This window comes from Monodelphis domestica, chromosome 3 (genome assembly GCF_027887165.1).
Source record: "Monodelphis domestica isolate mMonDom1 chromosome 3, mMonDom1.pri, whole genome shotgun sequence".
NCBI classification, from domain to species: domain Eukaryota; kingdom Metazoa; phylum Chordata; class Mammalia; order Didelphimorphia; family Didelphidae; genus Monodelphis; species Monodelphis domestica.
This window is the reverse complement of record NC_077229.1, coordinates 15648397-15709710: the sequence shown is the minus strand read 5'-3', so window position 1 is coordinate 15709710 and position 61314 is coordinate 15648397. Positions and strand designations below refer to the sequence as shown.

Sequence of the window (61314 nt, the reverse complement as noted above, 5' to 3'; positions counted from 1 at the left end):
ATTCATTTTGGGGTTTAGAAATTAAATCCCTGGTGACCACAAATTAAACCATAAATTTAACAGCAATGAAGACCTCAAAAACATGCAGAAAGGCAGATGTATTCACATTTTTTCCCTCTACCCCTTTTAAGCCCTTGCCTTGTCTTAGAATCAATGTTTTCTATTGGTTTCTAGGCAGAAGAATGGTAAAGACTGTGTGGTTGGTGCCTAGTGACTTGCCAGGGTCACCCAGCTAGGAAGTGACTTAGACAAGATTTGAACCCAGGACCTCGTGTCTTTCAGTCTGCTGAGCCACCTCGTTGCCCATTCATCTTTCATTTTCAAAGAGGGCCAGTGACCCCATGGGGGTGATGTCTTGACTTGTAAGAACAGGATTTCAGTGAGGTAGAGATACCCAAAGTCCTCAGTCTCCTTCTCTTTTCCTGAGAGTTCAGTGTCGAGATAAAAGCCAGGATGCCTGGAGATGGCCTGGGATGCAGTGGTTGACCTTGGCATCCTCCATGTCTGACCAAGCTCCAAGTACTCTATGGCTCCTGGAAATTATTCCCATTTACCCATTTTACCAGGGGAAGTCTTCATGTGCTTAGGGGTGGTCACCCCAAATCTGGGTCTGAGGTCTCTAGGTGACCCCTCAACCTGGTTTAGCCCATCTGCTGAGGATGGGGAAATTTGACCAGCCTGTGCCCACAGGTATGTGCTACAACTTCCTGGGGTCCCAGGTAACAGCTGGGTTACCAGAGGTGTGCGTTCAAATACGGGAGTTGGGGAAAGGCTAGGGCACCTTGTGAGAGGGCTCATCAAGCCCTTTTCAGGGTTCTTAAAATGACTAAGAAGCAAAGGAAGAAGTTGAGCATTATACGATCTACACACACACACACGTACAAATCTATCTCTACTAAGTATTATCTCTATGTAAAATAATGAACATTATTTCAAAATTAAGAGCTAGAATTCTTCCTGATGGGGAACATGAGCTTTTCACTTAGATGGTGAAATAACTAGTATTGGAGATTTCTAACAATGTTATTTTAAGGGGGGAGTGGGCTTAGGGAATTGATCAACAGCCCCATGCCAATGCCAAACAAAGTAACTAATATGCTGTTTGGGCCTCTCTAATGAGTCATTTGGACCCACAGAACTGATCTGCAGAAGGTACTAAACCAGGTATAAAATATCCTCATCAATTTGGAAGGAAGTCCCTGAATTCAAGAATGTGATGCCACCTAGGATATACACTGGGGTTGGTTGGAGACTCTGTCATACATGGCGAGGTGTGGATCAAACAAAATGGTTCAGAGTTGGGGCCCCTGGGGCAGGCGGAATGCTTGGAGGGAGAAGACAGAGCCTCTGTTTCCTCCCGACCTCCCATCCTTTAGACAGAGGAGATCTTGGGAATGTCAAAAGGCAGGAAGCACTTGCATTGGGAACTGAGGAGAAACTGGACATGTAGAGGGAAGCCCACTTCTGGATCTGACACTGGGAACTTCATGGGGAACCCATGAAGAGGAAAGAGGGACTCCCAATGCCCGGAAGCAACGCATTGACCCTTAGCCACAGGAGCCCTCTTTCCCTGGGACTCTGGGGAAGATCATGCCCTCACTTTTCAGGGAATGCTTCTCTATCATCTGTTCTTAACTGAACCACCTTTACGCACTTTTAAAGGATGATTACGTCAAACTGGCAAGTGTTTATTAAACACCTTTAATGTGCCAGGCACTGGGCTAATTGCTGGGGATATAGAGACAAGAAAACCTCATGCCCATTCTCACAGAGGTCCCGGTCTAATGGGGGAAATGACAAGAAAACAATTTGTCCCAATAAGATACAGGCAAAGTCTCATGAAAACCCAGGCAGGAGAGACTATGAAAGGGAAGAAAATGATTGACAGAGGCAACAAATGATGACAACAAAGGCCCCCTGATATGCATAGATGATCACTGGGGAGCACGCTGATGGGGGCTCATAACCATCAGAAAGATGCCTGCATCCTCTCGGAGTTGGCACCAGAGCCCTGAGGAGAGGAGCCACCCCTCCTTTGAGGACCCAGACTACCCAGGCAGGAATAGAGGTTTGGAAGAGGAGCCCCCAAGCCTGAGCTAAACAAGGTACAGAGAATGATAAAGAAACAAAAAAATTCAAATAATCAGTCAGAGGAGGCAAAACGACCTTAATTTGGGGATAGCATATTTTATGTACTGAACCTAAGAGATTCAATAAAGAATTGCAAGCAAATGATAGTTTTATACACAAACAAAAGACAGGAGGAAATTGAAAGAGATTCCATTTGAAATAATGAAAAATGCTTGTCAGCTACGGGAGGGGGAGAGGGAGGGAAGAGGTGGGTGGGAGACGATATGGGTCATGTGATTTTGGAACTTATGTGGAAATGTATTAAAATGAAAATTAAATAATGGTTAAAAAAAGAAAAATGAAATAATGAAAAAATGGATAAAGTGTGTTGGGGTTAACTTATAGGACACATTCTGTACCTCCAGAAATAGGACTAAAAATAGTCTTCACAGAAATAAAGAAAAATCTAAAACAACTGAAGATATATATTCATTGCTTATGCTTGTGTTATGCCTATATGATAAAAAATACTCAAGTTCATTGATAGAGAATGCCATACCAATCAAATTGTAAACAAAAATCATATCAAAATTTATCTGGAGGAGCAACATGCCATATAAACATATGGGAGCTGGAATTTTTAAAAGTAGACATCCTAGGGGGCAGCCAGGTGGCTCAGTGGACGGAGAGCCAGGCCTGGAGAAAAGAAGTCCTGGGTTCCAATCTGGCCTCAGTCACTTCCCAGCTGTGTGACCCTGGACAAGTCACTGAACCCCCATTGCCTAGCCCTCACTGCTCTTCTGCCTTGGAACCGATTCATAGTATTGATTCTAAGATGGAAAATAAAAATGAAAAGAGCAAAACCTTTGAGTGTTTTCTGTTGCGACATGGTTAATATGGAAATGTTTTGCATGACTTCACATGTTATCTGGAACTCAAGAAAATTTTAAATTGTTAACTAATTTTTTACATTTGAGAAATGTTTAAGAAAAATAAAAACCTATTAAGCCTAGTAGTCTAGTGCTTAATGAACCCACCATCCATGCTGGATAAAAACTGCCAGGAACTGAGAAGTAATTTGGCAGAAAATGGGGTTTAGACCAGCACTTATACCATGTAACTGTTGGATTCAAATTCATATCTTCCCAAGCTCTTATTTTCCATAAAGTTTATTTAATCACTTGAAATAGAGAAAGCAGATAAGCATAGATTTAAGTCTCTTTCCTACTCTACATGTGACCATGTCTGCCTCACGGTGGGGTCCACCCCACACCTTTTTTACAGAGATGCTCACAAAAGATAAAATGGAAACTTTCAATGAAAAAATATAAAATGTCTTTTCATGCACAAAATTGGGTCATAAGTAGCACAACAGATGGAGTCCTGGGTCTGCAGTCAGGAAAGACCAACATTCAAGTCCAGCCTTGGACCCTTCAATTGTAACCTTGGATGAGTCATTTAACTGCCCTCCCCCAACCTCAGTTTCCTCAACTGTAAATTGAAGATAATAAAAGCTCTACCTTCTCTATTATGGGGGTCCAATGAGATATTTGTAAAGAACTTGGCATAGTGTTGGCACACAATAGGAGCTTAATAAATGCTTGTTCCCTTCCTCCTTGACACGTCTCTCCCCCTTCCAGGTAGCTAGAATAAGAAAGGAAACTACCGATTAGGAAAAATGTTCTTCAGGAAACCTCTTTAAGGAGGGACTGGGCACACATGGGTAGGAGCCGCTTCCTATAACAGTCACAGGAGATGAAGTGGGGCTTTCAAACTCCCTCAGAATGGATGTGCCGCTGAGCAATTCGGAGGTCTGACTTCAGTGTCGGGGCAGAAGCCGGGTTAGGTGGAGCTCGGAATTCCTGTAACTGTTCAGGAATCTGGAGCTGGAAATATCCAAATTACGCTGTGCTGAGACCTAGGAGGTGCCTAAGGGAAGGGACTTGGGGGACACTTGAGCACAGGAGATGAGAGGAGGCCTCCCACACCAGTGGTCTAAGGAGGGCCAGAAGGGAAGGGGCCCTGCAAGGAGCTGGGGCGAAGGATTAAACTGTCAGCTGGGACCAAGATTCCGCCACCAAGGCAGCCCCGGGCCCAAATCCTGCCCATTCAGCGGTCGATGGCTCTAGGCCTATTTCCTCACCTGTGAGGTGGGGATCGGAGCACCCGGTCACTGTGGGGGTCAGACGTTTGCCCATCACCCCTGGAGTCAGGTTGGCAGCAGGGAGGCCGGGGAGCGGCTGGAGTTTCTGACAAGGAGCGGTCACGACGCTAATACATTAACTCCAAAGCCATTTATTTCAGCCACTCCATGGGGCGACGCCAGCTCCCCCTGCCCAGCTCCCCATTCTGAGGGCTGCTGCCTTGTGGGGTCTCATCCGGCTCTAGGCTCGCCTGGAGGTGACTAGGCCCCCCCAAGTCCTGCTACTCTTTTTTCCCCTCTGGCCCTGCGGGATGGGCCCTTCCTGGTCCGGCGGGGTGCTATGTGTAGGAGGGGATCCAGTGGAAGCTATGAAATTGAGGCTGCAGGAGGGAGGAGGCTGGGGTTCCTGTCAGGGCCCCCAGGAGGAGCCCCGGGAGCCTGCGGCCCTCCAGGGTCTGCACTGTGGGGCAGCTCGGCCCCCTCGGCTCTGGGGGCAGCAGGGGCCAGGCTCTGGGGGGGAGGACCCTCCACGACGGCCGAAGAGTCATTGGGATGCTCCACCCGCTCAAACAGAATCAGCATCTCACAGTGCAGGGTCTGCGGGAACAGGTCCACGGCCACGGCCCTGACCGGGCGGAAGGGAGAGCCCTTCACCCTGTTGGAAGGGGCCCGGCACAGGCTTGGGGGAGAAGAGGGGGGGGTCAGTCTCCTGCAGGGATTTCCGCCCTCCCCACACAGACCCCAGAACACCGGACCACCGAGTTCTGTCCTGGCAACCCCACACTGAGGAGAGCCGGGAGGCCAAGTCCCAGCCGCCCAGAAGTAGTCTTCAGTCCCCTCCCCCTGGACCCAGGTCCCTGGCTGATAAGAGCCTGGGCCAGGCTGCCCATCCTGGGCCTCAGTCACTGCAGCCCTGACATGGGGGAGATTTCGCAAACCCGCATCCAGCCACAAGTCCTGGAGGGCGCCCCGGAGGGGATCCTACTAATCTGGGGTCCTTCTAGGTAGGGGACAGAAAAGCCAGTGGGGGTGGCCCGGCCCCTCGCCTCTGCCCCTGCCTCCCGGGTGCCCACAGGCTAGTCCAGTCCCCTCCCAGCCCTGGCAGGCGTCCCAAGCAGAACTCACTCCACAAAGTTGCTCATGGCCGCCCGGGGGTTGCAGGAGACGTAGATGAGCTTCTTCAGGTGCTCCGCCCTCCGGAGGGCCAGGATGACTTTGGAGTCTGGGCGGAGGGGACAGAGATGGCTGAGGGGAAGGGTGGCCGCAGGCCCGGGCCACGTGGCGTTCACAACCCGCTCCCCCGCCGACCCTCAGTCCTTCCTGGCCAGACGCTGCCCAGCCCAAGCCCTCGCCTAGTTGGCACTCACGCAGCCCAGCTCGGGGAGGGTCCACGATGGCGGTCAGCCTCTGGGAGGCCAAGGAGCTCATCAGGGAGGGCACCAGGTCCTCAGCCTTGCCACAGTGGAACTCGATGTTGTCCAGGGCTGGAGGAGGCAGAAGCACCAAGAGCTGAGCCTAGGTCAGGGCCAGCTCACCCTGGTCAGCCCTAGAACGGAGGGACCTCAAGGGCCCTGTGGCGCCAATCTCCAGGCCGCGTGTGGGGCTATGGTGTGGGCTCCCTCTGGCCCAGGCCCTTTGGGTCACTCTCAGGGCCTCATTTTCTTTTCCTGGAGCTTCACTGAGCACCAGAACCCAGGGCCCCAGTCCTGCTCTCTAAGGCATGCCACGTGTCCTCGAGGGTGCACACGCGCGCGCGCACACACACACACGCACGCACGCACACACACGCACGCACGCACGCACACACACACGCACACACACACACACACACGCACGCACGCATGCACGCACACACACACACACGCACACACACACACGCACGCACACACATTCTTCTTGGGTCCTCTGACCTCATTCCATCATGGCTTGACCCAGATCCTATGGCTGAACGCCGAGATGCTCCCCTCTGGCCTGGGGGTGGCCCCGGGGGAATCCCTGCTCCTCCAGCCCAGACCCAAAGTGCTACAAGACTGACTGACCATTCATCTTGGCATTCACTCGGGCATCTTCCACCGCTTCCTGGCAAAGCTCAATGCCAATCACTCTCTTCACTGTCTACAAAGGAGACAAAAGGACCGGGCAGGGGAGGCCTAGACCTGAGCCTGCACCGGTGCCCGAACCCCCTCTGCGCCACTCACTTGCTCTCAGTCCCAGAGAAGGGCCCCGAGACAAGCAGTGACTGGTCCAGGGACCTACAGCCGGCCCAGCTCAGCGAGGGGACTCGAACCCTGATCCCGCTATGTGTGTTGGGTCTGGCACGCGGGCTCGAGACTGCTCAAGGCCGCCAGGCTCAGAAGCCTCCCTGCAGGCTCCTCCCTAACCTCCTCCTTCCCAGGTCTCCAGAGTCACGGGAGTCGGACAGGGCTCGGACGAGGTGTCCTCTGGGGAGCGGCCAGCTGCCTCGAGCTCACCTGGGCCAGGGAGAGGCCGATGGTCCCCGTACCACAGCAGACGTCCAGCACCGTGATCTCCCCATCCAGCTGGGCCCAGTCTCGAATGGTCGTATAGAGGACTTCGGCGGCCGGCGTGTTCACCTGAGGAATCGCTGCCTGGGTGAGCCCCCAAGAGGGTGGCAGCCAGAGCCTGCGCCCCACGGCTACTCCCGTGTCTCTACAATATCCAGAGCGAGGGGTCCCCCAAACCAGGGAGACGTTCTCCAGGGATTCGCCATGGGGCCCCCCGTTTCCCTCTCTTGTTCCTGCTGCTCCCATGGAGCCCCCAGGCTGGCTGGCCAGGCTTCATATGACCTAATGACCACACTGGTATCCACAAAGGAGCCAAAGGACCCCCAGGGCTCCCCAAGGCAACTATGGAACAAGATAGCCCAAATGGCCCAGAATCAATACTGCATGGGGGAGGGGGAGGGGGAGGGGGAGTCCCAGAGAACCAGAATTTGGACCTACTCAGAAATTACTCCATGCTCCCTGCTGTCAGAAAAGGGGAGTGAGGCCCTCAGAAGCAGAGTCAGTGCACATTTATTAAGCGCCTACTGTGCGCCAGCCATTGAGCTAAACGCTGAAGATGCCAAGAAAAGCAAAAGGCAGCCCCTGCCTCCAAGGGTGCCTGGTCAGATGGAGTGCAAGTTTCTACAGATGATGACCAGTGGGCATCTCAAACCCAACATGTCCAAAATGGAATAAGCCCCCCTCCCCCCATTACTGTGGCAGCCACCACCCAGGCCCCACATCCAAGATGGCGCCACAGCCTGTCCATTTCACCACCATCAATCTCTCATCAATTCCCTTCCCCTCTGCCTCTCCGTCTCTTCCTAAAGCTCAGGTCTGACCATGCCAAAATGCTGGTCATTATTCAAAGCCCCTCATGGCGTGCTCCCTCCCCACCTTCCTCCCTGATCCTCAACGTTGGCCTCCCGGCTGCTCCGTCTCTGCCCCTGTACATGCTCATGGAGCCTCGGGCCCAACACCTTCCTTCCTACTGACTTTCCCCAAGACTCGGTTGGAGCAAATTCTGCAGGACGCCCATCCCAGGGCCCGCTGCCCGAGCGTCCCCCTCGCTCCTGTAAGACGACCGCCCCCGCCCCCCCATCTCCCCCACAACTAGTGCAGTGTAGCGAGGCCCGGTCAGGGGCGGGCAGAGGTCCTTCTCATCTGTAGTCTCGAGGCTTTGCCACCTTTTCTTCCCCTTCCACCTCCCTTTAGGACCATCAGACTCACAAAGACCGCCACAGGCCTGAACCCCCGTGACCCAAGAGCTCTTTGGGGTATCTGCCTCGTCCCCCCTCTTCTCCCATGGAGCTGCTTTCCCTCTGGAGTCTCTTGACTTCCACAGTGTGGCTTCCCTTTGCTCTTGGGTCCACTTCGGTTTGTACATGGCACCACCCAAAAGGTCAGACCACGTTTTGGGGCGTAGGTCGGCCTTCACCCTCTGTGCTCTTCAATGAAGACACTCACAGACCGCAGACCAGAAGGGGAGCCTCTCCCCACTTCCCTTTCAAAGGAAAGGCGTCCTGCTCCTCTGGCACCGCTTCTGGGCGTCTCCACGAAGGACGTGCCCATTCTTCAAGGGCAGCTCCAGCCTGGCCAGCCAGAGGGGGAAGCCAAACTCTCCCTGAACCTGATCTAGAGAACGCTCAGCTCGGCCCTCTCCATGCAGGGCACACCTTCTCCGTCACGGCCTAGGCAGGGGCCCCGAGTCTGCCTAGTCTCCCCCCTGAAGGCAGAGCCTGGATCTGGGCTTGCTCACTGGAAAGGACTTCCCAAATCCCCTGAGAGCCTGTGCCTCGGGAGGCTGGCCTTCTTCTCACTCACGAAGGGCTCCCTCAGCCCAGGGCCCAGCACACAGCAGGGGCCTAATAAATGCTTGTGACGTACCTGGAAAAACGCATGAGGGGAAATCCGGAACTTGAGCCCCAAAAGCTCCTCATGGATGTACTTCTCTCCTGCAACGTGCTCCAAGGGCAGGTCCTCTCGGTTGGGAGACTTCCTGAGGGAAGAAAACAGAGCGAGGTGAGGTGGAGCGGGCCCAGGGTGACACACTCAGCACCCCCCCCCCCCACTTCATGCTCTCTGGGCATGTTACAGCACAGCTGCTGGGGCCGGGGCCTCCCTACATCCCTGAGAACTGTCCCACCCCGGCGAGCCTTGGGGCCACCCTCCTCCCGCCCATCGGGGACGCTCTCATCCAGCCGTAGGAGCCCACCTCTGACCCTCTTCCACGAAGTAAAGAGAGGTGACTCCGCTGGGCTGGCCGGGCCCCGCTGTGAAGTGCTGGCCGAGGGAGGCTTTCAGGCCTGCCAGTTCTTCTTGACTGAGTTTCTGGAAGGGCAGAGAAAAAAAGGCCACCCTCAGGGGCTTGGAAGTTCTGGGCCAACTCACGGGGCAGCCAGGGACAGGGAGACAGCTGTGGCCCCCACCCCAGCCAGGTCCCCAGCGGGTCCTGTCTCCTCACCTCCAAGTTCTGGAGAGTGGGGCCATGGCACTGCCCGTTCCTCATTCTCTCCGCAGGCTCCCCTCAGGCTCGTGCCATTCACCCCCCCCTCCCCCAGAGCACTGCCTGCCCTCATTCTGTCTAGAACCTGGACCCCAAGCCCCCAGGGGTGCCTCTGCCCCAGCTCAGCCCCCCAACCTCCCAGGGGGGCCCCTAAGGCCCCTGGTCTGATGGTGACATCTTGCAGACCCCCTCTGACTCCTTGGCCTGCGTATGGCTTCCTGCCCTGCCCGGTGCTGAATGAGAGTGAATGAGTCCCGGAGGCTCGAGTCCTCCCAGAGCCTCGACTTCTGCTCCACAAAAAGGGGCTAAGGGTTGGGTAGTGCCAGGCAGGTACCTGGGGGTGGAAGTAGACAATGGCCATGGTCTCTCCGCTGCAGCTGGTCCGCACGGTCAGCTGGCGCCAGTGTCCCTCATATGTCTCCGGGCTGTACACAGAGTACGGGGTGGACCTGCAGAGCCACAGGCTGTCAGCCTGCCCCCCCCCCCCCATGGCTACCCGGTGGTCCACACTGGGACCCCCTCAGGGCTGCCCCTCCCCCTCACCGGATGTACTCCTGGAAGGCCCGGACCACACGCTTGGTGCCCGCTGGGATGTGGACGGTGTCAAAGGGCTCGGCCACAGCGCAGGAGCCGCCCTTGTACTTGCCCAGGCGGCAGCCCACCGTCTTGTCTTGGCAGCCCACGCCCACGCCGATCAGGAACTCACACTTGTTGCGGTACTCTGTCTGCAGAGGGAGAGCAGGCGCTAGGTGAGCCGTGGGGGGCGGGGAGCCCAGTGACACAAGTGTGACAGGCTTTGGGGGGCCTCACCTGCAGGGGGGACGCCTTGACGCCCTCCAGGGGGCAGCAGAGTTTGTTGAACTTCTGCTTCTGCACGAAGAGCCAGGGTAGCAGCGTGCGGTTGTTGTTCCCGATCTCCCTGCAAGACAGCCCCGCCACAGGCCACAGGGCTGAGACCCGGGTTCAGATCTAGCCTGCACAAGGGCTCTAGGGTGGGGCCCTGGGCCTCTCTGGGCCATGGAAGGAGGGTAAGGCTCGCCCTTACTTTAACTGTCCTTCACCTGAAGCAGCCTGGCAGGCCCCCTCCCAGAGTGGCACCCCTTCAAGGCACTGCCCGGGGTGCCCCCAATATCCCACTTTACAGAGGGGGAAACTTGCTGGGGCTGAGGCCTGACTCTTCTTGCCCCCGGCCATGTCTCCGGATCTCCAGGGAGCACACCGGGCCTTGCAGACCCCTGGTGGGGACCCAATGCCATGCGGGCAGTGGTCAGGCCTGGAGGGGCCTGAGCGGGAGCCCCAGGAGGGCAGAGCACAAGAAACTGCACCCTGGAACTGCCTCTGGGGCCCCCGTCCTTTAATGCAGAAATGCAAAGGACAGAATGGCCTGGAGGCTGAGAGCCCAGGACAAGGCTGAGTCTGGGGTTCAATTGCTGGCTCCAATAAGCCTAGTCTTGCACTCCCAGCCCACCACCAGAGTCCTCCCTCCCCTCCCTTCCCCTCTGTGCCCACCCCCTCACTTGGTCAGTTTCTGCAGCACTTGCTCACACTCCTGCTGCTTCCTCTCCAGCTGCTCCTCGTAGGGGAGGGTCCACAGGGGGGTGACCACATCTGCGATCTGTTTGGCTATGGGCTCCTCAACGGAAGAGGGCTCCGCCGCTCCAGGGGCAGGGCGCTTGGCCTCGGCAGGGCCCCCCTCCTCGCCCTCCCGCTTCCTCTTCTTGGCCATGGGGTCGGCCTTGGGCTTGGCCAGGCGGATGCTGAGGCAGCGGCCCTTCCACAGCGCCCCGTGCAGCACCTTCATGGCCCGGTCCCGCTCCTCCTGGCTCTTGAAGGTCACGAAGGCGAAGGGCCGGTGGCCGAACAGCTTGGTCTTGTGAGGCTGCAGCCCGAACTTGGCCAGGAACTTCTTCACATCGCTGAAACCCACATAGCGGGGCACATTCTGAATCTCCACCTTGTAGATCTCCGAGGTGAACAGATCATCCTTGATGTAGCTGTACATGGCTGGGGTGCCCTCTTCGGCCCCTCCACACTCCTCTTGGAGCTCCTCTAGGGGTTCTCCACCTGCCGGTTGGGCAGGGAGATCTACATCAACTGGCCGGCCAAGGGGGTCTACACCAGCCGCTGCTGCGTCCTCTTCCTTTTCCATCCTCCTGGGCTAGGCTAGGATAAAAGAATAAGCGTTGTCAGCTCCACTCTGCTGCCTGGCAGGGAACTGCTATTCTGCTCAACCCGTCCCCATGGACTCTGTTTCCCCATCTGCAGACCTAGAGAGGAGCTTGGGGGTCCCTAAGGCGCCTTTAGTCCCTCCAAGGCAGGGACCAGCCAAGAGGCCCTGGTGGGGAAGGGGGGATCAGTTAGGGCGCATGGGCAGACCCAACCTCGGGGTCTTCACCTTTATGGGGTGAGGTCTCTGCCTCCTTTGTGTACTGGAGTTAGGGTAGTACCAATGGGCCCTGGATCCCAGAGTCTGCCCAGTTTCCTCCAGTGCCAGATCTAAGACCCCGCCTCAAAGGAGCAGATGGAAGAGGGGCACTGGAAGCTCCGCCCCAACCCAGCTTGGGGAGGGTCAACTCTGGGGCTGGTGGCAAAGTCCTCCTTCCAGGGGAAGCTGGGAAGAACGGACCCCTCCCCCGGGACAGGAATGGCAGGCTTGGACCACGCACCTTCTCTGGCTGCCACTGGAGTGGGGCTCGAATCCGTAATCCCAGGAAGGCCGTTCTCAAGTCCCGCACCTTTAGGCCCAGGACACGCGGTCCCGAGTGCAGCTGGACCACGCCCCCACGATGCACGCGCGCCACTGGCCGGCAGGCCCCCTACGCAGGCGTACCGTAGTCCTGTTCCCGTCCTCCCTCCTCTGATGCAACTCTCCCTCAGAGGCGGAGCCCGGTTGCGCTGTAGATGTCATCACGACCCGTCCCTGACGCACCAACCGCTTCCCTCCATCCCAAGCCTCTTCCCCGTTTCGTAGCGATTCTCTTGGAACCCCGCCCCCTGCATTGGCCGCCCCCGCCGCTCTCAACCTATTAAGGCCTTCGGGTGTGAAAACGGAAGTGAGCGGTCGCTTTCGGCGCGGCCGGAAGTGTGAGTGACGGCTGTCGCTGTGGTGGCTGCCGGGAAGGCGGGAGCTGCGGCCTAGTTGGGGCACAAAGCACCCAACGGGGCGGGGCGTCCCTTGGAGCCGGGGACGCGCCCGCGTGTCCGAGGCGCGGCGCGCGGCGCTTTGGGCGGGAAGCCGTAGGGGGCGGGGAGAGCAGGCGGAAGGAGGGGCGGGGCAGGACAATGGCTTGTCCGCTACTCACGGCGCCAGCGCCTCAATAAAGTTGCGGCGGTTTTGAATGCGCGCGGGGGGGGCGGGGGCGTGTTTCCCGCCGCCGCCAGGGTCAAGGGGCTGGGGTCGCGCGCGCGCGCGGGCGGCAGGACTGAGCTAAGGTAAGCGCGGGGCGAGGAGGTACCAGCGCCAGACGAGGACGAATCGAGCGTCACCGCCACCACCACCACCACCACCGCCGCTGCCTTCGCCTTCACATCATCGGGACCAGCCATCTCTGCCGCCTCCGTCGCATCGCCCCCCCCCACCCCGCTCTGATGGCGACTCCCGAGGTGCGTGCTGCGCGTGGGGCCCGCGGGATCGGGGGAGGCGGCTGGGCTTGGCCCGAGTAAAGGCCAGGGGCCGCGTGGGGCCGAGAGCGGGGGCGGAAGCGGGGAGGCCCGGAACTCAGGCCCGTAGCGGTACCGGGGAGACGGTCAGTTCGCGGGGCCGGGACTGGTCCTTGGCGGTCTGGCTCCCCGGGGCCCAGCGGCGGCCACGTGGGCCGAGGAAGGGGACGCACGTGGGCGGGCCGGGCCCGGACACGTGAGCCTCCGGGCCGCAGCGGCCATGGGGGGAGGTGTCGGCCCCCGTGCGACTCCTTTGTGCTGGCCCCAATCTCGGACCCTTGATCTCGGCACGAGGAGTGGCCACAGAAACTCCTCCCCCGTGCCCCCTACCCCTGCGGGCACTGCAGCTCTAGGGGCCCAGGCCCAGACTTGGGAACTCCCTGGACGGGAGGGGGAGCGTGCCTGGCGTCTTGAATAGCGGTTAGAGCGTCAGGAACCGTGCTTGGGGCAGCGGAGAGAACCAGGCCCGGAGGGGGGGGGGGCGGGCGGTCTCCGATTCCAATGGGGCCATCACCGTGTGACCTTGGGCAAGTACCTTTTCTCTTCTCACCCATCCTGCCCTCTCTGCACACTACACTGGATCCGAGAGGAAAGGGAAGAGAGAGGGCTGAAAGAAAACCTCCAGAGGAGGCTGCCCCAGAGCTGACATGGGAAGGCCTGTGAGCGCAGCTCCCCACAGGCTTCTCCCTCTGGGCTCCATGGCCCGTCTGATGGGTGGATTACAGGGTGAATTTCTCCTGCCCAGGGAGCTCGGAGTCGCCCCAGTCACTGGGGCTGCACCTGCGGAGGCCTCCCCTAAAACAACCTGGAGAAACTGCAGCAACATCCCCAGAGGAGAGGGCAAGGGCCTGCCTCCCCTCAGGCCCACCCTGGCCACTGTGTTGTTCCTGGCACTGGCAGAGAGCTTGGCAAATGCTTGTTAGTCCTGACAGCCAGGAGGTGCCCCAGAGCCCGAGTTCAAAGCTGCCTGACCCCTGGCAACAAAGTCACCTTTGTCTGCCTGTTTTTCAGCTGTAAAATGGGCATAACCATAAGCGCACCTTCCTCTTGCAGCAGTTGGTGGAGCAGACAAGAACAGCACTTTGCCAACCTGTTGGGCTTCTGTAGATGGTGGACAGAGTTGTTCCTGTTATTTTGATCCAGCCTAGGTCATCACACTCACTCGGGCATTCTTGCTGTGGTTTTTGGTTTTTGGTTTTCCTGCAGGATTCTCAGGAGCATGATTCGACCAGCGAGGGCATGGATGATAGCAACCATGATCCCCAGTTTGAGCCCATTGTCTCTCTGCCTGAGCAGGAGATTAAGACCCTGGAGGAAGATGAAGAAGAGCTCTTTAAGATGTGAGTGCTCCTGGGTTGCTATGTATGCCCCAAGCCTTGCTTTACAGATGGGGAAACTGAGTTTCAGGAAGAGCCAGTCTTATCCTGACCGAGCAGACTTGTGTTTCTAGGGGTGCCAGGCAGCATTGCAGGTGATGGGAATTCTGCCGGCAGTTTTTGGGTTACCGAGTGGATGTTTCTTGACTAGTTAAGGAGGGGTGGCAGGACCTGTCTAGTCACAGGGCTAGTACTTGGGGAACCAGAATCGGAAAACAGGCCTCCTGACCCGGTTAGGGGTTCTTCCAGCTCCCTTCTCTCTTTCCCGGCTGTAGCACAGAGAGCTGTGCACAGTCTGCAGCAGAGTTGGTGCCAGGCGGCATTTCTTTGCATGATCTAGGAATCCCCTGAGAGATGTCCTTGAGCTGCCTTGGCAAACTTTAGTGCTAGGGCCCCTCTGGGCCTGGTGGCTGGATAGAATCTTGAGTGTGAATCCAAAAACCACAGAAGGGGAGTTCACAGAGAGCAGTTGCTGACGATAGGCTGGCCTGGGAAAGCATCTGTATGTCCTGCTTCACTGGCCCTGAGGGACACTCATAGACTTTCTAGCAGTCATGTAGGATGTGTGAAAGAAAGGGTGTGACTGGTGAGAAAAGAAAATGGAGATTACAATGGGATTGGGAAATGGGGAGGGGGGAACAAAAGGGGTATAAGTGTTGGGGGATAAAGAAGGTCTAGGAACATATGGGAAGAGCCAGAGTCTCCAGGGATGGTAGAATTCATCCCCCTCCTTTTACACAAAAAGAAGCCCCTTACAAAGCCTTCCATCTCTGCCTCAGTTTCCCCTCTTATGAATGTTCCACTTTTTTTGTGCAGGGCACACACACAGGTGCCCCCACCCCCCTTGTTGTAGGCCTTTGTGGGGGGTTGGCATCAGCTCATTTCCTCTAGCAGGTGCCATATCACATCATTTCTATCTGCAGCATCTCCCCTCATGTGGGCCTGTGTCACCTCATCCAGTAGCTTCTTTAATTGGGCTTTTTGCCTCTCAAGTCTTGCCCCTCAGGGCCCCCGAGAGGATTTTCCTGAAGCAGCGAGGGTTTGGCCACAGTACCCAGTGATTCCTTCTGGCTATGTCCCATCAGCCTTTTCAGAGCTGACAATATCCAACTTAGCTCATGCCCTTGGGTGGGGTTCCCTGCCACCCTGCTGGTTCTTCCTTCCCTACTATTCTCCCCAGACCTGAATTGTCCATGATCTTCCCCCAAGTCTTCCTCAGCAGTCCTCAGGCATTCATTAGGGGACTGCTGTGGCCCACCTTCCATCCCTACCACTGTTACCCCCGAAGTTGGGTGTTGTTCACAGCAGTGCATATTGGCTCCCAGAGGAACTTGGGCTCCTTGGAGAGATTGCCTTTGGCTTTGTGTCTGTGCCCCTGTGCCTGGCACACAGTAGGCATCTGCTTGGTTGTTTCCTAGTATATCCTTATTGTCCTCTCATTAGCCCTCAGGCGTGCTCAAGATTTTTCCCTTGAGCTCACCCAGAGAACAGCATTAACCCAAGAAGATAGGCCTGTGTTTCAGAGCTAGGCCATTTGAAATGTAATACAGCCTCCTCTCCTCTTGCTCAGTTCTGTGCCTATTGCTTAGTGGTGTGTTATCCACCCTGGGGCTTCCCTCCAGATGTGGATTCTCTGGACAAGAGGCCCTCTGCATGCCTGCTTCTTCCTGTGCATCCTTTGCTGAAAGAAAACATGTGACTGCGTCTCAGGTCTTCTTTTTGGGTAGCTTGCAGCATTTGGAATTCTCAGGTGTTGAATTCCATCAGGCTTTCTCCCTGTTTTTTGGGTTGCAGTGAAGAATGCTGGCCCTGGGGGGCTTGGGCTTCTCAGAGAACTTCAGTTGTCTCATCTGTAAAACAAGGAAATGCCATATTCCCAGGCTTGGAAAGAGCCTAGTGCCATGGGACGGTTATTTTCCGGGTGTACTTTTGTCTTCTGTGTTAGCAGGAACATCATTGATTGGGACAAGTAACTAAATTGGCTTTTAACGTGTTTATTGTACATAAGGGCTCGGGTGTTATTGATGCAGAGTTCTTGACCAATAAGACAGGAATAATATTGGGGGCAAGAGCTTGTACCTGATTTTGTTCCATTTGTGAATAAGTTGTTTCCTTCTCTTGCCTAAGGGAACCAGGCAGGACCAATTTTCTTCTGGCTGAGAATATTTGGGGGAAGAGAGCCTGGCTCAGTTCTAAGTTGTGTTGTTAGATTTGATCATGTGGTAACGTGGTGAATCTCTTCAAAGGCGAGCAAAGCTGTTCCGATTTGCATCTGAGAATGACCTTCCAGAGTGGAAAGAGCGAGGGACAGGTGATGTGAAGCTACTGAAACACAAGGAGAAAGGGACGATTCGCCTCCTCATGAGGCGGGACAAGACTCTGAAGATCTGTGCGAATCACTATAGTACGTAGACCTTTTTTGGTTTGTTTGAGGTGACACCGGGACCCCCCAGGGGCTCCATTTTATAAGCTTGCTGAACAATGCAGGGAGTTTAAAGTCTAGAATTAAAACAGGTTTTTAAAACTCTTCTCTGAAATGGGAATGTATCCAGATATGTATGCATTCTAAATGGCAGAATTCACTTTGAGAAAGATGCCAGCTGAATGCCAGGCCAAACCAAGGGGAAATGCAACAGGGGTGAAGAGAAATGGGGACAGGGCCGGACAGAGACCTGGGGATGGAGGATGACATTGGCAGCCCTGGGCATATGAAGCTCTTAGGACCTCACAGGGTGATGTTATGGCCCTCTTGACTTATCTTTAAAAGGAAAGAAAGAAATCTTAAGAAACAGAAACAAGACTTGAATAATAGAAGATCTGTGCTGACAGGCCAACCATATATTGCTTGTGTCCCGAGTGCTGTGGGCAGATGTCCGGGGTTATTAGGGTCGGTAGGGCTATTGAGGAAGTGCAGCCATCTGAGGGGTCTGGCAATATTTGGCCTAGAGGAGAGAAACCAAGCATGGGCACAATTTCTGTTGTGGCCTTTGGGTTTCTGTCAGGGACCAGACCTGCAGAATCAGGCCTAGCTAGCATTGGATATGAGAACCTACAGCAACTTTGAATGGGAATCCTCGTATCGACCCTAGAAGAGATTAAGAGGGATCATGTGGTTAGCTCTCCCCACCTTGCCCCTGGCCCTTTTTTAAGGAGGAAGAAATGGGTCCAGCAGAGAATGTAGGTATCAGAGGTCATGCAGTGACTTGGACTAACTAAAACCCAGTTTGGTGGTTTCTAGTTCACTACACTTTTTGCTTCTGTCTGTTCTACCTAAGGATCAATCCTGGCCAAGGCACTGAACCTCCCTGAGCCTTAGTTTCTCTCTGAAAAGGACTTTGGAATTTTTCCATTGGGAGAACATTAACAAAAAAGCCCCACGATTTAAAACCATAGCATAACCAGTCCTTCCCCCGCACCGCGGCCACAAAAGAACCAGCCTTAGAACCTTGACCCAGTGGGCAGTGACTGCCAGGTTTGCCCTCCAGGATGGTGGTGGTGCTCCCTTTTCCATGGGAGGCTTTGGAGGAAGGGTCATAAGAGAAGGAATGGGGTTTAGTTTGAATTAATTGATGGGTCTTCTTGACACCAAAGATCATTTCTTCAAGCAGTTTATAGTATGTGAGACCAGCTTTGACCTCCTGGAAGAGACACTGCCTGGGGAATCTGCTCAGAGTTTGGGCCTGGAGAAGCCACTCCTGTAATACGTTCTCCAAATGGTGGATTCAGTGGGAGACAGTGAACTGTAGTGCCCATAGCCCTCTGATTTTCCCCCCTTTTGCATCGCAAGTCTGTGATGTATTGGGGGTGTACTGTAGGGATTTGTGCAGAGTCCTTTTCCTGATGCCGTCTGTTTTAGTTTCTCTCTTATAAACAAGTGTCTACTATGTATAAAACCAAGTGGAGATCCAGAGACAGACTTGGGATAGTCCCCCTGCCTTTGAGACTGTCCGGCTTTGGCCTCAGAGCTCAACAGGGAAGGAATCAGAGCAGTATCCACTGCTGACTGCCCCACTTCAGACCCTTCTAGCCCCATGACACCTGAGTTTTTACCAAGTATAGCTGTATTTCCATTGAGTCTTTGAACGTGGCCATTGAACATTGGCGTTTCCCCTCTTGTCCCTACTCTATAAGGGAGTAAGGCAAAAGTAAAGAATGGGAACCTCAAGTCACAAACACTGGGCCCCTCGGGAGCATTCCCAGTGGCCTGGCCCTAGCTAGGCGATGACCGTGGGTAATAGAGGATTTAAGGAAAGGAGTGAGGGATCGTGGGGCAGTGTCCATGCCTGCTTGCCCTAACCTGTCTTCTTTTCCCTTCCTTTCTTCTTTCTGCCAGTAACCCCCCTGATGGAGCTGAAGCCCAATGCAGGCAGTGACAGGGCTTGGGTTTGGAACACACATGCTGACTTTGCCGATGAAAGTCCAAAGCCAGAGCTGCTGGCCATCCGATTCCTGAATGCAGAAAGTGAGTGAGGTGGTTGGGAGAATGTGCTGCTTTTGGCTGGCGTTTGACTCCAATGAGACTGCCCTGGCACAGATGACCCCAACACTTCCATTTTACAAAGGGGAAAACTGTCTGAGAGAGAGAGGAAGTGACTCATGCAGAGTGTCAAGGAGAAAATTTGAACTCAGATCCTCAGGCTTACCCTACCTCTGACCCTAAGGAACACCGCCTTGTGCTTGATTGTAATTCTGGCCAGGGCTTTGTGTCTACTCAGTTGGTGGTTAGCAAATGGGGAGGGCTGGTTGGGCTCAGGGGGAGGAAGAGGAAGGTCCAGAGAGGTCATATTCCTAACTCAGGGCAGGGCCAGGATTTTGCCCAGCTCTTCTGCCTCTTCCTGCTACTTCTGTTGATGGGTGGCAGGCATGTCCAGGAAGGGCTGCTGAGCTGCTCAGTGTATTAGGGGGGAGCCTATGTGGAAGCAACATTTGCTCTTATGTTTGCTTCCTGCATCAGCTCAATTGTCTGAAAGTGTTGAGTATGGATGACCAGGGAATCATTGGCGAGTGTCCCACAGTCAGTCCTATAAGCTGGGCCAGAGGATCACTCCTGAAGGCCCCTCGATAAATAGACGGCGATCCTCCACAACTTCACCTTTGGTGTGAAACAACGCTGTTGTCTCCTGTGTCTCTTGAGCTACAGGTCTGAGTAGACAAGTTTTATTGGTGAAATTTGAGCACTCTGGGCAGAGCCTGTGTGGGGAGCACATTTCCTTTTCTAAGTCTGGATGGGCCCTTGAAAGCCCCCAGTGTTTTGTGGCCGAGGACGAGCCGAAGGAGCTCTGGAGGGGCAATATGCTGTGGCATGTCCTGAGTATGCTCAATTGCCCATTGGGTGGTTGGTGGTGAGGTCAGGAGTCAGTAAGACTTGACTTCAAATCTGATCTCAGACATTTAGAAAAGCCGTATAGCCTTGGGTTAGTTCCTTGTTTATTGGGCTCCTGCTCTGTGCTCACACTGAAGCTAAGATGGGGATAATCAGAGTGAGGCCTGCAGGATCACAGGGTGTGCACACATTGGCCTCCCTGCTCTCCTCCTCCTGCCTGCCATCTCTGTCCTTGGGTAACTTCAGGCAGGTCCCGTCCTCTGGGCCTCAGTCTGCTCTGAAAGGAGGAAGGTCTCTAAGGCCTCTTCCTGCTCGGAGTCTAGGAGGACTTTGGGATTTCGTTCTCGGATTCTAATGGACATATTGCCTCATGGCATTAAAATAGGGACAAGAATGGCCCCTCTTGGGATCCATGTAAGAAGCTTCCCTGAAGAGCTTGAAGTGCTTCGCTATCATGGAGCCTCTTGCAAAGAAAAGGGAGGGAGGCAGGGATGGAGGGCTAACATCTCTTTTCTTTATCTAGATGCCCAGAAGTTTAAGGCAAAATTCGAAGAATGCAAGAAGGAGCTAAAAAACCAAGAAAATAAAGTAAAAAATGAAGAACCAAAAATAGAACCAAAAGAAGAATCTGTAGAACCGAAAGAAGAACCAAAAGAAGAATCGAAAGAAGAGAAAGGTAAAGCTCCCTCAGCCGTTTCTTGTCGTTCCCTGCAGACTCACTCTGTACTTGACTGCCTTCCTCAGTCTTGCTGCTTTTCCAGTCTGCTAGAGAAGCGCCCCACGGTGTTGCAAACCCCTTTCTCTAGTGAAAGGCCTCTGCAACTGCCTGGGAAACACCCACCCCAGAGCTGGGCAAGTCTCTCCCTGGCAGATTCCAGAGGCTTGGGCCATTGCTGTCTAGTTAAGAGGTTGGCCACCTCTCTCTTCCTGTGCAGTTCAATCAAAAAACCCAATTATGGACCCGCATGGAATGGCAATGGTTTTAGAGTTGACTGGGTTGGCTTCTTTGGAACTGGGGATTTTTGTGGGACTGACCAAAGTATTAGTTGGCTGAAATCTCGGATGGCTTAGTAATAACTCCACTTACTTCCTGTTGGCATGAAGGAGTTGAAAAGAAAAATGGTGGCAAGCTATAGAAATTGACAAAACTTGAATGATTTCCCTCCAAATTGAGCATTTCAAATGGCAACGGTTACCATTTGGAGAAAGTTTAAAATATTAACATGGGGAATCGAATGGGCCTTGGGGCTAGCTGGTGTGAGGAAGGAAGCTGAAACTCCTGGCCCATTTGGTTCCTGGTGATCCTGGGCAATCATTTGGTCTTACATAGCCCAGAGTAGTTTGGCTTCCTACGGAGGCTCTTGGGGGTGAGGGAAATCCTTTAGACCCTTCCCAGTTTTCAGTCATGTCAAGTCCTAGAGTGGGGGTGGGGTTGAGTCCAGCTTGTTGAGGCAAGGGTTCTGCACTGTCACTTGTGTCCAGCTGCTCATCCTTGTGGACCCAGCTGCTGCTGACTCCTCTGGTTGGTGTGTTTTAGCAGGAATAGTCAAAGAGAGAAGTTCTGACCAAATGGCTGAGAAGTTAGAGGCACTCTCAGTGAAGGATGGTGACCCAGAGTCTAACCAAGAGATCCAGGTGCAGGAGGCGGCGCTTGAGACCCAGGAGGCCCAAGAGAGCCAGGAGGACCAAGAGGAACAGGAGCCCGAGGCCCAGGATAAGGACACTGAGCTGCAATAAGTCATCTCACCATGGGCCTCACATTCTTTCCTAATTTTTTCCTTTTATTTTCTTTATTTTTGTTCATTTTTGGTTTTGTTTTGTTTTTTTTTTTACAAGGGACTTTATATAAAGAACTGAATTCTAGCCTCCAGGTTGTTTTCTAAGCTTTTACCCTTTTGAAGATGTCTTCTTCTTCAGCAGACCCATTCCCCAGTCCAATGTACTGCGCTCATGCCATTCTTTTCCATAGTGGAAACACTTATTTATAGTCCATCCAAAAGAGTGAATAAAACATTTCAAAGCTGCATCTGAGGACAGGACTGAGTTGTATATGTTTACTTCCACACACTGATGGCTAAAGTAACTCCTGGCACTGGTTGTTGTCAGGTGCCTTGGCTGTGTTGGTGACTCGGGCGGGCTGGGGGAGGTGTTTCTGCTGGACTGCCTCATTGAGGTGGATGGAGTCTTTGGCAAGCTTTGGATGGGAATGCCTTCGCTTCTGTGTGTGTTCACGCTTCCCCCAAAGGTAGCTGCTTCGTTTGTGATGGAACCAGCTGGCTGAGCATGGCGGCGGCATTACTTCCTGGTGGCACGGTTGGCATCGCTTAAGTTGTTGAGTGTCTTCCTGTGGGCTTTCCTCCCTGGGAAGGTTGGCATCGCTTAAGTTGTTGAGTGTCTTCCTGCGGGCTTTCCTCCCTGGGAAGCCCGCGTCGGAGTAGGATGCTGTGTCCTACGTGGAGCACAGAGACCTTAGTATGGTGGCCCTCCTTTGGGGCTTTGGCCAACCTGAGATTTAAAGTGAAGTTGGTAGAGGAAGCTCTTGTGTGGGCTCCCCTGGGTGCATGGGCAGAACCGTGGTGGTCCAGCTTGGTCTTGGCTCTCCTGGCAGAAGGCGCATTCTCGTCCTGGGATGTTGGGGGCAGGGGGAGCCCCCATTGAGCATTAGGTATGGCAGTGTGTCGTTGGCGAGTCAGAACCGGTTGAGGTGCTGTGAGCTTGGCTGGCACAGGTTTGTTGACCCTTCCCTACCCCCTCCTAGAGGTGAGATAAGGTGAGGCCTGAATTCCAGCAGCATAGCTGAGCTAAAGGCCTTGGTGACGGACAGGTGCCACCGGGGAGCCCCCACTGGCCTCTGGGGGAAGGAGTGGTTTGTTTCTGAGCAGAGCTCCAGGGCCAAGAGCGCTGAGGCTTGGCTTCGCGGCTTGCCCGTCAGTGCTGCCCAGGTTGTTTGCAGGTCTGAGTGGACAAAGGCACCATTTCCTTCTGCTGCCAGTGTGTTGGGTCCTGAGCTTTGCCTAGGGGGTGGGCGGCCTCAGGCCATCCCCAGCACCCCCAGAAGTGAAGAATACCTCAGCCGCCTGTGTGCCTGCCCTCAGGGAAGTCATCAGTTGGGTGTGGCTGTGTGGTGTGTCTGTCCCTTGTGCCCCTTCCTCCTCCCTCTCCATGCTCACCTGGCAGGCTTGTCTCTCTCTTAAGTTTTGCTTCGGGCTCTGAGTTTTAGGCTGAGAACTTTCAGCTTAGTAAGACGGAAAGGCCGGCCCTCCTGGGCAGGACGGTTTGCAGTTTGAATGCTGATGGTGGTGTTGTTTTCTTCAAGTGTTTTCTTCTGCCATAAGCTTGAGAAATGTTGACTAGCCGTGTAGCCAGTGAGGACAGAAAGCCGCCCAGGCCAGAGTTCTAGTTCCACTATTCACTGTGAGCTTTGGAAAGCATAGTAGCCTGTAGCGTTTCTTAGTAGTACTAGCTAAAGGACTCACTTCCGTCAGACTTCCCTTGGCTTGTTTTCCTCATCCCCCACCAAAGGTGCTTTATTTAAAACAAAACAAAGAAAGCATGTCTGTCTTGCTTCCTGAAGGCCCCTTTCTTAGCCCCCCACCAGTTGACTGACTGTTTTACGTCCCAGCTGTAGATGTTCATGTTATGACTCGGTGTTTTCCCTGTTCGGGTCTGTGTTCTGTCCATTGAAAAGAGCAGCCCTTGGATCCCCTCAGTGGAGTGCCCTTCCGAAGGAAGTGATTGTTTTAAAGAAAGCGTAAATGCAGACCAACCACCAGAAGATTTCCTTCTCCAACTGCTAAGCTTTGCTTATTCTAGGCCGTGTGCTCTCGTGGCCCAGCGTGACTGAGACCTTGCTGGGCCAGTGGCAGGAAGGAAGAGGGCCAACGAGACCCTTTGAAAATGAGATGTTCACGCGACCAAGAGACTTTGCACGGGAACTCGAATGTTCGGTTCCACTCTCTGCTTTGGAGACACTGGCAACAAGAAGTTGGAATCCATGACTGGTCGGTTGGCTTTGATTTCTTCCTGTGCCACCTCCACGGGCGTGCTAGTTCTCGGGGAACAGGAGGGTGTGCTTTTAAATGCTTTCGTTGAAGCTGCCGTTTGTAAAACGGGGGGGACGTCCCCTGGAAATGGGAAGCCAGGGAGGGGTGTGGGCTAGAAACATACCAGGCACTCACTCTCCCCTTCCAAAAAGAGATTCTGTCTCACTGTAATTGTTTTGTGTTCCAATAAAGTGCCACTTAATGTATTTCTCCAGGGAGTGTCTGCTTCGTCTTATCGGAATGAAATGAGCTGCCTCGATCGGCGTCCGGCCTGTGGGAGTTGGTTGCCTTTGGGAAGGCTTCTAAGTGTAGGCTGCTCCCGCCCCTGCTGTCAGGCCACAGGGCCATTACAGAGTCCTGGGTTTAGAGCTGGAGGCAGGGCTGAAACCTGAGCTAAAAATCCCAATTGGAAGGCTTTTGTTTTTTTTTTAAATTTAGTTTAATTAATATAAACTATTTTTCCATGGTTACATGGTTCAGGTTCTTTCCCTCCCCTCCTTCCATAGCCAATGAGCAGTTCCACTGGGTTTTACATGCATCCTTGATCCAGATCTATTTCCCATATTATTCATCCAAATTAGAAGGTTTTAAAGATGAAAAAAGGCAACCAGTCGATTGAGAGCCGGGTCTAGAGACGGGGAGGTCCTAGGTTCAAATCTGACTTCAGACACACTTGCTAGTTGGGGGACCCTGGACGAGTCCCTTAAATCCCACTGCTGCCTAGCCCTTACTGCTCTTTTGCCTAGGAACCAACACAGTATAGACTCTTAAGACAGATGGTAAGGGCTAAAGAAAAAGGCTCTATAAGGAAAGAAGAAACCCAGGGGTATTGTGACTTGACCAGATCACACGAAATAGTTTACATTTCGAACTTGGGCCCATTGACTCCATGAGCTTGTGGAGAAGGGTCGGTCTGGGAGAACTGGGCATTGAACTCTGCCCTGAATGTCCCTGGGCCAGACCCTGGACCTTCAGGCCTCTTGGTCAATTCAGTAGAGCTGGGGACTTGTTCCCTTGAGGTCTTGGATGAGGAATTCACCCAGCCGCTGAGTTCTCACACATCCAAATGGAGATACCCACCAAAGCCTGTCCCAGTGGCTACTTTTTGGGCCTCTTAACCATAGTGAATCTGAGTAAAGGAACAGGGATCATGGAATTGGGAGGCCTGGGTTTGAGAAATGGTTGCCATTTAATCAACACAAAATGTCTACCTACCTCAAGGCCAAAAAGGCCTTGTAGGAATAGGAGCTGGTGTTCCTGGTGGGGGGCAGGATTTGCTGTGTGGCCAAATGGACCACAGCATTCCTGCCCCCTTGTTTGATAGATGGGGAAACCGGCCTTGGAAAAGGGAAGAATCTTGGGCAGGTCCTGGCAACAGAGGGAGGAGGGATGAACATTTGAGGTTTGGTGGCTAAGTGGGCTAAGTCCCCACGATTCAGAGTTCTTTGAGGGGATTGATTGAAGAAATGTTTTGAAAAGTTGCTCTGAAGCCAACATCTTTCCAGGAAGATGCTGAATATTCATTAGGAAGCAATTATTTTCTACTTGACTCAATAGGCCTGTCTGTCTGCTGTCTCTGATCTTCAGTTCCAAACTCGTGGGTTGGGACCCAAATTAATGAGCCTTTCCTGTAATGTTCTGCTGAGCAAATGGAAGATGATGCTCGCCATTTGTGGTTCTCCTTATCAAATTCTTCATCACACTGATTAACAAGCATGATGTGCAGACTGCTGGGGAAGGAGGAAATGGCAGCAGCCACTGTCCCAAAGGGCCAGGCCTGCTAGCAGGGGTTAGGGATTAACTAGTGGTTTCTTGAGTTAGTCCTTCGTTGGCTGAACTAGGGTCATGGCCATGCCCACTGAGTAGAAGATGGAGCCAGCATCGTCTCCAAAGGATTTCTAGCCTTGCCTTTGCAAACCTCGGGGTTGACAGACCCTTGTGCATTCCAGAAAGCTGGGATTGCATAATGTCTTCCTTAAAGCCTGTGCCCTCCTCAGGTCAGCAGGCAGGCACCATGTTCCCTGCAGTGAAGAGAGATGGGAAACGTCCCCATTTTCTAGCTGAGGAATTAGTAACTTCCAGTGTCAGGAATTGGAGATGGAGTTTGGACCTAGGTTGTCTTTCTGCAGGCATCTGTGGGGTATGCTCAGCATTGAGAAGAAAAAGGCTGCTTTCCTGTACTTAGTAGCATTTTGTTGGGCCCTTCAAAACTGAATTTTGCTGGTCACAAGGTCTTCACTCCACTGTCCCACTCCCAGTGCCTTAGAGAATCTGCGAGAATTATGGGAAAACCTGATATTTGGTGGCCAGCCGGTGGACTGAACCAGTGTGGCTGACAAACCAACACAGACTGGCTTGCCCAGTTTGGCAAGACCTATCAGTACAGAGGTCCGTCTAGTGGCCTCTCTGAGGACCCAGGGTTGCCTGCCCAAGTATGATGTCACGGTCGGATAAATGAGATGAGACACACTGTGCATTCAGCCCACATATGCAGGCATCACACACAGTGCTCTGCCATAGTACTGTGGTTCATTTATTATATAGGTTTTCAAGTACATATTTCTTTGGCACACAATCAATTTTCTACATGTGATATTCTGCATTCTGATTGGATATTATCAAATCACCTAAACAACACTCTTGTGATGTGACTACAACAAAGAATTCTGTGATCATTTACTAGGTTTCTACAACACTCTGTGATAGACATGATTAATGTGAACAAAGCCATTTGTAGGTTAGCATCCCTTGAACTGTTGAGAGGCTCATTGTGCTTTTGGTCAGCTTTCACTGTCCATCATAATTGCTTGGGAGATGAACAACAAAACATCTTCATATCTAGGTGTGAGGGCTTAAAACAGGCCAGTTTGGGGGTTTTCCTCAGTTTACAGTTTCTGTTTTTCTTGCGTTACTTTGAAGTGCCCAGCGATGTTGCTTGGCTTCTGTTCCAACAAATTCATTGGAGTGTGGTAACTGTAGGAGAAAATTCATTATGGTACTCAAGGTTTCAGCTGGTGTTTATTGTAGGGCCTTGGAGCGTGTCTTGTGCTTGAGAAAGAAGGGGTCATGGGCAGTAATCTTTGGGCTTTTATTCTGTAATTGCAGTCTTTTGGGGATAATAACCTAGGGGGCTTAAAGTAGGGTATATATTGATCCTATAAGTATTTGCTTTCATGTTATTTCTCCTGTCTTGGGGAGAGAATAATCATCATAACAAGCCCATTAGTGGGGAAAATTTGGGGAAAGAAGTCACAAAGGGGGATCATCAGGGGGCCCTCATTCTGGGGTCTGCTTTGCTGATCTTCCTTCCTCAGATCGTGACCTTGTCAATCAGTCAGGGTATGATGGCCTCTGGCCTATCAGAGCTGAGCTTTCCATGGCAGAGCCTTGGGGAACCAACCCAAGTCATCATCCCTCCATGATGAAGCCATGGACAGGAAGGTTGGTGGAGACTGAGGCCAGCCTCTAATAGGAAAGTTCCTTGTTAGTGACCAGAGATGGGCGATTTGGTGCAGTTAAAATTAGGGATTTGAGTCAGTTGACTGTGGTTCAAATTCCAGCCCCATCATTTATGAGTCCCATGATCTTTGGCAAGGTCATTTCCTGGGACTGGTCCTCAGTTTCTTCATCTCTAAAATTCTGGATGGATTCGATTCCCTAAGGTTCTCTGGAATCCCTCTAGATCTGCAATAATCACACAGCGTGCGGCACAGAGGGAATGGCTTATAAATGCTCCACTATACTCTCTTCATCCGTCTATCTTCCATGAATTGGCCTGTGCCCGAGAAGCATCTGAAACTTGTTTGATTAACAGCCGAAGGAGAGTGTTGATGGAAAATCCAGGGATTAAAAAAAGTATCGCTTCATTCTAACATGTATGTAAATTCAAATGTTCTTTCCTTTTCGCTTTTCAATTTCTGTTACCGTTAATAGCCCAGAGCATTCGATCAGCCTCCTGTTCTTCCAGGGGAGGGGGTGGGGGGGGCCTTTCTTTGGGCGCACACGGGTTGTAAAGTTCAGGAGAAAGCCTGAGTGCTGTTGCCATTGCTAAACCATTTTAGGGTCCGCCATACTGATACCGTCTCCCACAAAGGTTCTTGTCAGCCCTTTTGTAAAAAACGCAGTTGCTCTTTCAACTCCACGTTGGGGTGTCAAATGGCAATGTCTCTCACCCCGGAATCAGCCATTCCTCAGCCTAAGCTAAACGCAAGGGCTCCAGCTCAATAGGACTGTGCCAGGCATTGGCAGCACCACTCTCTGCCCACAACTTTCCGGTGCATCACTCTGGGAATGGCGGATTCTCTTCCACGTGGCCAAGGTGGGCTCCAAAGCCTACTTGATGCACTAAACCAGGACACTTGATGAGTGGGGACTGGGGAGGGCCAAGGATGTTTGAGCTCAGGCCGACTTGAGGACACCGTAAGGTTGGAACTGAACACACTGGCCAAATAAAGGTGACGTTTTAATGAAAAAGGTGTTTTCTAGTCCTAGAGGAAAAGGTGTGAAAAGGCAGAGAGATGAGAGACAGAAGAGAGCTGGCTGGGAGGGAGGGCAAGTCGGTGCGGATGCATGAGGGACAGGATAAATCTACATATATATAGTCATGGGGAGCAGCGCCATCTATTCCACTGAGATAGAGAATATAGACAATGTATATGAGAGGTACATTATATATGCACAGAGACAGACAGAGGGAGAGGGAGAGAGGAGAGAAACAGAGGGAGAGGGTGGCAGAACACCCAGATGGGAAGGAGTTTTAAAAGAGTTTTCTACAGGCCTTCCACCATCCTCCCAAGTAATGAGCTTGATGCCCACCATCATTCTGGTGGTCTCCATTTGAACCTTTCTAAACAGGTCAAGCTACTAAACTGCTTCTTCAATGTGGCACACTCCTCCCCTGAGAGCCCACTCAGTGCCTCTCCAATGGATGAATAGGGGCTACAGAGTCACCGTAAGTCATGGGGCAACAGCTACTTTCTGAAAACTCCCCTCTGTGGTCAGGAGAGAATTCATCACCCCATTTTATAGCGGTGGAAGTTGAGGCTCCCATTGGAAAGTAAGATCGATGGGAGATTGGCTATAAGCAAATCGCACCTCACAAAATGGGCCGCTAGGTGGTACCGTGGTGCATAGAGTGCCAGGCCTGAATGGAGGAAGACTTTCCTGAGTTCAAATCCAGCCTTAAGAGCTCTGTGACCCTGGATAAGTCTCTTCACCCAGTTTGCCTCCATTTCCTCATCTGTAAAATGAGTTAGAGAAGGAAATGGCAAACTAGCTGTGTGACCCTGAGTGAGTCACTTAACCCCATTAACTTCCATTTCCTCATCTGTAAAATGGCCAACCACTCTAGGGCCTCTGCCAAGAAAACCCCTCATGGGTTCACAGAGTCAGGCATGACTGAACCACAGCCATTGAAGGAATCACAGGTTCGGTGCCTCTCCCCATCCCTGTTTCCTCCATCTCTCTAATAAGTTGTCCAGGGGAGGGGGTGGGGGGAAAGGTGGGGTGAGTCCTCCCCGGGGAACATCATAGAGGAAATTCTTGTTCAGGTGAAGGTTGGCCCGGAGGCCTCTGAGGACCTTCCAACTTTGAGCTGCTGGGATCCTGTAATTCGCCCAGGAGCCTGTCGGTGCCAGGTTTTGAACCCAGAACCTGCGTCCCTCCCTTCACCCCATTTTTATCACCTCAGAAAACCATGATCAGGCCAATAAATGTGCCTTCTGGAGGCCAACGACCTTCATCCAATTCAGCAAGCATTTATTGAGCCCCTACTGTGTTCCAGGGACAACTGCCTCTCTTAAATCCAGTTTGTGCTCAAGTGACGCCATTTTGGTCCTCTTAAGGACGAAGGACAATGACCAGTTGGGTTCCAGGCCTACTGACAACCAAAAGAACACACCATGTATCCAGAAGAGACCAGGAAAGGCCTGGGGTTTGAGCCCTCCCACCAAGGAAACCAGAGATTCCCTGAGGGGGAATTTGCTGGCCGTCCATGTTAGCGCAGTCATGGAGACTGGCAGCACGACTGTCTGCTTTTCAGGGGTCATCAAACAGCTCAGCCTGGCTTCCGGAAGAAACCCTGGAAGCGGACTTCCCTGCTGAAGGAGAGTTCCTCTCTAGGACCACAGGCAAAGCACTTCCTTCTGGACCTCAGCTTCCGCATCTGTAAAAGGGGGGAATTGTCATTTTCTCATCAGAGCTCTAAGGATGGGAGGGATCTGGGCAGCCATCCTCCTGCCAACCCCTCCTTTTACAGATGAGGAAACTGAGGCCCAGGGATGATGTGACTTGTCTAAAGTCACCCGTTATAAGCCCCAGAGGCAAGATTTGAGCCCAGGTCCTCTGACTGCCATAATCTTACTAATCATTGAGAAGGAGATTCCCAACATCTCGAAACAGTTAAGAGGAAACAAAAAGACATGGAACCTGGGGAGAGAGGGGGGCCCCTCAGATTCTCCTAAAGTGAGGATTTCTGAGAAATTCCCCTCCGAGGCAGGCCCTGGAAGAGAGCTTCCAGTTGCTCAAAGGGTCTCGACTGGGTTCCTGACACTCATGCCTGAAAGCATCGGAGAAAAGGTGGGTCACGTCAAAAATAAAATGCTGAGGGCTCCACCTCTAACGAGGCTGGATTCCGAGCCACAAAAGGGGCCCGGCTTCAGGTTGGTGGCATCCTAGAGGGCTGGTGCCGGGGAGAGCCCCCCCCCCCATCAGCAGGGTCATGGTGGTGCACCCCCACAGTGGGGCAGGAATGTCAGCCAAGCTCTGTGGGGCAGGGAGCTGGGAAAGCCCCATTTTATAGAGGAAGAAACTGAGGCAGGGAAGGGAAGTCCTTGGCTCACATTCACCCAACTAATAAATGGCCAGGCTGGGATCTGAACCCGAGTTCTTCCTGGCTTCAAGGCCAGCTGGCACTCTGGCCATACTGTGTGGCTGCCCTCTCCAGGCTGCCAGGGGCCTCAGGGGGCATCAGGTCCTATTGACATCGCCCTAAGATTCCCCTCAGGATCAGATTAAGGGATTGGGGGCAGAGCCTGGAGCCAGCACCCTGGGAGGAGGACAGGATTAGGAGGCGGCCAGCAGCAATCACACCCAGCGTGGAGGGGCACAGGAGGAGCCCAAGCCTGGGCAGGGTGCCCTCTGCTTCCTCACTCGGAGCCTCTGTTAAATGGGGACAATCATCCCTGAAGCCTTGTTTGCCTCACCAGATGCAGGCAGGGACCCAGGCGAGGGGATCCCGAATGTCCAGGAGGGTCTAGGGAGCTCATTCAGTGCCCAAGGCTGGAGAGCCCATCTGCTGGATGATTTTAAGCCCCCCCCCCCAGGCTAACGTTCCTCAGTCATGGCCTCTCTCTGTTCTAGGCCCCCTCTGAGCCCCTGACACCCCCTGTTCTAGGCCCCTCCCAGCCCCTGACACCCCCTGTTCTAGGCCCCCTCCCAGCCCCTGACACCCCCTGTTCTAGGCCCCCTCCCAGCCCCTGACACCCCCTGTTCTAGGCCCCCTCCCAGCCCCTGACGCCCCCTGTTCTAGGCCCCCTCCCAGCCCCTGACACCCCCCATTCTAGGTCCCTCCCAGCCCCTGACGCCCCCTGTTCTAGGCCCCCTCTGAGCCCTGACACCCCCTGTTCTAGGCCCCCTCTGAGCCCTGACACCCCCTGTTCTAGGCCCCCTCTGAGCCCTGACACCCCCTGTTCTAGGCCCCCTCTGAGCCCTGACGCCCCCTGTTCTAGGTTCCCTCCAGCCCTGACAGCTTATATTCTAAGATCTGCCCTCCGTAAAACACGGGGATGGACAGAGGCGGCCTCTAAGCTGCCTCCTTGCCAGGGGTCCTGGGAAGGGAAGGGAGGCCAGTTCCACCTTAAGCCCTTTGCCAGCCTGTGCCGATGGGTGGGATTTCCTGCCTCGCCTGGCCTGCCTCCGGTGGGCTCAGAGGCTGATTTCCTTTAGCCCAGGCTCGCACGGCATAGTACAGCAGCAGCCAATGGCCGAGCACGCCGGGGTCAGCCCAGCTCTTTGGCTGGCTGCGGTGTGAGGGCCGGGGGGGGTCCCCAGAGCTCCCCATCAGCACAGGGAGGGCAGCCCCCACTTTTGCCTTCTCCAGGCCTCTCCCCAGGGCGCAGGCTCTCATCCAGCCCAACCCTTCATTTTACAGGAGAGAACACTGGACGCCTGGAGAGAGGAAGGGATTTGGCCAAGGTCACGGGGCTCTTTGGGGGTATGGCCGAGCCCAGGACCCCGGGCCCCCATTTCCCTCCGGGGCGGTGCTTTTCCATGCTCCCCACTGGTTTGTAAAGACGGAGGGACCCAACGTCACAGAAAAGATTTCTCTTAGGCTGGGAGATGAATGACTAGAAAGTAGGGGCAGATCTGGGTCTACTTGGACCTCGATCTCCTCTTCTATGAAACACGGGCTCCAGTCTTTAGGATTTCTTGTGAGAAGAGCCCCAGGCTCAGTCAGGAGAAATCAGAGCCTGCATCCCACCTCCAGCATCCACCCTCTGTGCGGCCATAGCAAATCCCTCCCTTTCTGAGCCTTGGGGTTGTTCACCTATAAAATGGGCACAATACTTGGCCAACTCCCTTTCTCACTGGTCTGTTGTGGAGAAAGCCCTTGGCAAAGTGTGAAGCTCAAATGGCCCAAGGAATGGGAACGGGGAGGGCTGGCCTTGCCACTCCTCCCCTCCAGGAGTTCCAGGGATGAAATGCAAAAGTTCTCTTGTCGGGTTTTTCCATTCCCAACCTCCTCCCTCTGCCAACCACCGAGAAAATGAGAAAACAGAAGAAACCAGAAACCCGGCTGGCCACGCAAAAGGAAATCCCCTTCATGGGGGGTCGGGCCAGTAGAGGAGGTGCACCAGGGCCCCAGGGAGCCCCAGGCAGCTCAGCCCCTTCACCGAGGAAGAAATCGACTCCCAGAGAAGTCCTGTGGGTGTCAGAGCCATGATGCCATCACGAGGGCTCCACCTCCACTGGGGCTCGGTGCCCTCTGCCAGGCCCTGAACAAAACACCCAGCCACAATGAGCTCTTTTTCTCCCTCAGAGGTACCAAATTTGTTGTCACCATGTCCGATTCTTTGTGATCTATTTGGGGTTTTTTTGAAAGAGATACCAGAGTGGTTCCTTTTCCTTCTCTGGCTCATTTGGCAGGTGGGGAAACTGAGTCAAGCAGGGTGAAGTGGCTCTCCAAGAGTCACACAGATAGTTTGCCATTTCCTTCTCTGGCTCATTTGACAGATGGGGGAAACTGAGTCAAGCAGGGTGAAGTGGCTTATCCAGTGAGGCCAGATTGGAATGCAGGAAGAGGAGTCTTCCTGACTCCAGCCTGGCACCCTGTCTACTGAGCCACCTAGCTAGAGATTGTCTAATAGAACTCCTTTCTCTTACAGAGGTAGAAACTGAGGCTCAGGGATTTTCCAAAAGTCACCCAGGTTACATAGAACAGGGCTGGGATGGGAAGGTGGGCCCCGCTTTTCCCATGGTTCTCAGCTGCCTCCTAAGAAGTCCAGTGATGCTCAGCACCTTGGGAATGCACTGATTCCAAATGGCCATCGAGGGCCCCACAATCCCCCATGGAATCCTGGGATCTGGGAGAGTTTGAAGGTACGCCGGAGTGGCTGTTCCCCCTCTGCACTAGGCTTGGGCTCTGGGCAGCACAGTCAGAGAGGATGCTGGGATTGTGGGCACACTTTGGCCCTTTCCATGCAGAATTGTCACTCCAGCCCCAACGCCTCCCTCCAGCAGTGCGGTTTGTGGGGCTGAAATCCTGGCGGGCTCCTTGCTTTGGGCCCCCAGGGGAGGGCTTCTTGGCAAAGATCCTGCCGTGGCTGGCCTTTTCCTTCTCCAGCCCATTGTTTACAGATGAGGAAACTGAGGCTAACAGAGTAAAGCAACGGGTCCAGGGTCACACAGCTCCGAGTGTCTGAGGCTACATTGGAACTGAGGTCTTCCTGACTCCATGCCAGGCTCTCTATTCACTGCACTCCCTGGAGCTGAGGACCAGCCAGGAGGGTTCTGGTAAATGTTTAACACCCGGATCTCCAGGAAGCAGTGTACACAGGACACACTTGAAACCCCAAAGAATCCTCTTCCCTTTATCTAAGAATCAGTAGTACAGATTGTTCTAAGGGCTGGGCCATGGGGGTGAAGTGACATGCCCAGGGTCACGCCGCCAGGAAGTGTCCGTGGTCAAATTTGAACCCAGGACCTCCTGACTCCAGGCCCTAGTCCCTGAGCCAGTGAGCTGCTTCCAGGCCACAGAGGGGCTGAATGAAGAGGGGGGGGCCTTCGGTGAGCAGTTCTTGATGCTGGCCGCAGGCCCTTTCAGGGCAGAGGGAACAGGGCCTGCCACCTGCCTTTCTGGAGCACTTCCTCCCATGTGGGCAGAGCCCCCACACACACCCCGAGGCCTCAGACCCTTGTTTACTAGCCAGGTGACCTTGGACCAGTCACTTCCTTTCTCTGCTGCCTCCGGAAGAGATTTCTGAGGTCCCAGAGCCCAGGACTGCATTGGGCAAAGCCACTGTTTCATTTAAGTCACACCAGCTGTTACTACTGCTGCTGCTGCTGCTACCAGCTAGGGGACCCCAACAAGTCACTTCCGCAGGCTGCCCCTGTTGCCCCATCTGGCCATCCCCTGCAGTGTCTCTACCTAGAAAACCCCAAAGCCATCCAGAAGAATTTCGCAGGGCTGCAACAACTACCAACATAGAGCAGGCCACTCTTCCCTGCGGTCCTGGGGCTAGAAAGTACGGGTGTGGAGGGGAAGGAGGATTTGAACCCAGGATGTTCTGCTTCCAAGTCTTGCCTCTAGGGAGGTGGCATGGCTTCCCCCCGCCCCCCAGGGAGCAGGTAGAGTGTTTTTTAGCCCCAGTTTCCAGGTGAGAAAATCAAGACCCAGAGAGAGAAGAGGAAAGAAAGCCTGGACGCCACACAGAAGCCATGTGGGAGGGCTACAAGGGGAAGTGGCCAAATAGCCAGTCTTGGCTGGGGCTCCTCAAGAACCCCCCCCCATAGTCTTCCTCATTAGGGGATTCTTGGAGGGCAGGGGGGAACAGTGATATTCGCAGTGTTCACTGGCTGCCCCCCCTTCCTGGAATGCTCTCCCCCTTTATCCCTCAGTGTTCACACCTTCCCTCTGTTAGTCACCTCCAGCACATGCCCTATTTCACCCCTTTGCCCATCGTTTCTGGAGCTCCTAGCTAGGCTAGGCAGGACTCTCTGTTGCCTTTCCTTGTATCCTGAGGGCTTGGCACAATACTGGGCATGCACTGGCTGCTTAAGAAATGCTGGTTGAGGGGGAGCAAGAGAGCCAGGCCTGGAGGGGGAGGTCCTGGGTTCCAATCTGACCTCTGACCCTTCTGAGCTGGGTGACCCTGGGAGAGTCACTTCACCCCCACCGCCTGGCCCTTACCACTCTTCTGCCTTGGCATAGATACTGAGCACCAATTGTAAGACAGAAGGTGAAGGTTTTTTTTTTTTTTTAATGCTTGTTGAATTGTGGTATCTGTTGGTGATGGAATACTATTGTGCTCAAAGGAATGATAAAGTGGAGGGATTCCATGTGAACTGGAACAACCTCCAGGAAGTGATGCAGAGCGAAAGGAGCAGAACCAGGAGAACCTTGTACAGAGCCTGATACACTGTGGCACAATCTAATGTAATGGACTTCTCTACTAGCAGCAATGCAGTGATCCAGGACAATTCAGAGGGACTTATGAGGAAGAAGCTATCCACATCCAGAGGAAGAACTGTGGGATGGGAAACCCAGAAGACAAACATGATCACATGGGTTGATGGGGACATGAATGGGGATGTAGACTCTAAGCAATCACTAGTGAAAATATCAATAATATGGAAATAGGTCTGGATCAATGACATAGGTAAAACCCAGTGGAATTACACGTTAGATATGGGAAGGGGTTGGGGGGAGGGGAGAGAAAGAACATGAGTCTTCTAACCAAAATATTCTAAATCATCTAATTAAATAACATTTTTTTAAAAATTCTTGTTGAGGGGGCAGCTGGGTGGCTCAGTGGATGGAGAGCCAGGCTAGAGATGGGAGGTGCTAGGTTAAAATCTGGTCTCAGACACTTCCTGGCTGTGTGACCCTGTGCAAGTCATTGCCCTATTGCCTAGTTCTTATCACTTTTCTGCCTTGGAACAAATCTACAGTATTGAGTCTAAGATGAAAGGTGAGGGAGGGAAAGAAATAAAGAAAAGAAAGAAAGAAAGAACGAAAGAGAGAGAGAGAAAGAAAGAGAGAGAGAAAGAAAGAGAGAGAGAGAAAGAAAGAAAGAAAGAAAGAAAGAAAGAAAGAAAGAAAGAAAGAAAGAAAGAAAGAAAGAAAGAAAGAAAGAAAGAAAGAAAGAAAGAAAGAAAGAAAGAAAGAAAGAAAGAAAGAAAGAAGGAAGGAAGGAAGGAAGGAAGGAAGGAAGGAAGGAAGGAAGGAAGGAAGGAAGGAAGGAAGGAAGGAAGGAAGAAAGAAAGAAAGAAAGAAAGAAAGAAAGAAAGAAAGAAAGAAAGAAAGAAAGAAAGAAAGAAAGAAAGAAAGAAAGAAAGAAAGAAAGAAAGAAAGAAAGAAAGAAAGAAAGAAAGAAAGAAAGAAAGAAAGCTTGTTGAAGACTTGAGCTGACTTCTTCAGATCGCCTCTGAGGTCCCCTCCTGCCCCTCTCACCTCCCAAGGTGGGATGAAGCCAGTGTCAGGAGAGTTCATTGGGTGTTCTGGACCAATGAAGGCAGAGAGGGCTGGGAGGAGCCACCCACTGGGCCTGGGCCAAGAGGCAGCTGCTCAGCCAGATCCATGGCTAGCAACTGGTTGAACCCAGATCTCACCCCACTTTACCACACATCCTTTTGTATGTACTCATTAATGGTCAAGCAGAGTATAGTCTCTGGACAGCAAGGTGGTGCAGTGGATGGAGACTTGAACTGGGAAACTTTCTAGATGGGTGACCCTGGGCAAGTCACTTCCCCCATTGGTCTCAGTTTCCTCATCTGTCAAATGAGCTGTAGAAGGAAGTGGGAAACCACTCCAGGATCTCCACCAAGAAGAACCCAAACGAGGCTGTGCCTGAAGTGACTCAACAACCGAGTGGAGAGAGGCTGAGGAACAGGTTTTGTGTGTGTGCCTGTTGAGGGGGGGAGCAGGTTGGACCTAGGGTTTTAGGCAGAAGTCAGGCCCCCCCCCCCATTTCATTTGTCTTATACCCACAGGTCACTTGGATTGACTCTGCTAAAAAAAGGCTTCAACTGTCCTTGGCATCCTGGGCGTGGGGGCTCTTCCCATCAGCCATAACCAAACCAGCCTTTCTTAAGGGCCCATCCAGCCTCCCTGCCCTTAGGAGCTCCCATTTTATGGCAGGAACCATTCCTCTAGCTCTGTCCTAGAACCACAGAGTCCAGGCGCCATCTTGTTGCACCTCTTCTTGCACAGGGGAGAGCACTGAGGCCCAGGGAAACCAAGTGACTTGCCCAAGAGCAGCAGAGGTGGCAGTTCTCAAACTGTGATAATTCCCTTCTCCACTCCCATTGGCTGGCAGGAGGGCCTACTCACCTTGAGTTGTGTTATTGCAGAAGCCAGTGGTTAGTGCCTGGAGCACCAGGCTGTCTACTTGGGGAAAACCCTAATGGGAGGGAGGAAAGGTGAGTACGGCTTTTGTCTTATTAACAAGTGAGAGTGTGGGGCTCCTGCTTCTCTAAGAAGAGCTGGAGCTTCCATCTTTGGGCATTAAACTAAAAGAGGGATGACCGAGTCCATTCTTCCTTTAAGGGGAAGAGAGATCACCTCAGCTAAAGACTAGAGCCCCAGTCAGAAGCTGGGCGCAGAGACAGCCCGCGAGCCACACCTTCGGTTCTTTGAGTGATTCCAAGTTCCTCCCCGACACAAAGGCCTATCTTTCTAATGCCAGTATTTTTCTTGTAACGTTCTGTGTGTTTGAGTCATGGAACATTCCAGTTTCCAAAGAACTGAAGTAGAGTCTCAGCCAGAGGACAACAGAGAGGCACGTGGTGAGCACAAAGAGATGAAGAATTACATAGAAGGGGTCTAAAGAACATCATCAAAGAAATGTATGAACAAAAAAAGAGAATGGACTGTCTTTTCCTATAGCCTTGAGTCTCCCTATAGCCTATGATTTTTGACTCTAAAGGGAGACTCTGCTCCCAAGGGTTAAAGTTTTTTTGGCACATCAAATACCACCAAGATCCCTCTGAAGTTATTAAGTTTATTCTTGGGGCTCAACATCCTGGTCAAGGTCTCTGCTGCAAGATCCCATCTGACTTAGAGTTAGAAAATCCCTGCATTGTGCAGTTCCAAAACTGTAGCCTTTCAGAAACATAAGGTGCTTCCTTTTTAACAAACCACCAGAGGCTTTCTGGGGCTGAATCCCCTAGGTTTCCTCAATTCCAAGATTCCCTTTGGACTCCTATAAAAATAGGGGGGGGGATGGAGGGGGCAGCTGGGTGGCTAAATGGATTGAGAGTGAGGTTCAGAGATGGGAGGTCCTGGATTCAAATATGACCTCAAACACTTCCTAGCTATGTGACCCTGGGTAAGTCACTTCACCCGCATTGGCTAGTTTTAAAAAATGGAGGGGGATGAGCATGAGTCAAAGGAATAAACAGGGGTAAATAAAGAAGTTTTAAGGTATCATCCTAAACCTCAATTCCTTTATTATGTATATATGACCACCCAGGATCCCTAGCATCCACTTCTGCTTTCTTCCTTCATTCTTCATTGGTTCATTTTTTTTAACCCCTCCCTTCTTAGAATCAATTCTAAGAATCAGTTCTAAGTCAGAAAAGTGTTAAGGGCTTGGCAATTGGGGTTGTGACTCTCCCAGGGTCACACAGCTAGTAAGTGTCGGAGGCCAGATTTGAACCTAGGACTTCTCATCTCCTGGCTCCCTAGCCATTGAGCCACTCAGCTGCCCCAGTTTCTCTGAATTTGCCATATTCCTCTTTTCATATGGTTCAATTATAATCAATTATATTCCATCCATGGCATATATAAAGACAGGTACCACCATGTGTTTGGGCCTCGTTCATCTGATGGGCACCCCATCCCCAACCCCTTGTTGCCAATTCTTAATTCCACAAAAGAGCGGCTATGAGTAGTATTTGGGTATAACGAGGTTGGCTAATGAGTTCCCAGCCCTTAGAGCACATTTTTCCTTCCTCGTGGCTTATAAAGATAATGCACACTCTTCCATGTCTCCTTGGAACTGGAAGTGGGTTTGGGCCACAAGAACTCAGAGTTGGTACTCTGATGAGGAAAGATCTTCTGGCTGGTTGATGGGTCAGAAGGACTGATGACAGTAGAAAGAGATCCAGAAGGGAGCATGAAAGGATTTCCCAGGATGGTCCCTTCCTTCCTTCCTTCTTTCCTCCCTCTCTTCCTTCCTTCCTCCCCATCCCTTCCTTCCTTCCTTCCTTCCTTCCTTCCTTCCTTCCTTCCTCTTTCCTTCCTTCCTTCCTTCCTTCCTTCCTTCCTTCCTTCCTTCCTTCCTTCCTCTTTCCTTCCTTCCTTCCTTCCTTCCTTCCTTCCTTCCTTCCTTCCTTCCTTCCTTCCTCTTTCCTTCCTTCCTTCCTTCCTTCCTTCCTTCCTTCCTTCCTTCCTTCCTTTCTTCCTTCCTCCCTCCTTCCCTCCTTCCTTCCTTCCTTCCTTCCTTCCTTCCTTCCTTCCTTCCTTCCCTCCCTCCCTCCTTCCCTCCTTCCCTCCTTCCTTCCTTCCTTCCTTCCTTCCTTCCTTCCTTCCCTCCCTCCTTCCCTCCTTCCCTCCTTCCTTCCTTCCTTCCTTCCTTCCTTCCTTCCTTCCTTCCTTCCTTCCTTCCTTCCTTCCTTCCTTCCTCCCTCCCTCCCTCCCTTCCTTCTCAGCCGCTAACTTCTCTGTAAGAGCAGTTGTGTCCACAAATGATCTATTAGCGCAGGGGCACATTCGCCCATCCTGGTGGGTGCTATTCCAGGCCTGCTGCCAGTAAAACTGGGGGAGCCCATCAGCTGGGAGCACGAACACCAGCCCCTCAGATACCAGATGAGGGGAGATGTGGAGAAGCCCCTCTGGCGCCCCACAGGGCTCTCAGAGAGTGAGATGAGGGGGTGCCACCTTTTGGCTTTGGGCCCCCTGGGGGGTGTGCCCAGAAGTGCTATCCCTGGGTCAAAGGCTGTCCCAGTTCATGTACTCTTCTCTTACTGTTTTCCCAGGAGATTGAATGCCTCCACCAGGGAGCCCGCCTGCCTGCAGTCTCGCCTTCATGGATCATTTCAGTCTTTTCTCATCTTTGCCCCGTTGAGGAGGCCTTCCTGGAAAGGTCCAGGCTCCTCAGGGCTTAGCTCAGAGGCCATTTGGTCAAAGGTTGGCCCCAAGGTGTTAAAGCCCAAGAGGGTCCCCGGTGAGGTGGGCTCCCTTCCGGCCTGGGCTAACTTTGTGACTTGGCAAGGAGGCAGGCTCACAGCCTCGGGAGTTCTCATTAGAGAGAGAGAGAATGGGAGGGGAAAGGACCTGCTCAAGGTCACACAGAGGGAATGAGAGCGCCCCATGTCTCGTCTGCTTTCCTCTCCCATCTTCCCGGATGGCTGCCACCAGAGGGTCATTGGCTTAGAAGGGGAAGAGAAGGAGGAGGAAACTGAGGCTGGGAGATGAAGGCATTTGTCAGAGGTGGTACATGGAGGATCTGGATCCAGGCTCTCCTGCTTGGCACTGAGGGCGGGTGGAAGGCCAGCCATGTGGGAGATGGGGCCGGGCTGGGCAGCTGGCGATGGGTGTGTGGGCACTCGTGCCACAGGCTTTAAGGTTGGCAAGGGGCTCGTGGAGACAAGTGCCCACAGTCCCGGGAGGCTCCGCTCGGATGCCCCCACTTACAAGGAGGAAACTGAGGCTGGCGGAGGGCGTCCCAGCTGGGGGGCTGGCACCCTTTCCCCTCGCGTGTCCTGGCCTGGGAGCGGGCGGTGCCAGGGTGCCCATGCGCGTGGGTGGTGCCGCAAGCGGCCGGTCGGGCCTCGGCAGCGGCGGCGCTACCTTAAGGGGCGCTGACATCAGCCTGGGCTGGCCCGCCTGGGTGGGTGGGATTTCCTGCGCCGCCGCCGCTGCCGCTGCCGCCGCCGCCGCCGCCGCGGGTCAGCTGGTCCCAGTCCCTCCCCGCGCCCGCCCCCCAGCCGTCCCGCGTCCCCTCCCGCGCCCGCTCCGCTCCACTCCAGCCCGGCCCGGCCGTTCCTGCTGTGCCCTGGCCGGCCCACGTCCCGCCGCAGCCGCAGCCGCAGCCGCAGCCGCTGCTGCCGCCGGCGCAGCCGCCAACCCCACCGGCTCCGGCTCGGGGTCCGAGGCCGCGTCTCAGGCCGAGCGGGCGGCCGGAGCGGGGCCGCGGCCCTGCGTGCCCGCCCCTGCCGCCGCCGCCGCCCGCACCCGCGCCCGCCGGGGCCCGGAGGGATGTGGAAGCCACAGGATGCCCGGCCTCGGCACCGGCAAGAGGTTTAAGCCCACCAAGTACATCCCCGTGTCCACGGCCGCCGCCCTCCTGGTGGGCGCCTCCACGCTCTTCTTCGTGTTCACGTGAGTGCGCGCTGGGCGCCGGGGACCCTCCTGGCCCGGGCGGAAAGCGGGAGGCTGCGGCCTGGAGAGCCCCAGCCCTCCAGCCTCTGGCCGCCGGGGGCGCCCCCGCTGGCTCCCCACCCCATTCCCGGCGGCCGGCTCCCGGGGGCTGCTGGGAGGGGGCCGTGTGGGGCTGCGGGAGGCTGCGGCTGGCGGGGCTGGCCGGGGGAGGGGGCGGGGGCTGAGGGGTCCTGCAGCCGCCCGCCTGGCTGAGGGACCGGAGGAATGGAGGCGGCCCGTGAGCCGGGCTTCCGGGGGCTTCGGCCGGGCCCTGGGCGGTCAGAGGCAGCCCCCGGCCCCGGGGCCCCTCCAGCCGGGCCGGCTCGGTAGGCCACCGCGTCTGGCTGGAGAGAACTGCAGTTCAGATTTCCTGGGCAGCACGTCCTCTGTCATTGGCTCCTGCCGCCCGCCCGCCCGCCCGGGCTTGTCAGTCACAACTCCCAGCCTGAGGAGGCTCCCGAGGCAGGCGAGGCTGCGGGTGGGGGGCCGCCCAGAGCCTCGGTTCCGTCCTGGCTGGTGACCTTGGGCAAGTCCTTTCCCCGGCCGGGAAGCCTGGTTCTGGGTTCCGCCGGCGGCTCCTCGCAGCTCAGGTGTTCTAGGCTCCTAATGCTTGGTTCCAGGCGGAGATCAGAGCCCTCCTGGGGGCTCTGGCGTCGCCCTCCCCTTCCCGGATTGGCGCTCTGGGGCAGGCCAGGTTGAGTTCTGAGGCTGTCTGCTTTGGGCCTGGGGCGGTGGAATGGCTCTTGGAGCGGCTCAGGACTGGCCCTGGGTCACCTCGGCCAGACTTACCCCAGCCTGGAGAGAGGCGTGACCAGCCAGCATCCAGCCTGGCCACGGGCTCCAGCTGTGCCATGCGTGGCCTTGGGCGCCTCGGGGGCTCAGTTTCCTCACCTGTAAAATGGGCTCCCGGGAGCCTCCGACAGGGTCCCAGCTCTCCAGCCTTCTCCCCAGAGGTGGGCCGGTGCCCTGGGACATCAGAACCAGCTGCCCTGGAGCACCATGAGGGAGCCGACTGGGCCAGCCACTTCCTTCTCCCTCCAGCCTCACTTTTCCTTTCTGGAAAATGGCACTAAGCCGTTCTCCGGCTTCCCGTCTCATGGGTGCTGGGTGGAAAGAGCTTCCCCACTTTAGAGCCCGGGCGCTGTGGAATCGCTGCTCCCCTCCATGCTCAGCCCTCCCCGGGCCTCAGTCTCCTGCTCTGTAAATGGGCTCCCATGACCTCCCAGTTCTTTAGTCTTTGTTTGGCATCACCTAGAGGAAGGAGCTTGTCTGCCCTGAATACTCTCCCGGAGGTGCTGGCACGGAATACCCCAGTTTCAAGGAGGGGGAGCTGAGGGAGAGGCGCCTGGTGCTGCCCAAGAATTAGGCAAGAGCAGTGTGGCAGGGAACTTGGCGGGGGTTGGGGGCGCCCCATAACCAGCATTGAGGAGGGCCGAAGCCTGGCCATCCGCATCGTCAGCCTGACACCAGCAGAGCTTGTTGGGTCGTTGGGGGGGTTTATGGGAGGGGAGACGAGCGTCACCCAGGACAGGGTGGCCAGTCACCTTCATGCCACCTCCATCCCCCCTTGAGGGAGGGGTTGTCCTATCCCACTTCTAATAATGCTCCAGGCCAGCCTCGGAGTCTGAGGACGCCCGCTTGGAGGGGAGCCACCCATGGACGGGGGAAACTCATGACTTCGCGGCTTCCCCATCACCCCGGAACCCCCGAATCGCAGAGCTGGAGGCCTCCCCCAAAGCGCGGCCCCAACAGGACTTGCCAGGCCGTCCCCTGCCCTCGTAGCCGGCACCCCCGGCTGCCCTCTCCCGAGAGTTGGAAAAGGAGACTTTGTTTAAGTGCTAATAATAATGGCGATGGCTTTCGTCCCCATTTCCCTTAAGCTTTGCAAAGCACTTTCTATGCCCCAGCAGGGAGACGCCATTAGAATCCTTTCCTTGCAGTTGAGGAAACTGAGGCAGATGGAGGTCGAGTGACTTGCCCAAGGAGGGCGATGCTGTTAGGATCCTTTCCTTGCAGTTGAGGAAACTGAGGCAGACGGAGGTCGAGTGACTCGCCCAGGGTCACCCATAGTAGTTTGTATGAGGTCAGCTTTGAACTCTGGTCTTCCTGACTCCAAGCCGAGCGCTTCCCCCTCTACCACTGACTCCCAAGAACCAGAAGACCTCTAGTGTGCACCCGGCCTTGCCTCGCATTTACTGTGTGACCTTAGAAGAGAGCCTTCCTCAGTGTGAGCCTCCCTTTTAGACCAAGAATCACCTGTCTGCCTCCATGGGATAGGACGAGCTCGGTGGCTAGCCAAGAGGCCGGCTGATGGAAAGGGGGCTGCCGTTGGTGATAGAGGACCCGGATTCGAGGGCTGCCCTCAGTGTGTGTTTCCGGGGGACTCCTGCTTCCTTCTCTGCAAATTGAATGATGCCTTCTTGGGCCGGGGGCCTTTGCTTTCAAACTCCAGATGTGCTGCCTATCATTAGCCTGTGGGCAGACGACAGATTGAACCCTGTCACCGATGGGAGGGGGCCGGACCAGACGTTAAGCCCTGCTGCAGATGGTGGCCATTAAGCCTCATCACAATGGGAAATGTTAAACCCTATTATAGATGGATCTGCAGGGCGTCTCTGGTCCCTCTGGTGGCGGGGGCCTGGGCTCTCTCTTCTCCCATAAATGAACAGCGTTCATTTTGGGCAAGGCCTTTGGGCCTCAGTTTCCCCGTCTGTAAAATGAAGAACTAAGACAAGGGCAGTGTTTCCCCTCAAGGTGTGGGAATTTGGGGTGAAGGGACTCCGTTTAGATGGTGGAATCTTTTTTTAAGCCCTTACCTTCCGTCTTAGAATGATACCGTGTATGGGTTCCAAGGCAGAAAAGCGCTAAGGGTTTGGCAATGGGGGTTAAGTGACTTGCCCAGGATCACCCAGCTAGGAAGAGTCTGAATCAACATTTGAACCCAGGACCTCCTCATCTCTAAGTCTAGCTCTCAATCCACTGAGCCACCCAGCAGCCCCCTACATATATTATTTAATTTTCACCTTAATCCTAGGAGATTGGGGCTGTTATTATTCTCATTTAAAGGCTAAGGAAACCGAGGCAGGTTGTTTCTTGTCCAGTCTCCTAGATAGTAAGTGATTGAGGCTGAATTTGAACTTGAGTCCTCTTGACTCCCAGTCCTGGGTTCTGTCCACTGCCTTCAGTGTTTCTTGGAGCCAGGGAAGACTTTGGCTCTTGTGATTTCCCCCTTCTTTCTTTCGGGTCCCTGGTTTTCCCGTGTACGGAATGAGGGGGCCGGAGCGGGACCCCTGTGTCTCAGGTCCCTCCTGGCTCCGGCCACTCGCGTATTTAATGCCGCTTGCAGTCCCCTGTGCTTGGCACCCAAGAAAGATGGCACGAGGTGCGGTGGAGCCCCCGTCCTCGAGGCGTCTCCGAGCAGCGCATACCTGGCCAGCTCTGGGATTTGGGCCGGGCGGAAGTCCCAGCCCATCTGTAATGCAGTGAGTGAGTGTGAAGGGGCTCCTGGGGCTTGCAGAGATTACATGACTTGGCCACGACCTTATCGCCGGGTGTCGGAGGCTGGATTTCCTCACACTCGGAGCTGCCCCAAATGGCACAGGCTGGCTCCAGGGAGAAAGGCAGAACTAGGCCGCTTCCTCGTGGGAGAGACAATGGGCTGTGTGGGGTGTCCTGGGAGGACTGGCCTCTGGGGGAGGCTCAGGGCTGCTCGGCCACCTTCGGGGCCCACCTGTTACCCAGCATGCCCGGCAGCTCCCAGAGGCCACATCCGGATATAACTGTCTTGGCAGACGGGTGAAACCAGGTGAATTAGGGGAGCTGACAGGCCTCAGCCCCCTCTGCCCCAGGCAGGCGAAGGCTTCCCCCATGGAAGGGGCAGACGGGTGCTGTCCTGGGGAAACGATCAGATCATATACAATTCACACCCGGGACCTGGAAAGGAAATCAAGAATTCTGAGGTCCCCAGAAGGAAAGAAACAGGCACCCCCTGCTATGGGACAGGCGCTTCGCTGACTCACTGAGTCACTGGATATGGTTGTTACTGTTTGAAGGAAAGCGTCAGGGGGACTTCCTGGAGGAGACGGCTTTGGCCCTCAGAGGAGGATAAAAAAAGTCAACAGGCAGGGAGGTGATCTGTGCTTTGTTTTAAGGGGGCTGAAACTAACCTGTGTTCGAATGCAGCTTGGCTGCTTGCTAATATGATTATGGGCAAGCCCCTTGCTGTCTCTGCCTCGGTTTGCTCATCTGTATCAGTGAGGACGTGGAGGTAGTTGACCGCCAGTGGTGTTTCTGGCCCCAAAATCTTGATCCTGTGTTAACTCTTGCTTTCGAGATGCTTCTGGTCCAAATGGGGACATGTTGGTCACCAGGAGGCTGATGAGGATGTGAGAAAGGCCGGGCAGGGCTAAACACTCCTCCTCTCTGGGCAAAGCCCTTCTCCGTGCCTCAGTTTCTCCCTCTGTAAAGGGAGAGGTAGGCTCCCTCCCCCTGAGCCCCAGTGTGTCCAGCCGTCCTCCAAGCCATGTGGGTCTGCCTGGGCAGTCCCCCTGTGGCCTTTGTGCTTAGACCCATTTTATTTTTAGCTCCTGCTGACCTCAGGGGAGGAGCGGAGGTGTGGAACCCCAGCAGGCAGCCTTGGCCTCGATGCCGGATCAATACTCCCTGAATTAGTAGCAGTAACTGGCTGCCCTGCTTCCTCGCTCCGGCCCGTGGGTTCCGCGTGAGGCTGGCAGCAGAGAGAACTTGGGATCGAGTCATTTCTTCCCTCTTGGCCTCAGTTTCCCCACTGTAACCTGGGGGGTTGGGGTCGTTGCTGTCATCGCTGAGTTGCTCGCTGGTGGTCCGCCCTGTGACCCCGAGGCCCGCAGACCGTCTGCCACTGGTTTTCGTCATGTCCTTCCCCGGTGGGTTCTGGCGGCCCGCCCTGAAGGGACTTTCAAACTAGAGTGTGAGCGCCAGTCCTGCCCCCCGCGCCCAGGAGCTTGCGGGATCCCTGGGGATCCCCCTTCGGATTCCTGACCCCATTTCCCAGACTCGGATGCGTCCGATCAGGCCTTCACCAACCCTCGTCCCCTGCCTCGGGACGCACGCGTTCCAGGCAAACTCCCCAACAGCTGGAGCTATCCCAAAGAACGTGCCGCCTTTGTAAGGAGATGGTGAGCTTCCCGTTCCTGGAAGGGAGTGAGTTCCCCAGCATCAGTCTAATGACCACTTGTGGAAGTTCCCCAAGGAGGGACGATCCCTTCCCTTCCTAGCGGATCATCCCAGAGAGGTGCCCGGGATCCAGAGAAAATAAACGTCTGGGGTCCTGGACGAGGATGGAGCAGGAGCAGGGGCAGGATGTGCGTGCGCACCCCGATTTAGAATTAGCAGGGGCCCTAGAAGCCAGCGAGCCCCAGCCCCCTCGTTTCACTCGGGAGGAACATGATGAATGCTCACTAACACCCACAGCCACACAGCCAGTCAGTGCCCAGGCAGGATCCCAAGAAGCCATTTTCCGGGAGGGGAAGGCCAGGGGAGGAGAGGGGACTTGCCCAAGGTCCACAGCAGCAAGCAGCGGACATGAGACTTTGGATCTTGGTGTCTTCACTTCACGTGGCCTCTCTTGGGTGGACCAGGTCAGTTCTCTCACACGTGGCCTCGGGCAGCCCTCGTTGGGATTCCCAGCCTGTGGCCTTGTCTGGTCCGTGGTTGGCTAGGCTAGAGAAGAGGGGGGAGGTAGGGCACCATTTGTGGTGGTTTTCAGGCATTTCCCAGAGAGGTGCCCGGGGTCCAGAGATCTTCGTGCTCCCACTTGGAGTTTTCTTGCAAAGATCCTGGAGTGGTTGGCCATTTCTTTCTCCAGCTCATTTTATGGATGAGGAAACTGAGGCAAACAAGGTTAAGTGACTTGCCCGGGGGCACACAGCTAGGATTTAAACTTAGGAAGATGAAGCCTGGTGCTCTAGCCATTGCATAGCTGTCTTCGAGCATCTGAAGTGAGGACAAGCCTTCTGCTTGCCCCTAGAGAGCAGAACCAGGAGCCAGTGGGGTAGAGATGGAGGTGGGGAGAGTTACAGAGCAGAAGATTTAGGCTGGATGTCAACAGAAGCTGTCCCAAAATGGAAGGGGAGCTTCCTTTCACCAGATCATATAACCATCGGTTGGAAAGGACCTTGGAGGCCCCCATTTTACAGATGAGTACACTGAGGCCCAGGAAGTTTAACCAACGTGTCCAAAGTCACACAAATACTAAACAGAAGAGGCAGGATTTGAACCAAGGTCACTCGGCTCCTGAGCTAGCAGGTATCTTCCAGCGGAGGCTGGTTGCCTGCAGGCTAGGGACATCACAGAGAAGGTTATCAGTCAGATTTAGATTGGTCCCTTCTAACTCTTGAGATGCTATGACTCAGTATCCCCATATTATACTCTTAAGACTAGAGGTACAAGGGCCCTCAGAGGTCATCTGGTCCAGCTTCCTCTTTCACAAAAGATACTAGGGATGAGAGAAGGAACTTACTAAAGGTCACACCGATGAGGTAGAATTTGAACCCAGCTCTTCTCACTCCCCACTTTGAGCTCTTTCCATTGGACCACACAAGCTCCCACATTACCGTGAGGACACAAGGTCTTGGATTTTGAGCTGATTAAGACATTAGAGGTCATCCATTCTTATCCCTGAATTTTGCAGATGGGAAACCACGGCCTGTCCCTCCCTCCGCCCCCCACCCCGATAGCTTTGCCCAGCACAGGGCTCTTCGTACAGTAGCATCGCAGCCACCTCTCCCCGGGTCTGGAGCCCCAAACTAGGGAGGCGAACACTTGTCCACACCCAGAGGAGTTTAGTCTAGCTTGGGGAACGCTTTTGAAGTAGGGCAGGGGCAGATCTGCCAAGATGTTTCTCTGCACCCTGGGCATCTGGGCAGCCCTCATCCTTCCCCATTGTGTTAGTGCATCGAGGGCCACCTTCCTTCACCGGGGCGGCACGCCACACACCTCTCTCCTCTCCTTTCCTCTCCCTCCCTCTCATCTCCTCTCTCCACTCCTTCCCCCTCTTCCTCTATTCCAAAATGGACCCCTCTTGTTCCCCCTGCTCTCAGCTCACCCTTAGGAATCCCTTGTTGAGTGGGGATTGAGTATGCCAGAAGATGTTCCCATTTTCTAGACTCTTGGCCACCCACCCCAAAGATAAGGAAGAGGACCTTGTGGGGACTCAGGGTGAGGCTCCTCGACCCAAAGGAATATCCCAGAGAAATGAGGCCCTACATACCCCAGTCAGGCACTTAGAGAGCCCGAAGCCTCAGTTACATAAATGAGAGGGAGCAGATAAGCTACCACTGACTGGCTGGGGGCTGGGCCACTTCAATCTGGGCATCCATCCCATGCCTGTTGGGCTGGGCTGTGGAAGAAAGCTGGTGGAGTGTGAGGACATGGAGAAGAGCCAAAAGTTGGAGAGCCTAGGAATGTGTAAAAGCCGGACGCCCTGAGGGCTGAGAGTTGGGGTGGAGGCAAGGAGTCCCAGACCTTGGGCATAGCGTCTGCCTTGGCCAGGAAGCATCTTTGGTGGTGTCCTTGTTGGTGGGGCAGTCCCAGGCCCAGAGAGGGGCCTGCCTGGGCCTCATGGATAAGCCACATGAAGCAGAAGAGCGGGGTATGGGACCAGAATGAGGGGAGTTCTGACGGCATCCCTCATCTGCTATATGGACAGCTGGGGAGAGCATAGACTGGTGATGATGAACCTTTTAGAGACCTTAGAGGAGTGCCCAAATTGCATCTTCATGCTGTATGCGAGCCCCCAACTTACCCCAGACAGGAGGAGGGAGGAAGTACTCCCACTGGGCTGCTGGGCAGAGGGACGGGTCATGTGAGAAATGTCCTCAGACATGCATGGAGGGAGGTGTGCCAGAGGTTCACCAACATGGCTAGAGCATGCTGCCTCTATACTCTAGGACAATGAGGCAAACATCTCTAGGACAGCTCCCTCCGGCATGCTCTGACACATGTCACAGGTTCGCCAACATGGCTAGGACATGGTGCCTCTATACTCTAGGACAATGATGATGGACATCTCTAAGACAGCTCCCTCCGGCATGCTCTGGCACACATGCCATAGGTTTGCCAATACAGGCTTAGACTGTCTTTCCTATCTGGAGGAACTACCTCAACCACCCCACCATGGCCTGTAATTCCACCCTCTCAGACCAGTCAGAAGACGGCTAATAATCCTTTCTCTGCATGCTAGAGCTGGGGTACCCATTCTGAACCTCAGTTTCCTTCTTTGTCAAATGAAGGGATTAGACTCAGTGACCTCAGAGGGTCCTCCCAGCCTGAGACCCAGGATCTGTTTGGCCTGAACAGGAAGGATAGAAAGGCTCATTTCAGGTGTTTGAAGGAGGGACTAGACTTATTCTGTAGGTCCCTGTGGGTAGCAGGCAGGAGGCACAGAGAAGCAAATTTGGACTCTCCCTCAGAAGGGGAAAGCTTCCCTCCTTGGGGTCAGATCATGGATTTTCAGGCATAGAAGGGACTTTAACGGTCATTGAGTGTGACCCCCCCCCCCAATTTTAGAGGTAAAGGGACTCCCAGGACCACCTAGCAATGAGCCAGTAAATGCCCAAGGTAGGATTCAAACCCAGATCTTCTGGGCTAGTGGATAGAATGCTGGCCCTGGAGTCAGGGAGATCCAAGTTAGATCAGATACTTGTTAGCTGTTTGATCCTGGGCAAGTCACTTCACCTCCACCTGTCTCAGTTTCCTCAACTACAAAATAGAGGTACTAGTAGGGTTATGTTGAGGATCCAGTAACTGTAAAGCACCTTTGCACACCCCAGGGTGTTGTCTCTAGCACTCGTTATTCGTGGCTCCAAGCCCATCCCTGCGTTGGGGTTCCTGACACCCATTGGGCTTGGGTTCGAAGCCACTGAGATCCCTTTGGTGGGTAGGAGTGGGGTCCTGAAGGGAGCCCAAGAGGGGATGGATGGAGGTAGCTGAGTGCCAACTTCCAGGATGGCACAGCACCGCCGTGTGTGTTTATAAAAAGGCCTGTGTGGACGGGCTTATTTTTGGCGTCGGAGAGACAGAATGTGTCCTTGGCAGCAGCTCTTGTGGGGACTTTTGGAGGCACCGAGGCTGGTGCTGGTGGGATGGGGAGGGGGAGGAGTGCCGAGTCTTTGCAGGGACAGGTCTGGGGGGGATCTCTGCTCCCACCTCCAGGGATTGGGGGGGTGGAGAAAGTTGCCCTCCCGGACATACCAATCAGTTGCCTGATGGGACTGTGGTTTGTTTTTTTGGAATGTTCTATTGCTATTTAGCCAGTGGCCGTCTCCCCTCAAAAAACCCAGCAACAAGAGTTATAGTTAGGCCAACAGTGCGGCCACGTATGCCCCATTACGCACCTGCGGCCCACCACCTCTCTGCTGCTGGGCGTGGGACGTCGGCTTCTCCTTCCGCTCGCGCTTGGGAGATGCTGCTCAGACTCATTGCATGGCCCCGGCTGGCCCTGAACTCTTGTAGAAAGCTCTGGGGCTGAAGCAGAGGACCTCAATTGGAATCTTTTTTCCAGCTGTGAACTTGTTCTAGGACCTCCCTTCTCTGCCTGCTAGGTGAGGGTCTTAAGCTCCGACATTGTGCTCTAAGGTTCCCTCCTCCTCCCCAAAATTCACTCTTCGGAGCCCTTTTCCCTGCCTCCTTCGCCCCAGCTGTAACTTTCTGGGTTCTGAGCAGTCATGGGGTCACTCCCCTGCTCCACAGCCCATCGTGACTCCCCATTGTCCACACGCTCAGGTCCAGGGCATCCATCCTCGTTCTCTCTTGTGCTGGCCTGGCAGGCCTTTGTGACTTAGAGCTGGTTTTGCCCAGTGAACCTTGTAGCCAGGCCTGTCTGTCTCCTGGTTCTCCAGGCCCCAGCCGAGACCCGGAGGATCCCAAGGAAGCTTTCGCATGGTGGGTGGAGGGTGCGGGTGGGGGCGGGTTGGACTAGAGTGAGTCATAGCCATGAGACTGGAGAGATGCCTTGCAGGCTTGTGTTTGGAAAGTGGAGAGAGAGCCCTGGGGAGGCGGAGGATCTAGGTGAGAAGTCAGGAGGCCTGGCGAGTTGGGGGGGCCTTGCCTTCCTGCCAGATCCCTGCCTCGGTTTCCCCATTTATAGCCCAAAGGGTTTAGGGCCTGGAGGGCGGAAGAATGACCTATATAGACTGTGGACCTGGCAAGGTCTCTGGTAAAGTCTCGGAAGATCTTCAGGGGAGAGAAGGTCATCAATAAACATTTAGGAAGCCCCCCTGTGCGGCAGGCACTGTGCTGAGTGCTGGGCTTACTAGCATGGCTGGGATTGGAACCCGGGTCCTTGGCCTCCAGGGCCAGCATCCACAGAGATGAGTCCCTGCTTTGGGTAGAGAGGCCGGCCTGCTGTGGCTCCTGCTGCCTCTGAGAGCTGATGAGAAGGATGGCACAGAGAAGCAGCAGAGGAAGTGGATGGTGGCCGGCACCCAAAGGGCTCGGATTCCTCCAGTGGGTGCCAGCTTTGGTTCTAAGTGTCCTGGCTTCCAGGACCCACAGGAACCCCGGGGAACTCCGCAGCTTCGCTTGTCTGCCAAGGGAAAGCAGACAGACAGACAGACACGCAGACAAACTTTTTTCTGGAACTTGGCCCAGGGGAAATTTCTCGGGTGGGTTCTGGGCAGCCCCCCGGGGTGTGTCTCCTTACCCAAAGGGAGGAGCAGCGGAGAAGGTTGTGAAATTCTCACCACACCATTGTAATCATGCCTTTGGCTTTGATTGAAAACACACTGGGCTTCCAGAGGGGAATTGTTGGGAAATGGGAACTTGGTGTGTTTGCCTGGACAGACCCTGGTAGGCAGGGCCCAGCCTGACTGGGTTAACCCCTGCTGGGTGTATGATGAGGGGGACACCTCTGGGGGGCCCCAGAACTGGATGGAACCTCGGGCCATCCAGGGAGGAACTCCACCCCGTTCTTTGTGACCTAGCTTTGCAAAGGCCTTTCTTGGTGATATTCCTGGGAAATGGCACAGGCCAGGGTTACTAGTCCCCTTTGACAGTTGGGGAAACTGAGGCTCAGAAAGGCAATGTGGCTGGCTTTAAGGCACACATCTAGTAAGTGGCAAAGTTGGAGTTTGAACCCAGATCCAACGCTATACCTGAATGGGATTTGTGAGCCAAAGTTCAAAAAAGCCAACTGGATATTGGCTAGTTTTATTGCCGGTGCTGGTACCTCCGGAAACACAGATCGGTTAAGGGGAAGGAGACGGTGGAGGGAGAGCTAGATTTTAGGCAAGACAAGACAAAGATGGAAGCGTGTGGGGTTGGAGGTCTCCAGTGGAGTGCTCCAGGGATCTGTGCGTAATCTCCTTTTGTCAGCAACTTGGATGGAAGAATGAACGAGGGCTTCCTACTTTGGCCAGTGACACAGAGCCGAGAGGACGAGGTAACGTGTTCTGCAACACTATCTACATCTAGAAAGGTCTAGAACACCTGCCAGATAGAATGAGATGTCCTTTAGGAGGGTTCACCAAAAAAGTCACTTCGCAGGTGGTGGTTGGGGTTGTCGTTCGTTGTGCCTCGTGTCAATTTCAGTCGTGCCCTGATCTTCTCAACCCCACGTGGGGTTTTCCTGTCAAAGATCCTGGAGAAGTTGGCCGCTTCCTTCTCCAGCTCATTTTAGGATGGATACGGACATCCAGAGGGGGCGGCTAAGTGTATGAGGAGCCCCCAAACCATGCCATGGTGGAAGAAAGTTGGGATGTTAAGCTTGAAGGGAAGGTTGAAGACTGGGGCACTGGGGGGAGGTTGGGGGAAAGAATGGGAAGGGGCCCAGGGGCCAGACTCAGCTTTCTGAAGGCTGTCCCACTGATGCAGCGTCCGGATCCTTCGACCTTGTCTCTGAAGGAAAGATGGAGACCAGTGTGGGTGGGCTTGGGGAGGGGGGAAATCACCGGCACTGAGGGCTATGCCAGAGGGGCTGGGCTACCTGGGGAGGGGTGGATGCCTCCTTCTCAGGGATGTCGTGGAAGAGATCCCTGATTGTCATGCAGCGCTCCTCACTGTCTCAAATCGTCATTGGCTCCCAGTGTCTGGTTCTGGGGGGTCGAAACATTCCTGGGGCTGGAGATGTTGGTCTTTGGAGCAGGCACACAGCCCTGTTCTTGGTGCTGGGAAACAACGGTCTTTGTCTTCCCAGAAGTTGACCTCTAATGGGCTGGGCATGCTGGTTACTTGTTGGTCGTTCCCCCTCTGAGGGCAGACGGAGCCCTGTTCCAGGGCCACGTTCTGTGCGGGGTGGGGGGGGCTCCCCATCTCCACCTCCACCAGTGTTTCCATAACAACCCGCTGAAGCCTGCCAGGGATGTGGGCACAGGCGGCTCTGCCTCCTCCCTAGCTTGGCATTCTGGCCCCGTGTTTGCCCATGGTCTGTCCTCGCTCACTGAAGCTTTGTGTGTTTGTCTTCTCGGAGACCAGCTTGCACAGACTTGGGCAGGGAGCCCCCCGAAGCACAGCCATGTTTGTGCTCAGCTTCTGCCATCAGCCTCCACTTCTTAAAAATGACCAGTAGGACACAGAAGACAGTTAGAGCCTAGGCGGTGTGCTGGGCTGTAGGAAGAAAGCAGTTTCTCCAATTGGGCTGATTGTTGTGGAGCAAGCTCCCTCTACCTGGGGGGTTCAAGCAGAAGGAGGATGACCACCTGCTTTGTATATATTTATTTATGTGTCATTTCTCCCATTAGACTGTGAGCTTCTTGAGGGCAGAGACCATCTTTGCCTTTCTGGGTATCCCCATCACTTGGAACACATCCTGGCACATAGTAGGGTGCTCAGTAAGTGCTCAGGGAAGCTGTCAGAAGGGTCATTTTATCAGTATCCACGGCTCCGGCGTGAGAAGACCAGGGGCCGTCTAGGGTCCTCTCGGCTCTGAGATTCTCCAGTTTGGTGTGCATCTTGGCTCAGCTAATGGAGTATAAACTCCTTGAGGGCAGCAGCTCCTGATTCATTCTGGTTCTTGCATTCCCAGCAACACACCTAGTAGAGGCAGAAGTCAATCGATACTTATTGATGGGTGGATGGATGGATGGATGGATGGATGGATGGATGGATGGGTGATCAGGCTTGCCCCCCAAGAGCTCAGGGCCTGACTGAGAGGATAGGACCCACACAGGGACAGTGGGTAAGTTGATGCTAGGTTGAGGGCTACAGACCCCTTAGAAGAACAGTCTATCCAGGCGATGATGGAAGGGCTGCTTCCACAAATGTCTCCTGACATGATAACATGATCAGACCCTGCCCCTTGGGCCCACAGCATCCTCTCCCCATTAGGCATAATCATTGTGATAATGATGCTATTAACAGCCATGTCATGAGCAACGATAATAACGGACCTTTATACAGCCCTTGGTGATTCACAAAGCTCTTTCTTCATGATGATCCCCACAGCGGGTATGCAGGTCAGTCATTATTTCAGTGCCTGCACAGTTGGAGGGAGTGAGGTAGGTAGAGTAGTATAGTTAATCCCATTTTCCGAATGAGGATGCTGAGCTTCAGAGAAAGCGAGTGACTGAGATGTGTTAGAAAGACCCTGGGATTTGGAGGCTTCTGTGTTTACTCCTTGGGTAACTAACTCTCTTAACTCTCCTTGGACCTCACTCCCCTCTCTGGAAAGTCAGGTTTGGATGATAGGGCCCCTTCCAGCTCTAAAACTTATGAGCTTTTGACTTGCTCAGGGTTACACAGTCAGTAAACATCTATTAAGCACCTATTATGTGGAGGCACTGGGCTAAGTACTGGGGATAAGAAGCAGGGCAAAAGCAGCCCCATCTTTCAAGGACCACCTTCTAAGAAGGTAGGCAACAGTCAAGTGACTATGAGTGTGCAAAATATAGACAGAATGAATGGAAGGAAACCTTTGAGGAAGATGAGTCTTGAACTCAGGACTTCTTGACTCCACATTCAATGCTCTTCCCATCTTGAAGAAGCACTGAGAATAGTAGAACGATCCCTGGATTCAGTCTCCCAGGCTGGCCACTTGAAGAAATCCCTTTTGTTAGGTTGCTTAAGTTGTGTCTGACTCTTTGTGATCCCATTTGGGGTTTTCTTGGCAGAGATTCTGGAGTGGTTTGGCATTTTGTTTTCCAGCCCATTTTACAAATGAGGAAACTAAGGCCAACAGGGCCAAAGGACTTGCCTAGGATCACATAGCAAGTATGTCTGAGGCCAGATTTGACCTCATGGAGATGAGTCTTCCTGACTCAAAACCTGGCACTCTATCCACTACACCAGCTAGCTGCTCTGAACCAATCCCTACCTGTCGATACGCCTCAGTTTCCTCATCTGTAAAATGAAGAGGTTACGTTCGATGGCTTCTGAGACCCCCATTCTCTGGCATAAGGCATTTACTCCTGGCATCAAATGATGGGATCCCAGAGTCACCTAATCCAACCCTGTCTGCGACATTCAAGTGGTCTTTTCACCTCAGCTGGAAGACCTCCAGGGTTGGGACACTCCTTCGCCCCTGGACAGCTCCCCTACCCTTTTAGATAGCTCTGCGGCTGCCAGCGGGTGATGGCATACCTCGAGGCTGTGGGCAATGAGAGAAGGACGTTAGGGGTGAAGCCCGGGGGTGGCTCCTGATCTAGCCTTAGTGCCCTTCTCCTACCCAACACTCTTAGGGCTCAGGCCACCAGCAAAGAGAAGGGCACAACTGATTTGGATATGGGCTGGGGTGGGGGCAGGACAAAGAGCCCTGAATTTGGTTTGAAACCCGGCGCCATGGTTGCTTGCCAGGGTATGACCCTGGGCAGCTTTCTCTCAGAAGAAGAGATGGCCCTTCTGGCCAGTGCCAACCGCTCTCTTCACATGCCTTTGATCCCAAAAGTCAGTCAACAAACATTTATTAAGCACCTACTATGTGCCAGGCACTGCTGGAGACACAAAGGAACTGGCAACCCAATAGGGAAGAGACAACACGTTCAACTTCTCCAACAGCTCGCCTCCACTCTCATCTCCACTCTCCTGTCTTCGATTTCTCCCCTGGCTTCTTCCCTGCTCCACAGCATACTCCCAGCTCTTCCCCATTCTTTACAGCATCTCTTGAACACAGCCCTTTCTCTCTTCTGCTCCTGCCCCCGCCTGGTGCTGGCCCTCATTCCCTCACACCTGGACTATTATAGTAGTTGGGGTGGGGGGGCAGGATCTGCTGCCTCAGGTCTCTCCCCAATCCAGTCCATTCACTGTTCAGCCTCCAAGGAGATCTTCCTAAGATCCAATCCTATCACCCTCCCCTCCTCTCGATAAACTCTAGTGGCTCCCTATTGCCTCCAGCATGAAATATAAAATCCTCCAGTTTGGTATTCAAAGCCCTTGATAACGTAGCCCTCATCTCGGCCTCCTGGCTTCTCTGGCTGCCTTCAAGTGTCAACTACAATCCCACGTTCTATAGGAAGCCTTTCCCAGCCTCTCCCTCCCTCCCCCCTCTCTTTCTCTCTCCCTCCTTTTCTCTCTCCCCCTTTCTTTTCTCTCTGTCTCTTCCCTTTCTTTTCTCTGTCTCTTCCCTCTCTTTCTTTCTCCTTCCTTTTCTCTCTCTCCCTCTCTCTTCTCTCTGTCTTCCCTCTCTTTCTCTCTCCCTCCTTTTCTCTCCCCTTCTCTTTTCTCTCTGTCTCTTCCCTCTCTCCCTCCTTTTCTCTCTATCCTCCTCTCTCTTTCCGCCCCTCTCCCCTTCCCTCCCCCTCTTTCTTTCTCCCTCCTTTCTCTCTCTTCTCTCTGTCTCTTCCCTCTCTTTCTCTCTCCCTCCTTTTCTCTCCACCCTCTCTTCTCTCTCTCTTTCCTCCCCTCTCCCCTCCCCCTCTTTCTTTCTCCCTCCTTTTCTCTCCCCCCTCTCTTTCCCTCTCTTTCTCTCTCCCTCCTTTTCTCTCCCCCTCTCTCTTCTCTCTGTCTCTTCCCTCTCTTTCTCTCTCCCTCCTTTTCTCTCCACCCTCTCTTCTCTCTCTCTTTCCTCCCCTCTCCCCCTCCCCCTCTTTCTTTCTCCCTCCTTTTCTCTCTCCCCCTCTCTTTCCCTCTCTTTCTCTCTCCCTCCTTTTCTCTCCCCCTCTCTCTTCTCTCTGTCTCTTCCCTTTCTTTCTCTCTCCCTCCTTTTCTCTCCTCCCTCTCTTTTCCCTCTCTTTCTCTCTCCCTCCTTTTCTCTCTATCCTCCTCTCTCTTTCCTCTCCTCTCCCCCTCCCCCTCTTTCTTTCTCCCTCCTTTTCTCTCTCCCCCTCTCCTTTCTGTATCTCTTTCCCTCTCTTTCTCTCTCCCTCCTTTTCTCTCCCCCCCTCTCTTCTCTCTGTCTCTTTCCTCTCTTTCTTTCTCCCTCCTTTTCTCTCTCCCCCTCTCCTTTCTGTATCTCTTTCCCTCTCTTTCTCTCTCCCTCCTTTTCTCTCCCCCCTCTCTTCTCTCTGTCTCTTCCCTCTCTTTCTCTCTCCCTCCTTTTCTTTCTATCCTCCTCTCTCTTTCCTCCCCCTCCCCCTCTTTCTTTCTCACTCCTTTTCTCTCTCCCCCTCTCTTTTCTCTCTGTATCTCTTTCCCTCTCTTTCTCTCTCCCTCCCTCCTTTTCTCTCTGTCTCTCTCCCTTTCTCTTTCTCTCTGCCTCTGTCTCACCTTTACATCCTGTCCTAGAATCAATAATGTTGAAGAGCATTAAGGGCTAGTCAGTGGGTGTTAAAGTGACTTGCCCAAGGTCACACAGCTAGGGAGTGTCTGAGGCCAGACCTTCTGATTCCAGGCCTGCCCTGACCAATGATTTCTTCAGAAAACAGGGACAACCCTTGCTTGGTGTCCCCAAGCCCTCCAGCTATGGCTCTCCTGCTCAGTCCCATTCCTCCTCCTCCTCCTCCCCTCCCGATGGATGGCCTCTGGTCCCTCGTCCTCTCCTTTGGGGTTTGGGTCTCTGCTCTCTCCTGATTCTCCTCCTTCTCCGTCTCCTTGGCTGAGTCACCCCCCCAACCATGGGCGTCCCCGAGGCCCTGACCTCCTCGGCTCCCCCGGGCTCAGCTGTCCCCCCCCCCGGCAGATGACTCCCAGATGCTGAGGTCGGGCCCCAGTCTGGGCAGACATCTGGAAGCTTCCCGGACGTCTCGAGCCGGATATCCCATGGGCACCCCGAACTCCTGAGTTCATGTCTGTAAATAAGTGAGATAATGCTGGCAAAGTGCTGGTTCCCTCCCCCGGCGTGTCCAGACCAGAACTCCCTCTCTTTAGCCCCCCATCCCCCTTGCTGACCTCCCTAGCGAAGGGCAGCCAAGATGAGAGAGATGGAGTCAGGAAGGCCTGAGGTCCAATCTGGCCTCTGATACTTAGCTGTGTGACCCTGGGCAAGTCACTTCACCCTGTTGGCCTCAGTTTCCTCGTCTGTAAAATGAGCTGGAGAAGGAAAGGGCAAACCGGAGGATCTTTGCCAAGAAAAACTCAAAGGGGGTCACAAAGAGTTGGATGTGGTTGAAATGGAAGAATAAATCCTCAGCCCTGGGACAGGATGTGACATCTAGCAGACGCTCAATAGATTAGTTAAGTTGCCTGCTCCGGGCCTCGGTTTTCTCCTCTATAAAATGGGCTCGACTGGGCTGGACCAGTGGTGTCAAACTCAAATAGAAATGGGTTCCTGCAGGCCACATATTGATTTGGGAAGCCATTATCTAGGGGGCTTGGGTGTGTGTTTTTAAACTCTCACCTTCCATCTTAGAATCCATACTGGGTATTTGTTCCAAGGTAGAGGAGCGGTAAGGGCTAGGGAAAGGGGTTAAATGACTTGTCCAGGGTCACACAGCCAGGAGATGTTCGAGGTCAGATTTGAACCCAGGACCTCCCATCTCTGGACTTGGCTTTCCATCCACTGAGCCCCCCAGCTGCCCCCAGTTTTATTATCTTTTAATTTTTTATTCACTATTTCCAGTTACATTTTAATCTGGTTACAGGATAGGTTTGACCCCTGGGCTGGAGGCCTGTTGTGATCCTACAACCAGGGGGTGGTGCCCTGGGACAGGCAGCCTGGTAGAGGGGGCGCCCAGGGGGATTTTCATCCACTGGAAAAGTGGGGGGAGCTGGAAGACATCCCCCTCCCAGCCCATCTCTGCTTCGCTCTCTGTTGACATCCCCAGAGGCAGAGCAGAGCAAGACAACAGTAATTGGCACTCGGCACTGGGAATGGCCGGCCCATTCCGAGAATGTTGGGGATGAGAGAGTCTGAGAACTGGGGTGTGTCAGGACTGGAAGGGAACAGAACAGGGGATGTCAGGGCTGGAAGGGAACAGAACAGGGAATGTCAGGGCTGGAAGGGAACACAACAGGGGATGTCAGGGCTGGAAGGGAACAGAACAGGGGATGTCAGGGCTGGAAGGGAACAGAACAGGGGATGTCAGAGCTGGAAGGGAACAGAACAGGGAATGTCAGGGCTGGAAGGGAACACAATAGGGGATGTCAGGGCTGGAAGGAAACAGAACAGGGGATGTCAGGGCTGGAAGGGAACACAACAGGGGATGTCAGAGCTGGAAGGGAACAGAACAGGGGATGTCAGAGCTGGAAGGGAACAGAACAGGGGATGTCAGAGCTGGAAGGGAACAGAACAGGGAATGTCAGGGCTGGAAGGGAACAGAACAGGGGATATCAGGGCTGGAAGGGAACAGAACAGGGAATGTCAGGGCTGGAAGGGAACACAACAGGGGATGTCAGGGCTGGAAGGGAACAGAACAGGGGATGTCAGAGCTGGAAGGGAACACAATAGGGGATGTCAGGACTGGAAGGAAACAGAACAGGGGATGTCAGGGCTGGAAGGGAACACAACAGGGGATGTCAGGGCTGGAAGGGAACACAACAGGGGATGTCAGGGCTGGAAGGGAACACAACAGGGGATGTCAGGGCTGGAAGGGAACAAATAGGGGATGTCAGGGCTGGAAGGGAACAGAACAGGGGATGTCAGGGCTGGAAGGGAACAGAACAGGGAATGTCAGGGCTGGAAGGGAACAGAACAGGGAATGTCAGGGCTGGAAGGGAACACAACAGGGGATGTCAGGGCTGGAAGGGAACAGAACAGGGGATGTCAGAGCTGGAAGGGAACACAATAGGGGATGTCAGGGCTGGAAGGAAACAGAACAGGGGATGTCAGGGCTGGAAGGGAACACAACAGGGGATGTCAGGGCTGGAAGGGAACACAACAGGGGATGTCAGGGCTGGAAGGGAACAGAACAGGGAATGTCAGGGCTGGAAGGGAACACAACAGGGGATGTCAGGGCTGGAAGGGAACAGAACAGGGGATGTCAGAGCTGGAAGGGAACACAATAGGGGATGTCAGGGCTGGAAGGAAACAGAACAGGGGATGTCAGGGCTGGAAGGGAACACAACAGGGGATGTCAGGGCTGGAAGGGAACACAACAGGGGATGTCAGGGCTGGAAGGGAATAAATAGGGGATGTCAGGGCTGGAAGGGAACAGAACAGGGGATGTCAGGGCTGGAAGGGAACAGAACAGGGAATGTCAGGGCTGGAAGGGAACACAACAGGGGATGTCAGGGCTGGAAGGGAACAGAACAGGGGATGTCAGAGCTGGAAGGGAACACAATAGGGGATGTCAGGGCTGGAAGGAAACAGAACAGGGGATGTCAGGGCTGGAAGGGAACACAACAGGGGATGTCAGGGCTGGAAGGGAACACAACAGGGGATGTCAGGGCTGGAAGGGAACACAACAGGGGATGTCAGGGCTGGAAGGGAACAAATAGGGGATGTCAGGGCTGGAAGGGAACAGAACAGGGGATGTCAGGGCTGGAAGGGAACAGAACAGGGGATGTCAGGGCTGGAAGGGAACACAACAGGGGATGTCAGGGCTGGAAGGGAACACAACAGGGGATGTCAGGGCTGGAAGGGAACACAACAGGGGATGTCAGGGCTGGAAGGGAACACAACAGGGGATGTCAGGGCTGGAAGGGAACAAATAGGGGATGTCAGGGCTGGAAGGGAACAGAACAGGGGATGTCAGGGCTGGAAGGGAACAGAACAGGGGATGTCAGGGCTGGAAGGGAACACAACAGGGGATGTCAGGGCTGGAAGGGAACACAACAGGGGATGTCAGGGCTGGAAGGGAACACAACAGGGGATGTCAGGGCTG

At 54.1% G+C, this 61314-nt stretch overlaps 3 protein-coding genes and 1 non-coding gene across 10 annotated transcripts in view; 3 read left to right on the top strand and 1 right to left on the bottom strand.

Annotated features, from left to right (window-relative positions):
- Positions 1-3223: 3223 nt before the first annotated feature.
- Positions 3224-12028, bottom strand: TRMT2A (tRNA methyltransferase 2 homolog A). 2 transcript variants are annotated; one of them, XM_007490377.3, is made up of 12 exons: positions 11890-12028; positions 10741-11386; positions 10034-10142; positions 9767-9948; positions 9558-9672; positions 8933-9048; positions 8605-8716; positions 6685-6807; positions 6253-6328; positions 5581-5697; positions 5339-5435; positions 3224-4892 (listed from the first exon to the last, which is right to left on the bottom strand). In XM_007490377.3, exons 2-12 carry the CDS (start codon positions 11370-11372, stop codon positions 4580-4582), a joined length of 1992 nt encoding a protein of 663 aa, XP_007490439.2. In that variant the 5' UTR covers positions 11373-11386; positions 11890-12028; the 3' UTR covers positions 3224-4579. The 2 variants fall into 2 exon arrangements, with proteins under 2 accessions (XP_007490439.2, XP_001376871.2); XM_001376834.3 differs by lacking the exon at positions 11890-12028 and adding an exon at positions 11619-11738.
- A 663-nt stretch (positions 12029-12691) lies between these two features.
- RANBP1 (RAN binding protein 1) lies at positions 12692-23831 on the top strand. 5 transcript variants are annotated; one of them, XM_007490376.3, is made up of 6 exons: positions 12692-12826; positions 14090-14223; positions 16506-16663; positions 18593-18721; positions 20106-20258; positions 21123-23831. In XM_007490376.3, exons 1-6 carry the CDS (start codon positions 12812-12814, stop codon positions 21317-21319), a joined length of 786 nt encoding a protein of 261 aa, XP_007490438.1. In that variant the 5' UTR covers positions 12692-12811; the 3' UTR covers positions 21320-23831. The 5 variants fall into 5 exon arrangements, with proteins under 5 accessions (XP_007490438.1, XP_007490437.1, XP_056677373.1 ...); XM_007490375.3 differs by having other exon boundaries at positions 21120-23831; XM_056821397.1 differs by lacking the exon at positions 12692-12826 and adding an exon at positions 12865-12969 and having other exon boundaries at positions 21120-23831.
- Positions 20293-20423, top strand: LOC130458667 (small nucleolar RNA SNORA77). Its single transcript, XR_008918073.1, has one exon. It is a non-coding gene; the product is annotated as a small nucleolar RNA SNORA77 (small nucleolar RNA).
- Positions 23832-40727: 16896 nt separating the features above from the next.
- The window catches only part of ZDHHC8 (zinc finger DHHC-type palmitoyltransferase 8), a 71152-nt gene continuing 50565 nt past the window's right edge, over positions 40728-61314 (top strand). For both annotated transcript variants that reach the window (XM_056821393.1, XM_056821394.1), the window contains exon 1: positions 40728-41167. In XM_056821393.1, the coding sequence (XP_056677371.1) occupies positions 41061-41167 (107 nt within the window). In that variant the 5' untranslated portion in view covers positions 40728-41060. The remainder of the gene's footprint in view (positions 41168-61314) is intronic.

What these genes read in the sequence shown, in the direction of transcription:
- RANBP1 (XM_056821395.1), top strand. An exon ending in GAAGAAGAGCTCTTTAAGAT is followed by an intron (nt 14,224 to 16,505) that starts GTGAGTGCTCCT and finishes ATCTCTTCAAAG; the next exon opens with GCGAGCAAAGCTGTTCCGAT. An exon ending in GATCTGTGCGAATCACTATA is followed by an intron (nt 16,664 to 18,592) that starts GTACGTAGACCT and finishes TCTTTCTGCCAG; the next exon opens with TAACCCCCCTGATGGAGCTG.
- TRMT2A (XM_007490377.3), bottom strand. Translation starts at nt 11,372, where the DNA reads ATGGAAAAGGAAGAGGACGCAGCAGCGGCTGGTGTAGACCCCCTTGGC. An exon ending in GTGCTGCAGAAACTGACCAA is followed by an intron (nt 10,143 to 10,740) that starts GTGAGGGGGTGG and finishes GCTGTCTTGCAG; the next exon opens with GGAGATCGGGAACAACAACC. An exon ending in TTCGTGGAAGAGGGTCAGAG is followed by an intron (nt 8,717 to 8,932) that starts GTGGGCTCCTAC and finishes TTCTTCCCTCAG; the next exon opens with GAAGTCTCCCAACCGAGAGG.